The 72,089-nt window shown below is 39.2% G+C and overlaps 2 protein-coding genes and 1 long non-coding RNA gene across 3 annotated transcripts; all 3 read left to right on the top strand.

Annotated features, from left to right (window-relative positions):
* The first annotated feature begins 13,738 nt into the window (after positions 1-13,738).
* LOC107787427 (putative mitochondrial protein AtMg00860) lies at positions 13,739-14,170 on the top strand. Its single transcript, XM_016608995.2, has one exon. The coding sequence runs from the start codon at positions 13,739-13,741 to the stop codon at positions 14,168-14,170; it is 432 nt and encodes a 143-aa protein (XP_016464481.2).
* A 5,486-nt stretch (positions 14,171-19,656) lies between these two features.
* LOC142176476 (uncharacterized) lies at positions 19,657-21,576 on the top strand. The gene is made up of 2 exons (XR_012705109.1): positions 19,657-20,104; positions 20,979-21,576. It is a non-coding gene; the product is annotated as an uncharacterized LOC142176476 (long non-coding RNA).
* Positions 21,577-25,972: 4,396 nt separating this feature from the next.
* Positions 25,973-29,804, top strand: LOC107773853 (protein indeterminate-domain 7). Its single transcript, XM_075243925.1, has 4 exons — positions 25,973-26,650; positions 26,886-27,285; positions 27,839-28,278; positions 29,098-29,804. The coding sequence occupies exons 1-4, from the start codon at positions 26,446-26,448 to the stop codon at positions 29,703-29,705; spliced, it is 1,653 nt and encodes a 550-aa protein (XP_075100026.1). The 5' UTR covers positions 25,973-26,445; the 3' UTR covers positions 29,706-29,804.
* Positions 29,805-72,089: the final 42,285 nt, after the last annotated feature.

Genomic DNA, 72,089 nt, shown 5'->3' with positions numbered 1-72,089 from the left:
GCATCAAAAATGAGTTTCAGGATCATTTGGCACAAGAAACGAGGTAGAACAGCTGGGCAGAAACATATAATATCGAGAGTTTGTTCATTTGGTCATATTTTGAGTTGGGGAGCTCGGATTTGGGCGATTTTGGAGGCAATTTTTACCACATGGATTGGGGTAAATATTCTATACTCGGTTTTGGTTATATTTCATGAATCTATCTTCATTTTTGGTAATTGGATTATGAATTTAAAGAAAAAATTGGGGGGTTTTGTCTAAAGTTTCATAGAGTGAAATTTTAAGTTTTGAACGTCGATTTGGAGTTGGATTTGAGTGAAACTTGTATGGTTGGACTCGTAATTAAATGGGTTGTCGGATTTTGTGAGTTTTATCGGGTTCCAAGGCGCGAGCCCGAGTTTGATGTTTTGGTTGACTTTGGGCTTTTGATCAAAGATTCGACCTTTATCATTTGGAATTATTTCCTTAGGCATTCTTTGATATATTTGAGTTAATTTTGGCTAGTTTCGAGCCGTTCAGAGGTCGGTACGCACGGGATGGCATTATTGGATTATCGTTTGGCTTGCTCGGTATTGGATTTGGCTTGTTCGAGATAAGTAACACTTCGAAACTTGGTGTTGAGGGTATGAACTCATGAATATACGTGATATGTATTTAGTGATTAGATGACGCACATGCTAAGTGATGGGCGTGGGGCTTGCACCGTGTGAATTATGACTCGGTTATTTCTGTGGTACTGTGTAGTTACCTAATCTTGTTTGATCCATGAGATTTTTACTATTTAGAGTAATTGAATTATGATCAATGTTAGAAACCATGTTTAGGCTATATGCTTATTCTGTTGGGACCCACTGAGGTCATATCTGTTGTGGAGTTATTTACTTAAATTGCAGTTACATACTGAGTCATACTCATTCATTTGCATATCATATCTCAGTCATTGTTGCTATTTATTAATACATCATATCATCATTTTTGGGATGATTTTCATGACATTGTGAGCCCGAGAGACTGGAGAGATTGATGACTGAGTGAGGTCGAGGGCATGTTTGTGAATGATATTTATGGGAACGGGTTGCACACCATAATAGACTTTATTGATTCATGCCATTATTAGCTTATTATAGCGCTTAGTCTGGATCTGCCCCTCTGGAGTCTGCACACCCACAGTGAGCGCAGGTACCTTCTGAGTGCGAGTGCCGAGAGCCAGTGCTGAGTGATTGGGAGGACTGAGTGACTGTGAGGACTTAGTGAATTGATACTCTGAGAGTATGCATATGGTTTTATCGCTGTGTTACATTGCATTTGACATGCACACCTGACATGCAGGCATAGAGATGTATTTTCCTCATGTTGTACGGTATTATGTCATTAGTGACTTCTCATACACATTGACATGTAGGCATAGAGATGTACTTTACTCATGCCATCTGATAATGAAATTTTACCTGTTGAAAGTTTTGGGGAAAATCACAGTTTTACAAACTTACTCATATTTTGGTGATTTCGGTGAAAGATTTGGGTTTTACTGTTATACTTGAAAAGCATGCTTATTTTCCAGAATAGTGAATGAGATGAGCATTATATCTTTGAGTTATTACTTGTACCGCTTTAGTTATATTGTTATGAGTTGTTCCTGGCTGTTGGTGTTGGACTCTGATCCTTGTCCAAGCTCGTCACTATTTTCAACCTAAGGTTAGGTTTGTTACTTATTGAGTATATGGGGTCGGTTGTACTCATACTACACTTCTGCATCTTGCATGCAGATGTTGGATGCTAATGTTGTTGTGTATGGCGGGAGCTGGATTTGAAGATGTACCTGTGTTCTGGTCATAGTTGCCTCTTGATCTTGGCAGGGGTGCCCGCAGGTGCGAAGAAGCCTGAGCAGAATATATGTTGCTCAATCAGGATTTTTGCTCATTTCACTCATTCCTCTCTTGCTTGGGCCATTTTTTGGACGATTTGGAGGAGCCATCTTCATCATCTACCTTGAGGAAAGGAACTTCTACACATTGTGAGGTAAGTACACTGGTTATATATGGATTTAGACATAGATATGGGTAGAAATTGTGGGATTTTTGGTAGAAAACCTAGAATTTGGTATTTTGGATTTTGACCACGAAATTTGACATGGAATTAGAAATAAATTATATATTTGGATTTGTGGCGTTATGGGTAATGATTATCTTCAAGAATTTTCAAAATCCGGGCATGTGAGCCCGATGGTTGACCTTGTTGACTTTTCGAGAGGAGTTGAGAATTATTATAAATTATTAAATTATACTCATTGGAGTATATTTTGATTTATTTACACATTGTTTGACTAGTTTCAGATCGTTTGGCTTTGAATTGAATAGTTGGAGAGGCAGTGGAGCCGGTTATGGAACTTCAGAGTGAGATAAGTATCTTGTCTAACCTTGTGAGGGGAAACTACCCCCTAGGTGATGTAATTGTTATGTGCTACTAGTTGTGGGAGCTACTATCACGACCCAAGATCCAACTAGTCGTTATGACACCTAATCCAAAATTTAATGAGATTTATTGAGACAAATGAATGATAAAATAACTGAACCTTTATACATTTCCCAAGGACTGGTAGCCGCACCTGCGTCTCCGCTTATGCGGAAAAATGTTCGCTCCTGCGTAAGTCACTTATGTCTCGACCAGCCGCACCTGTGGCCCAAGGCTCGCACTTGCGAGGGCGCTTATGCGGCCCTCCCCTAGCTTCTGCGCTTCCGGGCCTACGTGATCCCATCCACTTCTGCGAAGCCAGCCACGCCTCTCCAACTCTGCATCTGCGGAGCCTCGTTGCATTTGCGAGATCGCAGGTGCGGAAATCTTCCTCCACCTGTGACAACTGCCCAGCTCACCCATAACCGCTTTTGCGACCCCTTGGCCGCTTTTGCAGTCTCGTACCTACGGCCATAAATCTCGCAGGTGCGATCACACCAGAAGCCTTAAGCCTTAAATCTCGAGGGTTGACTTTGTTGACTTTTCAAGCGAAGTTGGAAATTGTTATAAATTGATTAATTATGAGTGTTGGAGTATATTTTTATTGGTTTTCATGATTGTTTAACTAGTTTCGGATCGATGGGCATTAGTTTGAGGTGCTAGTGAGGCGATAGAGTTGGCTATGGAACTTCAGAGCGAAGTAAGTCTCCTGTCTAACCTTGTGAGGGGAAAATTACCCCATAGGTGTTATATTGGTTGTGTGCTACATGTTGTGGGAGCTACGCACGTATGAGGTGACGAGTATCCGTGCGTATGCTAGAATTCATGATTATGTCCGGGTAGACTTAGACTCACGTCATGCTTTAATTGTACTATTTGAGTTTTCTTTTTGCTTGTTTAATTGTTTTAATTCGCATTATGACTTAAGACTAGACTCGCGTAGAGTAATGGACTCGCTATTTTAGATATTTGACGAACTACTTGATTAGCCATAGAAATTGTACATCCCTTACGGATTTCTCCCGTTGTACGTATTCATCGGAAAGTTTTATTGAATTTCATAACTTATATGTATATTCGTGAGTGGGGTCAAAGACCCGTAAACGCTTCATATTCTTATGGGATTGGGTCATTCGCCTCGGCAGGATATTGTAACACACTCTTATAGGATCGGGTTGTTCGTCTCGGTAGGATATTGTAACACACTCTTATGGAATCGGGTCGTTCGCCTCGACAGTTCTATGAAATTCTCTTATGGGATTGGGTTGGTCGCCTTGGCAGTTCTATGAAACACTCTTATGGGATCGAGCCGTTCACCTCGGTAGTTTTATGAAACACTCATATATGATCGGGTCGCTCGCCTCGGCAGAATCGAGCGAAATACTTGATAAGGAGTCTGCATACTTATGAGTTTTCCTAACTTGAGATACCGTTGATTTGGTATTGACCATTACATATTTCATTTGAGAGGTATCCGGTATTTGAGGACTTTGTGTTCACTGTTCAGCTATAGGCTGTATTATTTGCTTATATATGTACTCATTGATTACTTACCATCTTTCACATTTGTCTACTTATTTATATTTGATTTACTGGTCCACTAGTAAGTGTCAATATCGACCCCTTGTCACTACCTCTTCGGGGTTAGGCTAGATACTTACTAGGTACACGTTGATTTACGTAATCATGCTGCACTTATGCACTAAATGTATAGGATCTGACAGGTTTATTAGGTGGTCATTTGGGCGCGTAGGCGCAGTTGCTGAGTGGACTTTATGATGAGCTGCATTCCATGCTACGATTCGCAGCACATAGAGTTTTCATCATAATTATTTACTTTATGTTGTCTATCTTGTATTCCAGACAGATGTTGTATTGTTATTGTACTTCCTAGTAGATGCTCATGCACTTGTGACACCGGGATTTAGGATGTTCTAAAATTTATTTGTGGTTTTGCTTAGCATTGAAACACTTTTATTATATTATTTCTACTTAAATTGTAAGTTTCCATGATTTCAATGCGCTAAATTCTCTATCTGATAAAATTCACGATTTTAAAAATGATAAAAGGAATAATTAAGTTGGTAGTTCACTGGTGGCTTGACTAACAGCGACGTTGGGCGTCATCATGACCTATATTGAGATTTGGATCGTGACACATTCAGTACCGGACTGGTACCGGTACTGGTTCGGTACCTTAAAAGTACCAGCATGGAAGGTTCTAACAGTACTTTGACCGGTCCCCTCCCAATCCTTTCCCCTTAATCCCAATCCCTTACCTCAACCGGACTGACACGGAACGATAACGGTATCAGTATAGAACAGACCGGTTAAACCCCCCCTTAAGCCCTAGGTAAGACTTGAGACAAGTTTTGCTTCATCATAACTTGTGACGACTCAAGACTTTGTGACCCAGTTCTGACTCCCAAATTATTTGAATGGGGTTAAAACTTAAATATTGGCATTAATATCCTATTTGTGCAAGTCACCCAGAGAATTTTGAATGAAATTGGCTTCCTTCAGTTTCACTCTTCATCTGCCATAAAAAATTTTGAATTCACACTTTCAATTACTCAATCGGAAAAATTGTTTTGAGTAACGAAGGGACTGCTATCGCGCCAAATTAACACATATAATAGATTTTGAACCAAGTAAATCAATGAGCATTGCAAGAATTTTAAACTCAAACTCATAAGTTCAAATCGTGGATCCCTCTGCTAAGCATTTCAAAGTTTCAATTTATTGAAGCTAGGTGAATGGGAGAATTAGTAGAAGGCATAATCAAAGAATAACATTTATAAATTGTTGCTTAATATTGTCTCAATTATAATTTGCTGGGATATTTGGGGAGGCTGGAGCTCAGTCAAGTTTTGGGGATAAGAAGAAATTTCATTGCATTAAGATGGAACAACAAATAAATTGGTGCAACTTTGTGTGCTCAACTAGACTTTACCAAACTCTGGCTTGAACTTAACTTTCTAGTTGTGGTTAATATGTTGTGAAAAGGAGATGTGATTAATCTCAAACTGAAGTAGATTAGTGACACAATTCAGATTCTTGATCAAGAAGATACTCACATCACTCAATGCTTTAGGGAGGCCAATCAGGTTGTAGAGTCACTTGCAAAAATCTCCATCTGCTCTAATTTGTGCTTGGTTTAGAATCCTTATGTTAGTTTTGTTGTTCACAAGACATTCTTTTTGCTCTTTGCATAGGTAACTAGTAAAAAAAATTAGATTAATCCTGCAGCAGCTTTGTAAAAAACCACATATATCACTGTAGACCAATGTATCAACGTGAGTATTATATATAATTCACACAAGAAATAGGACCATAATCTTTAATTAATTACCATGATTCATTAGAATCATGGCAATTGACTTCTCACGTTCAATTTATATCTGTTTATTGTTATACATTTTAGAAGCCAACTGCATGGTGTCACTTATCCGGTAAGCTTGAGTTGTGATTTGGAAAAGTAGTAGTACTACTTTTGTTTCATAATATATGAAGAGATTGTTCAGATTAGACAAGGCGCGAGAAAGGAAGGCGCGTGACTTGGACCAAGTGAAGTGCATCAAGGACGAAGAAGGTAGAGTTTTGTTTGATGAGGGGCTTATCCATCGGAGATGGCAAACCTACTTCCATAGTCTCTTGAACAAGGAGGGGGACAAGAACATTGTACTAGGTGATTTGGAACTCTCCGAGAGTCGTTGTGACTTTGGGTATTGTAGGCAGATTAGAGTTGATGAAGTTGAGGGGGCTATGCGCAAGATGAGTAGGGGCAAAGCGACTGGGCCGGATAAAATTCCGGTGGAGCTTTGGAAGTGCACGGACAACGCAGGCTTGGAGTGGCTCACTAGGTTAATTTTTAGAATAAAGAAGATGCCCGAAGAGTGGAGGTGGAGCACGATGGTTCCTGCATACAAGAACAAGGGTGATATCCAAAATTGCAATAACTATCGGGGTATCAAGCTACTTAGCCATACTATGAAAGTATGGGAGAGAGTGGTATAGCTAAGGGTGAGGAGGAGTGTGTCTATTTCCGAAAATCAATTCGGGTTTATGCCGGGTCATTCAACTACAGAAGCCATCCACCTTGTTAGGAGATTGATGGAGCAGTATAGGGAGAGAAAGAAGGACTTGCATATGGTGTTCATCGACTTAGAAAAGGCATACGATAAAGTTTCGAGGGAGGTTTTGGGAGATGTTTGGAGGCTAGAGGTGTACCGGTTGCCTACGTTAGGTTGATTAAGGACATGTATGATGGATTAAAGACCCGAGTAAGGACGGTGAGTGGGGACTCAGACCATTTTCTGGTTATGATGGGGTTGCATCAGGGGTCGACACCTAGCCTTTTTTTGTTTGCTCTAGTGATGGATGTACTGACGCGCCATATCCAAGGGGAAGTGTCGTGATGCATGCTATTTGCAGATGATATTGTATTGATTGACGAGATGCGAGACGGTGTGAACGCGCAATTAGAGGTATGGAGACAGACCCTGGAATCTAAAGGTTTCAAGTTGAGCAGGACCAAGACAGAATACTTGGAGTGTAAGTTCAATGGCGAGACTCAAGGAGGGGAAGGGGAGGTGAGGCTGAACTCGCAGATCATCCTTAGGAGAGGGAGTTTTAAGTACATTTGCTCTATCATTCAGGGAGATGGGGAGATTGATGAAGATGTCACCCATCGTATTGGGGAGGGATTGGTGAAATGGAGACTCACTTCCGGTGTTTTGTGTGACAAGAATGTGCCACTGAAACTTAAGGGTAAGGTCTACAGAGTGGTGGTCAGACCAATGATGTTGTATGGGGTTGAGTGTTGGCCAGTCAAGATTGCTCATGTCCAGAAGATAAAGGTAGCAGAGATGAGGATGTTGAGATGGATGTGCAGGCACACCAGGTTAGATAGGATCAGAAATGAGGTTATTCGCGACAAGGTAGGTGTGGCCCCTATTGGGGACAAGATGCGGGAAGCGCGGCTTAGGTGGTTTGGTCATGTGAGGAGGAGGAGCACAGACCCCCCCCCCCCCAGTGAGGAGGTGTAAGAGGTTGACATTGGAAGGCCTACGGAGAGGTAGAGGTAGACCAAAGAAGAGGTGAGGATAGGTGATTAGGCAAGACATAGCGCAACTTCAGCTGACCGAGGACATGACCCTTGATAGGAAGGTATGGAGGTCGAGGATTAGGGTAGTAGAGTAGGTAGTCTAGAGTGTTCATAACAGTAGTATTGTTATGCAGTTTCGCTTTCTGTTGGTAGTAGGTTTTTATGACTAACCATTATTTTTTTTCATTGTTGATCACCTTACTGTCTCGTTGTTTTTATTCTACCTTTATATGATTTTTGGGTACTGTCCCTTCTTGTCTTTATTTTCATTAATATGGTGCTTATGCTTTTCTGAGCCGAAGGTCTATTGGAAACAACCTCTCTATTCTCACAAGGTAGAGGTAAGATCTGCGTACATACTACCCTCCCCAAACCCCCACGGTGTGGGATAATACTGGGTATGTTGTTATTGTTGTTGTTTTGATTGGTAGTAGAATTTACGGGGAAAAAGAAAAGTAAAACTTTTGAAACCTATTTTCTAAGCATGTCATTGATATTTATGTGGTTGAAAATTTTTGTTATTATGGAAAAAGATTATAGTTAGACTGTTTTTAAATCTATTTATATAGCATAGGAGAAGCAAAAAGAATATAATGATGCCAATTGGCTTAATCACAATTCATAATTAGCTCCCATGAGTGAACTGTAAGTCTCAACCTCACCAAAGTCTTGAATTGAGGATAAGAAGAAAGTTGAGTTGATTATTTTATTTTCTTTTTTGTGTACCATGTGTTGAAGATCTAATGTAAATAAATAAAAATATCTTCTCTTAAACAGTTTATATGTTTTTTGCACGAGTCTCTTGATTTATGTGTTGAAGTTCATATGTGACATACTTAGTAAAGCTGTAATATATAAATAAGTAAAATATTGTAGACATATAAAATTTATTGGGCCTAATCCATACAGAATTTGGATTAAATTCAATTGGGTTAAATAATTAATTTGGACTTTACAGGTTAAATTAATCCATTTTATTATTTTCGAGCCCAAGGGTCATTTCATCTTAAAGCCCAGATTCATGCCATGTGTCAAGTGACATGGCATATCTAGCCAAACTGCAAGCCAAAAAAAATGATGCCACGTGTTAAATGATGTGGCAATCCAAGTCAAAAAGCAAGAACCAACCACAAGTCGCCAAGTGGCTAAAATGACATGGGCCAATCAGAATCAAGCAAGAGAGTTCAAATGTAGCTAGACTGTCCATCCTCTACAACTATAAATAGAGAGGTTACATAACATTCAAGATATCCAGAGTTGGAGAAGAATATTCCGCAATTGTTGAAGGCATCCACAAATAGAGAGATCAATCATCAAGTGCGTAGTTTTTCAACAAAGGAGTGATCAACGGAGTTCTTCCTGAAGATCAACCCGTAACAACAAAGTATATCTCGATATTCTTGGTGATTAAATACATCACAAGGAAGTCTGCATCGTCCTACATTCGAGAAAGATGCTTCTCAAGCCCTCGAATCACGAAAATTTTAGATAGGAGAATCAAGGGATACATAGAATTATACTCACAAATATTTATCAATAAAATATATTTTTTTTCATATTATTTTTGTTGCAGTTTATTTTCCGGACTACGAAAATTTGTTGCGAACAAATTTTTGCACGCCTAGTGGGACCCATTCTACCCTTCATCTCTCTTTCTTGCAAGTTAAAAACTACGAACTTCAGATCTACTGCTACAATGGCCTTCCGTAAGTGTGATGTTTCATGCAAAGATACTATTGTTGCCGCATCCACTGAGCTCAGTCATGTTGGCCCAATCACTCGAAGCAAGTTCAAAGCTAGTGGCTTGGATGGATCTGAATACTTCGCCTCCTTGGAGATGGCAAAGAAGAGCAGATCTCATATGACGTCTGCAACCACAATCTTTGGGAGCAACACCCCATTCTCGCTATTTGACAAACTTTCTCAAACAGCCTCCAATCTTGATGAACTTGAGGATCTGGTGGATTCTCCGGTTTCAACGAAAGTCAATGCCTTAATGACCTGTGCAACTAACGTGGACGAAAAGTTTTCCATGATGGAACAAACTATAGAAGTTTTGAAGAAATTTGTTGAAAACAAAGACCTTCAAATTGCTCAACTCATGAACAAATTGGAGGCCTATGTACCTGGAGAGTCAAGCCACGTCCTCCTCGTTCATCTATCTTCACCTCGCAAAAAACAACTATTGAGGAATCGCTTGCCAAGTTCAGCATTCATAGGGAACATCAATTCACTTTGGTTGCGGCGTTATTTGTCCAACAATTGCAAGACATGATAACAAACACCATCAGAGCTCAATACGGCGAACCATCACAAATTTCATTGTACTACTCTAAGACTTATACTAAGAGGATTTATTATCTAACTATGCCAACCAATTATTAACCACTAAAGTTGCATCAATTTGATGGCAAAAGAAACCCAAGGCAACATATTTCCCACTTTGTCGAGACTTGTAGCAATGCTGGAACGCATGGTGACCTTTTGGTAAAGTAGTTTGTTCATTCGCTGAAAGGGAACGCATTTGACTGGTATATTGGCTTGGAGCCCGAGTCCATTGATAGTTGGGAGAAACTTGAGAAGGAATTCCTCAATCATTTTTACAATACCCGAAGAACTGTAAGCATGATAGAGTTGACAGGCACCAAGCAAAGGAAGGACGAGCCCGTGGTGGATTACATCAATCTTTGGAGGGCATTAAGTTTGGACTGGAAGGATCGCCTTTCATAAATATCTTATATGGAGAGGTGCATTCAGGGAATGCACTGGGGCCTTTTGTACATCCTACTAGGGATCAAACCGTGAACTTTTGAAGAACTTGAAATGCGAGCTCACGACATGGATTTAATCATTGCAAGCCATGGAAAGGCATCTCTATTCGCTGATCAGAAGGAGTTTAAGAAAAATGTTGCATCAAAGAACCAAACCAACGAATCTATGGCGGTGAAAGCAACTTCTGTGAAAGTTATGACTAAGCAAAAGGTCAAGGAGGATAAGACCCCGAGTTAATATCCCAAAGAAGAGAAATGTCGTCCAACCTTGAAGGAATTGGAGGCAAAGGTTTATCCATTTCCAGATTCAGTTGTACCCACTATCCTCGATGAATTGCTGGCCAAGAAAGTCATCGATCTCCCTGAATCAAAAAGGCCTGAAGAAATTGGTAAAGTTGGCGATCCAAAATACTATAAGTTTCATCGCGTCATTAGCCGCCCTACAGAGAAATGCTTCATCATAAAGGAGAAAATCATGGCTCGTGTAAGTGAAGGAAAAATCATCATAGACATGGATGAAACAACAGAAACAAATCATGCAAGTATCGCGCTCAAGGAAAAGAAGGGTTCAAGGTTGCATAACGTGTCAAGCACTGCCTTCTTACAATTTGGAAGTTTTGAGCCCGTTGAAGTTGATCTTCCAAGGGAAACTATTGAAGGTTCACTATACCTAGACAATCACTCCAAAGACAAAGACGATAAGGGTTGGATTCTAGTCACTCACAAGAAGCGGAAACATCAGGCAGTTTTGAGGCTACGAATTCCTAAGCCAAGAGCGATGATGAGCAATGCGGATAGGCTACAACCACTGAGAAATATCAAATCTTCTACTAGCAAGAAGATTAACAGTGCCTTATCACCAATGTTCTGAAAGCCCATCACATTGCATGAATTCTTTCTTGGAAAAATCCTTCATGGATGTCATGTTGGTGCAACTCATGTAGTTTCTAGTACTGATGAAACAAAGGAAAGAAACGATGAGCTTGCTCCAATGAAAATATAAGAACATCATGATAACAGAAAAATTGTCCCATGTTGTGCAACAATTTCCTTCACAGATGATGACTTGCTACTAGGGTCTAAGCCATATAACATACCTTTGTTTGTTGTAGGGTCCATTAGGGAATAATATCTCAATCGCATACTTGTTGATGATGGTTCGGCTATCAACATCATGTCAAGGATGGTGCCAAAAAAGCTTGGGATCTCTATCGATGAGCTATCCAAAAGTAACCTAACAATCCAAGATTTCAACCAAGGAGTACAACGAGCCATAGGTATGATCCGCGTGGGATTATCCATTGGTGAGAAGAAGTCAAACAACCTGATTCACGTCATAGATGCTAAAACATCATACAACCTACTGCTCGGACGTCCTTGGATTTATGAGAATGAAGTGGTATCGTCTACTTTGCATCAATGTCTGAAGTATATAAGGGATGGAGAGATAGTCAAAATTGACGCAGACATCAATCCTTTCACTAAGATGGATTCATGCTTTGCATATGCAAAATTCTACCTAGATTCTTGTGAACCTAGTGTGGAGAAACCATCATCAGTCGACGAAGCTGATGTCAAGTCAGAAGAAAGAAATGAGGCTCAATATACTACCACCAAACTGCCTAAGAAGAGAACTAAATAAATCTCCATTAAGCTGTCATCATCTGTAAGGTGACATACAGATAAAGACTGATAAGGAGCATCTAGTTTTTCGCTATGTTCCACATGAGCGTCGAAAGAAAGGGCAACCTTTGCTATAGGAATGTACTCTAAAGAATCAAATGAGTCACAAAGATATCCAACATTTGAAGGAGCATATGACTGTCCTAGTTGCACAAATCCAATACATGACTTATGAGTCTACTGAAGGCAATCTCCAGACTGATAAAATAAAAGAGCACTATGATCCTAAGGCCTTCATACTTCTTGAAAAGTCTAGTTATGACTTCTCCAATCCATCAAGACTAGGAGAACTCAAAGACGAATTCACTGGTGAAAAGATACATGGGCTCAATGAGTCCCAAATGAAGTTGAAAAAGCAAGGGCACTACGTCGCCACTCCAAAGTTTGGGTTGGGATGCAGTTTGGCATAGCCTCTTCGAATTTCATCTAAGAGAAGAAAAGAGATAGCTTCATCACAACATACCTTGGTAGAGGAGATGAAGGAAGATAAGGGTAAGAAAATAAAACAATGGGCTTCAGTGTTTGATCGCATTGGAGGCTCAACCCCTCCGGTATCGGTGTTTGAAAGGCTGAGTCATAAAGGTGAATGTGTATCTTCCAAACATCTAAAAGAAGTTTCCACTACCTAAATACCTCTGTCTTTTGTCACATGGGAACCACAAGGAAGTCACCATCTAGAAAGATACTGTCAAAACATAAGGAGCAAGTCCACGAGGAGCGAGATCATTTTGAAGTTGTTGCTGACAAAGACATTTGTAGTGCTTTCCCATCACATATGAAGAAGAAGTCTATTTTGTCAATATCCACAGATGGTCCACTGAAGGAGCAAAGGAGAACCATTGTTTACACTTGCCAGCCTAGTAAAGAAGCAGAGAAAGAGAAAGAAGCCAGGTCGACCATCCAAGGAAGTCGAAGAGAAAAGTCATACTTTGTGGAAACATCTTATCACATAACTGTGGAAGATAGCCCATGCCTTGACGTTGATGATGAAGTCCACGAGGCTCCCCCTCAACTAGAAGATGGCGGTCAATCAACTATGGATGAGCTTAAGGAACTCAATTTAGGCAATCCGAAAGATCCGCACCCCATCTTCATTAGTGCGCTTCTTACGCCTCAGGGGGAGGAGGAATACTCCAAGTTATTGACCGAGTACAAAGATGTCTTCGCTTGGTTGTATAAAGAAATACCTGGTCTTATTCCTAAGGTAGTCGTTCATCATTTAGGGATCAAAAGTGGAGCACACCCTGTGAAGCAGTCACAACGCATATTTCGACCCGAGCTAGTACCACAAATTGAAGTCGGAGTCAACAAGCTCATTGAGGCGGGATTTATTCGAGAGGTGAAGTACCCATCATGGATATCGAATATTGTACCTGTCAAGAAGAAGAATGGCCAAATACGTGTTTCTATTGACTTTCGAGACCTAAACAAGGCATGTCCGAAAGATGACTTTCCGCTAAAAAAATTATTGAACTCATGGTTGATGCTAAAACAGGGCATGAAGCTATTTCATTCATGGATGGGTCCTACGGATACAATCAAATCAGAATGTCTCCAAAAGATGAAGAGTACTGCTTTCCGAACTCCAAAAGGTATATACTGCTACAAAGTGATGCCCTTCAGTCTGAAGGATGCTGGTGCCACCTACCAACGCGTGATGCAAAACATATTTCATGACATGCTGCATCAGAGGGTTGAATGCTAAGTTTATGACTTAGTGGTGAAGATGAAGAGTAGGCGTTACCACCTTGACGACCGTCGAATTATTTTTGAAAGGTTAAGAAAATTCGACCTAAATATGAATCCACTCAAGTGTGCATTTGGAGTTACCTCAGGAAAGTTTCTTGGCTTCATTGTGCGTCATAGTGGAATTGAAGTTGATCCCGCAAAGATTGACGCCATTCAAAAAATGCCCGAGCCAAAGAACTTGAGGGAGCTTCGAAGTCTACAGGGAAACTTAGCATTCATATGGAGGTTCATCTCTAATCTGGCTGGACGATGTCAACCTTTCAATCATCTATTGAGGAAGGATATCCCTTTTCATTGGGATCAGTCATGTCAAAATGCTTTCGAAAGCATCAAAAGATACTTGTTGAATCCACCTGTGTTAGGGGCACTAATGCTTGGGAAGCTATTGATACTCTACATTGCAGCATAAGGACGCTCACTTGGGGCACTACTTTCTCAAGAGAATGATGAAGGAAAGGAACAAGCCTTGTACTACCTCAGTCGAACTCTGATAGAGTTGAGTTGAACTACACGCTTGTTGAGGAAATATGCTTAGCGTTACTTTATGCAATAAAGAAACTAAGGCATTATTTTGAAGCATACACCATCAAACTCATCTCTCGAGCAGATCCTGCGAAGTTCGTGATGACTCGACCTATTCTTTCTGGATGCCTAGCAAGATGGTCCATATTGTTTAACCAATATGAGATCATATACACACCTCAAAAGACTGTGAAAGGACAAGCACTAGCCAATTTTCTAGCTGATCACCCTCTTCCGGTGGAATGGGAGCTTTCTGATGAGTTTCCAGATGAAGACGTTTTGTTCATTGAAGAATTGCCACCAGGGACAATGTTCTTTGATGGATCTTCATGTCGTAATGGTGCGGGGGCAAATCTTTCCATTATCCATTGTTTTAGGTGAAACATGCTCCAACAATGCTGCAGAGTACCAAGCTTTGATCATCGGTCTTGAAATGGAATTAGACATGAAGATTCTACAGTTAGAGATATACGACGACTCTAAGTTGATCATCTACCAACTTTGGGGATTTACGATGTAAAGAAGGAAGATCTTTTGCCATACCACCAATATGCTTCTTGTTTACTCGAAAGATTCGACTAAGTATTCTTAAACCACGTCCCAAGATAAGAAAATCGCATGGCTGATGCTTTGGCTAACTTGGCCACGACGATGGCACTTGGACAGAATGAGTCAACAAAGGTACATGTGTGTCATCGATGGGTCATTCCTAGACTTCATGATCTTCAAATCAACGAAAGTCATCATACGTCCATTGGGGTGATTGAAGAAGAGGATTGGAGGCAACCATTGATAAAGTACCTTGAACATGGAAAGCTACCCTAGGATCCACGACAAAGAACAGACATCAAGCGAAGGGCACCACGATTCATCTTCTACAAGGGGACATTATTTTGCCGCTCTTTTGAAGGACTATTCTTGCGATGTATTGACAAAGAAGAAGCCCACCAAGCGATGGAGGAAGCACATTCTAGCTCATGTGGAGCACACCAATCTGGTCCTAAGCTCCATTTTCGCATCAAAAGGATGGGCTACTACTGGCCGACAATGGTGAAGGATTGCATGGAACATGCCAAAAGATGTCAAGTGTGTCAATTCCATGCCAACTATATCTACCAACCTCCAGAGCCTCTTCATCCAACTGTAGCTTCATGGCCTTTTGATGCATGGGTACTTGACGTTGTTGGACCGCTTCCAAAGTCATCAAAAGGATAGATGTACATATTGGTTGCCACAGACTATTTCTCTAGATGGGTTGAAGCTGTTCCACTCAAGGAAGTAAAAAAGGAAATTGTTGCTGATTTTATCAAGTCGAACATAATTTTTAGGTACGGCATACCAAGATACATAATCATGGATAATAGAATGCCATTTGATAACAAGCTCGTGAGGAGTCTATGCGAGAAATTTGGTTTCGAGCAACGTAAGTCTTCAATGTATAATGCACCTGCCAATGGCCTTGCTGAAGCTTTTAACAAGACGCTTGGTAACCTTTTGAAGAAAGTTGTTGCAAAAAACAAGAGAGACTGGAATGAGAAAATTGGTGAAGCTTTGTGGGTATACCGGACAACCTTCAGAGCTGCTACACAAGCAACTCCTTACTCTTTGGTGTATGGCGTAGAAGCAGTCCTTCTGTTGGAGCAACAAATTCCATCATTGCGGATCGCAATCTAAGAAGGACTCACGTCTGAAGAGGATTCTTAGCTTTGCCTAGCATAGTTAGAGGCATTGGATGAGAAAAGATTTGGAGCGCAACAAAAATTGGAGTGCTATCAAGCTCGACTAGCTAGAGCCTTCAACAAGAAAGTGCGGCCACGATCATTCCAAGTGGGAGACTTAGTCCTAGCTGTCCGACGACCCATAATCCTCAACAAACGCATAGGCGATAAGTTTACCTCAAAATGGGATGGGCCATATGTTGTGAAGTAAGCCTATTCAAGTGGCGTATACAAAATTGTTGATAATCAAAGATGGTCTAATTAATGGAATTTTTTTGAAGCAGTAGTTCCCATGAAAGTTAGATACACTCCTCGACGTACGAGCCTAAGCTGCAAGTCATGACGCTCCTCGACGTACGAGCCTAAACTGCAAGTCATGACGTTCCTTGATGCATGAGCCTAAATTTCACATTGCTACACTCTTGGCCCGCATGAGTCTAAACTGTGTACGGCCAAAAAAACAATGCATCCCTCTGAACTACGTTATGACTTGATCCTCTTCATTGAGGTACGTAGGCAGCTTAGACTTTCATTCTATGTTCAGTCGCATGAGTTTAAAAAAGAAAAGGTTTGGCTTATGGGATCATCACATTAACTCTTTCAAGTATGGAGACATATATAAATATGCAGAAGAAGACAATTTGCTTTGAAGTGTAAAAGATATTTTATTGCTTCAATCTTACAAAAGTTGATACATCCAAAAATGTAGAGACGAAAGGAATTAGACATCATCCTATGCAAAAGCCTAAGTAATTAAAATGATCGTAAACTAGGCTTTGTTGATGGCGTCTTGAATGCTTTTCCGAGTTTGTATGACGTCTCCACATTTAATATACCATTCCTGATGTACGTCTTTCACGTTCAATAGTTGTGACGATCTCTTGACCATTGATCCTGTTGTTAGGCCTCGAGTAGGATGTTGCTTCTCTTGGTCAAATGTTGGTTGGAGGTCCTATATGTGAGAAGTTGTCGCTCTTTTAAAAACAACCTTCATCATCGTGGGAGCCGCCATTTATGAACTTCAAGACTATTAACAATTCAAGTACAACAGTTGATGAAGGGGTGGCTTCGCATGACGATCTACTATAATAATTCTTTCTTTATCATAGAGATTTTGCGTGCTCAAAACTTCAACATATCCGCATCCTGTATGACATCTCAGTCTGATATCCAGACCCTTTGAGCTCCTTTGCAAGTCTGCAAAAGAAAACAAAGAAATAATATTTGTGAAGCATGATAGTCAAAGTTACTACATGCAAGATTGTAAAGTCAATTTCAAGAAGAAAAAAAACATTCGCACAATAACTCAGAGAGCATAGAGATGGAAAGCGAGTCCAACCAACAACGGGACCTACTTTGAAAAAACTATTGCGGTCCATCTAGAAGATGTTATGCCCCTAACATTTTGTATGTTGTATATTTAGATGTCTATTTTCCAACAAAACAAACCGTTTGCAATTTGGAGGTCCCTAGCTCAAGATACTATGTCTTTCGCCGGAACTACACGAATCTAAAAGTTACTGCAGCTAGGTGGATTTCGAGAATTTTCTATTTCCAGATCTAAAGGAGTTCTACTATGAAATTAATATGTGTTGCAACTGCAACTCTATCAGTTTACTTTCTAACAGCGCAAACGGATCGCAATTTGGAGTCTCCTAACTTGAGATATGAATTTTTCGACAGGAGTGCGCAAAGCTGGATGGCAAGTGCGGCAGACATCAAGAGCAACTTCAGAATATTATTGCAGCCATTCTGAGGGGAATCCTGCTATGAAATTTTCAGGTATGATAGGTGTCAGAGCTTTATTTCCAATTGCGTAAACGGATAGCGGCTCGAACACTCCTAGCTCGAGATATCAATATTTTGGCGAGACTATACAATGCTGTAAAGTTAAAATGCTGGACACATTTATCAGCTTCAAAAAACTATTGCGGCTAATCCTCAAGGAATGCTGAATTTCCGATATGGTCTAGCCCCTCGAGTTATGATTATTTAGGAAGAAGCGACTTGTGATTTCATCGCTCCTGCTGCGAGAAATAAATAATTTTGCAAAGACGCGCTAAGTGTTTGCTCGCCGAAGTTGGAAAGGCCTACTCCAGTTGTCTTCTTTGTCAACCTGCAATGATGTGATGTGGTTCATGTTGGCTCACCAATGATTAAATATTGTCTCTCCAAGCCTTCAAGAGTAGGGATTTTGTTGCCAAGGTTGAAAGGACACTTCATATGTCTCTCTCTCCAAGCCACAACAAAGAGACGAGAGGTTCGCTAACAATGCCTCTTCTTACGGATATCAAGATCGCTGGAATTCTCGTATAATCCAGCAAAAGAAAATATCTTGAAAGTCCTCGGTAGTAATAGCACGACGTTTCAGCAACACGATACTTCAATTTAACAATATCGATGCAGACGACATGAAGCTTTTGATTTCACATGATTGATTGGTGTCGACGATGCAAAGCTCAGTTCAGAAACCAATGCTTCATGGGCTATAGCTGATTTTGTTTAGTGGTTATGATGCTTTACGACAAGAGTTCCAACCAAGAGGTTGTGAGTTCGAGTCACCCCAAGAGCAAGGTGGGGAGTTCTTGGAGGGAGGGAGCTGAGGGTCTATCGGAAACAGCCTCTCTACCCCAGGGTAGGGGTAAGGTCTGCGTACACACTACCCTCCCCAGACTCCACTAGTGAGATTATACTGGGTTGTTGTTATTGTTGTTGTTGTTATTCTACTGCTTCATGAATACTTCTCCACAGCCCCACGCTCTAAGAAAAGAAAAGAAGAAAAAGGTTAGCATGAGTAACAAAAAGTTTGATTAAAACTAATCAGCATGGAAAGGGAAGTTAAAATTTGGAAGCCTCATTAATCTCTAGCCTCGACCAAGAGTTAGGTCGTTGAGTATCCGAAACTAGAAGTTCCACTAGCCATGTGCAACCAATAAAGACAACGGCACAGAGCTTTCACTCAGCAATAAGTACCGGTGTCAATGACATGACGCTTCAATGCGGATGGTGAGCATTGTAACGTGCACTTCTCCGTCAAATCTCATTGGATCGTACACTTCATGAACCTCTTCCCTACAAAAAAGGAGTGGTGATCATCCACTTCTTCTCATAATGCGTGTTGGAGAACTCGCCATCTATATCTTCTCCAAGCCTGCAACAACAAAAAAAAGGGGGAAAAAAGAAGTATGCTGCTCGAACAATCCTCTCGATTTCGGCGCTTGATTGATCAAAGATTTGCTACGTCTGGATCAAAAGGGCTTGGAGCTTTGACTTTTATAGATGTTGTATCTCACCGAGTCTTCTTACCAACGGTGTAAACAGCTCGTAGTTCGGATGCTCCTATCTTGAGATATGCATTTGTTTTAGCAAGAGCTTGTAAAGTTGAAAAATGGAGCCAGCATGTCGGAACTCATGTTCCACATTTAGAAAATTATCTGGGAAAACCTAGGTATATCCTGACTGTGATTTCTACATATTTTATATCTCCAGGAGTCTACTTTTCAGCGCCACAAACGGCTTGTGAGTTGAACGCCCCTATCTCGAGATACGACTTTTTCGCCGAGAGTGCGCAGAGCTGTGAGATCAACGGGCCAGACGCGTATGCCAACTTCAAAATTTAATTTCAGACAATACAGATGGAATTTGGCTCTTAAATTTTGATATGTTAGATTTCTTTGAATCTAGAATCGGTAGAATCAAGCGGCTCACAATTTGGACTCTCCGATCTCAAGATATGAATCTTTTGTCGAGAGTTCGCAAAGCTATGAGATCAACACGGACTATACGTGTAGATCAATTTCGAAAATTAATTTCAGCTAATACAAAAGGAGATTCGTGCTGATTTTTTTTATATGTTTCAGTCCTATGAGTCTACTTTCGGTAGAAATAAGCAGCTCATGATTTGAAGTTTCCTACAATAAAATATAAATTCTTTTTCTCAAGGGTACAAAGTTGGTTGACTGGTACTGCAATTAAAAAAAGGCATGACTGATATTCTTTCTGTTTTAGAGGGAGAAATAAACGAAGAAAGAAGTGAAAGCAGACTACGAGCAACCGTGTTTAGCGTGAAAGAAACCCTATGTTCACGACTCTCATATGTCAAGGTAAAAGAAAAAAAGATCCCTTATATAGATTGTTTAAGGTGGTGAAACTTTCCTTATGGAAAAAGAATTCTTCTTAAAATAAAATAGAAAATTCTTTTTTAACTTGAAAGTTTTAAATGGCAAATATTCATTTGAATGTAACTTTTGAGAAGTATTTGAATAAGCCAAAGAAAACGAAAAATTTGCCGCTGTAAAGTCGGGGAATAAGAAGTTGATCGAGATTGAAAATTTCAAAGGAATCCTTTCTCACAAGAAAAGGATCAGGCCAAGTAGTTAAGTAATACAAGGAAGGAGTCCAACAATTTAGTATTTTAAAAAAATACTCGAATAGTTATTTCCAGCTTAGGTTGGCCAAATACACGGGAGAAGTCAAGTTCTTTACCTTCTCACATCAATCCAAGAGAGGTGATCAAGTTCCTTACAAAGACTCCAATGTGGCATTTGAATCTTTAGCTAAGTGAATGTACTTGGATTGATCATACAAATTAATTTGTTGCACACATGGAATGTAATTGGATTCATCCGTGCTTACTCATTGTTTGAACATACTAATCATCTCCCAATGGGTACATTATTTAATTAAGGATTATTTAATTAAATTAAGTACTTATTCTGCCAAAGATGGGAGTAGTTGGACGTGAGTACAAATTCATCAATTTGTTTTAGGTGAGAATGGTATCAAACAAATTGTCTGCACTTAAAACGATGACATGCACATGTACTTCAAATCTCGTCTCTATGGTTCGTCAATTCTACACCTCGACAAATCTTGAAGTAGGGGATATCTGTAGACATATAAAATTTATTGGGTCTAATCCATACAAAGTTTTTGGATTAAATTTAATTGGGTTAAATAATTAATTTGGCTTTACAGGTTAAATTAGTCAATTTTATTATTTTCGAGTCCAAAGTTCATTTCATCTTAAAACCCAGACTCATGCCATGTGTCAAGTGACATGACATATCTAGTCAAACTGCAAGCCAAATAGATGATGCCGCGTGTTAAATGATGTGGCAATTCAAGTCAAAAAGTAAGAACCAATCACAGGTTCCCAAGTAGCTAAAATAACATGGGCCAATCAGAATCAAGCAAGAGAGTTCATATGTAGCTGGACTGTCCATCCTCTACAACTACAAATAGAGGGGTTACATAACTCTCAAGACATCCAGAATTGGAGAAGAACATTCCGCAATTGGTGAAGGCATCCACAAACAGAGAGATCAATCATCAAGTGCATAGTTCTTCAACAAAGGAGTGATCAACAAAGTTCTTCCCGGAGATCAACCTGTAACAACAAAGTGATGCTCGACGTTCTTGGCGATTAAATACATTACAAGGAGGTATGCATCGTCCTACATTCGAGAAAGACGCTTCTCAAGCCCTCGAATCACGAAGAGTTTTAGAGAGGAGAATCCAGGGATACATAGAATTGTACTCACAAATATTTATCAATAAAATCTCTTTTTCTTCATATTATTTTTGTTGCAGTTTATTTTTCGGACTACAAAAATTTGTTGCGAACAAATACAAAGTTTATTCCCTCTAGCTAATTCCCTCAATTTAACACACCATCTAGCACTTGATAAGCCTTCTGGATTTCTTCTGATCTCTTTGCTGTCATGCATACATATATTATATATACATATATTTGATATTTTGATTTGGTAGGTCCGATCCTGAATCATTCAGCATTTGGACCCACTGCTATTTTCTTTGCCTCCTCGTGAACTTGCTACAGATTTATCCTACACTGCATTTGGAACCATACACATGTGTATATTGTCTATCAATTAAAAATATGTATATTGATATTAAAATAAAATGTAATATTTGTTGAAAAAATAAAAATTATTTTCTCATAGTAATTGTATTAAATATCTTCTGAATATACATTGATGATGAATTTAGTTAAATTTTAGCTGTGTATTATTTTATAATTATACATATATTATAATATAATTTACAAATATGTTAAATTGTATCTCACCTTAAATCTCTTTATGAATATATTTTGACTTCTACTAATTTCATCCTTATTTCTTTACGTTTGCATTTAATAATTTAATTCTTAATACTATAATTAAATTTTATTTTATATTCTGATTTCTTTTATCACTGATGGTCTTTTTCTGAAAAATAATTTATGTACTCTAAGATTTGTGTACTTGAAAAATAATTTTATCTATGTGATGAATTTGGAAAGGAATAAAACTGGATTATTTTTCTAGTTAGTTAATTCAAATCCGGGGAAAAAAGGTCAATTCAAATACTTGATTATATTTTTTATCACTAACGGAAATAATTTATTGTTTGAGGACTTAAATTATTAATATTAGCACAATGACAAAATAAATGTTTAATTATAACTATAATTTTATCCACAAAATTATTGTGTCATATGATTAAAATTAAAATCGAACTTTTGCACTTTACATTTGTCGTAGCGTTAGTAAATGACTTTTGTCAATCACTTTTCTCTCTCTTTCTCTTGCTATTATAAAATATTTTCGTAATTATTTTTTCTAATAATATTTTAAAATCTATATTAATATTCATATCTAAGTAAATTATTGATCGAGGAATAAAATTAATAGCGAATGGATCAATCTCGCATAGAATATAACATTTATAGGTTAAATACTGTTTGAACAAAGAACAAAGTAAACTACTTTCTCTTTCTTTATTTTATTGTTTTTATATCATAATTGTTCACCTAAAATTTAGCATGATTGTACAATTTTTTTTAGATAAAAAACGTATTATATAAAATTCATATATAAGGAAAAATGAATAAATATTTGGTATTATTTAATTATACTTTAATTTAAATTCATATAAGATAAAACTTTAATAATTTTAAAGTCCTAAATATAAGGACCTCTTACTTAATTCAAATAAGGAAACTTATTTAATTTCAAACTCCTAAATATTAGCTAGAAGAATAATCAAATGACTATTTCCTCTAGTGTGAACTCTAATTTAAAAGTGTAAAAAGGTGAACGATATTTCGCTATTAGCCTTCGTGCTTTTAATATAGTCAAGTGAGAAAAAATCTAATAAGTAAATTTTTATTAATTTAAAATTTCTTAATATTAAGAAAATAAGTAATGACCCCAATTATTCTATATTTTAATTAGGAAAATAAGTAATGACACCAGTTATTCCTTATAAATTACAACAACAACAACAACAACAACAACATACCAAGTATAATCCCACAAGTGATGTCTAGGGAGGGTAGTGTGCACGCAGACCTTACCTCTACCTGGCGAGGTAGAGAGATTGTTTCCGATAGACCCTAGGTTTATTCCTCATAAATTGTATTTCTTAATTTTAATTTAATATGAAAGTAAGGAAGTAATTGAAAATATATTATTATTCACTGCTTTTCAACTATGATAATATCTTGGTTTAACTTTGCATAATCATTAAAAAATTAAGAATAATATATTCAGTTTGCATTAAATAAGATATTATATTACTTAATTTAATCAAAATATAATAGAAAAATATTATGTTAAGAAAAATCGTTCCTTTACATTCTAAAGTATTGTCCACCCTTCGTTTACTTGTTATTAAAATAAATTTCTTAAATTGAATTTATTTTTAATTTATTTTCATTCTTAGATTTTAAATTGATACGACATCTAGGGTCAAACTTCCTAATATTTGGTAATCATTTTTAATATTTAGCTTAGAGTTATTGCTTAAATCTTTGATGTTATAAGTATGAATTTTAAAAGGAAAGCATTTATATAGCTAAAATCTTTCTTTATTTTAAATTCTTCGATATAGAAGTTTCTATATAGTTCGAATAAGGAGTGATTTAATATTTAAAATTTTAATTAATTTCGAAGCTCTAAATATTAAAAAATAATTAAATGATTATTTCTAAATATAAGAAAAACAATGAAATGACTATTCCTAAATATTAAGGAGATAATTAAATAAATATTCCTAAATATTAGGATAATAATTAAAAGTTTATTTTGTTTAGTCTGAACTCTAGTTTTAAAGGGTAAAAAAAACGAACAATATTTCGCTAAGGACTTTTGTATTTTTAATATAGTATCAACAAATAGATATAGATAAATTAGTATTACTAGGAACTCTCAAAATCCAACGTGAATCTTATTTAAAAAAACACTAATAACATTCTCTAGCATACACATAGGAGTTTTTCCTCATTGTTCGTGTTTTTTTTAATCATATCGCGAAACGATTTCTTTTACCAGAAAGATTTCTAAATTACTTGGAGTGCATGTTAGAGAGTGTGTTGTCCCATTTCCCAAACTAAAATCATTGTCGAATAAAGACAAACCGAATAGTATCATTATGTTTTCCTACTTTTCTTTATCCTGTTTTTTTCCCCTCATAAAAACATATAATAATATTAACACCACATGATTAATTAGATAATCTGTCTCTCTCTCACAGTACACTCACTCAAATTGATCGTATGTACATATTTACCGTTTTACCTTGTGCATTTGTATAATATATGTTGCCCATACACATTTGCCACTGCTTTTACATTTTGTAGTATGATGGATTTATTGCTCATGACTTGGTCAATGCAGATACTGTTTTTCCATATTTAGCCGCCACATCTTTTTTTCTTTTGTTGGCTCTTGAAAAGATAATCATGAAAAACTCAAAAAGTGCTATTGCAGTTAATTATCTATTGTATGAAAATGATATTCCATATAAAAAATGGGGTTTCTAATGCAATTAGAGAAGTCAATAAAAGACAATAGTTTGATCAAATTGTTTGTCAACAACACTTTTTATTGCAGGGTTGAAGCGAAAATACAGCAAGAGGTTTAAAGTGACAATTTGTGACATATTATATCAAGTTTAATAACAGGGAATGTAGTTGCAAAATTTAATCTTGTCCTTTTTTCATTGAAAGTCATGTAAAGTCAATTTTGTCATCAAAGTTCTTACAGTGAATAACTATGTATCGCGGTATTGATTTGAATTCTAGAAGAAGACATGCACGGTATTATTATATAAGCTGGTAATTTTACGTCTCTATTCACTTAGTTACCTGGCCTTTCTCCCTTTCTAACCCAACTAGGGAAATTATACCCATATCTGAATTAATTAATTTATAAAAAGAAAAACCCAGCTGGGGAAAGTTTTGTAAGAATCGTCTCTCTCTCACACCATTAAATATAGCTTGAGTACACAAATGTCAGAAATTTCTGCACGGGTTTTTGTTTTTAAAAAAGTTATAAGGTTGAATCTTGAATGATAACGAAATGAAATGAAATGAAAGGGAAGGAAATTATATTGTTGAATACTTGAATGATAAAAGAAGGAAATTCAACTCTAAATTTCTCATCTAGCCACACAAATTTTTGTGATTTGTTTTAAATCAAAAATTTTAAAAATATTTATTTATTTCTTAAACTACGTGTTCAAGTCAAATACTTCCCATATAAGCCGTACTAAGTAACTTTGAGGGGACCATGCATGTCTGTTAGGGAATTAATCAATGACTCAATCATGTCATGGTAAATAGATAAAGTTGCATTTAATTAGTAGAAGAAAGGGGTCTACTCGTACCAATGAATGATAATATTATACTATATATGCAATTCAACGTCTCCATCTCTCCTTCTTTTTCTTTCTATTTCTCTTTCTCTCTCTCTCAGTCTCTTTCAATACTCTTCAAATACAAATCAAACTCTCTTTTTAGATCTATAATAAAATGTTGATTTTTTGAGCTACTTTATGAGTGAATGCAAAAAGTTGGTACAATTAGGCAAAAGTTTAAAAAAATAAAAATAAAAGTTTGAATATTGTTGAAAGGCAAAACAGTACTACTATAGGATAAAGAAAGATGAGATATTTGTGGGTAGGGCAGAAAACAAAAGAAAAGACAGAAATTGCACGTCAGACTTAGCAGTAGCTCGCTGGAGTGGTCTAATTCCATCGTATAGAGAGAGAGAGGATTACAGAGTTGATATCCTCTTCTCATCCACACCTCTCTCTCTCTCTCTTAAATCTTTTCTCCTTATCTTGTTTTGATTCATATGGTTCTTTTTAGTTGCAAAGAAACTAAACCTTGTTTGTTGGGGGTGATGCCAAACTAAAGGAAGAAGAAATCAGCAAGAGTATAGGGAATAGAAGTTTTTGAGGTTCAAACAACTACAAAAAGAAACTAGATTTTTGCCTCTATTCATGTCTATTTTCTTCACCTAGCTAGCTACTTTAGCCTTTTCTAGTTACGTTTGGTTTTGTCTTTAGATCTAGCATACACATCCACTCAATCTCTCCTTCTTTGTTCTAGTCTTAAGCAAAAAAGCCTTTGCTTCTGTAGCTAGCTAGCTAGATGATGAATATTCATCAAAAGCAACAACATGTTCATATAGTAGAGGAAAACATGTCCAATTTAACTTCTGCATCTGGTGAAGCAAGTATATCAGCTTCTTCCAACATGAATGATACTACTACTGGAGGCATTTTCATTCCCCAGAATCAAAATCCACACCACCAACAACAAATCAAGAAAAAGAGAAACCAAGCAGGCAATCCAGGTCTTGATCACTCTTTATATATATATCCAAATTAAAACTTAATTTCTTTTGGTTTTCAAACTGTACGTTGAATTAATTGTATAAATTATCTTACTTAAAAGCTTAAACCGTTTGTAGAGGGTAAATTTGAACTCAAGATCTCTTGTATGCTCATTTTTAAGCTGTTAGAGAAAGATACTTTTATTAGTTATGTTCCCCGACACAAAGTCATCAGCTCAATATTTTCTTGAAACAGATCCTGAAGCAGAAGTGATAGCTTTGTCACCCAAGACACTACTGGCAACCAATAGATTCTTTTGTGAAATCTGCAACAAAGGTTTTAAAAGAGATCAGAATCTGCAACTCCATAGAAGAGGGCACAATTTGCCGTGGAAGCTAAAGCAAAGAACAAATAAGGAAGTGATTAGAAAGAAGGTTTATGTTTGTCCAGAGCGCAGCTGTGTGCACCATGACGCATCTAGGGCATTAGGTGACTTAACTGGAATCAAGAAACACTTTAGCAGAAAGCATGGTGAGAAGAAGTGGAAATGTGAGAAATGTTCAAAGCGTTATGCAGTTCAATCTGACTGCAAAGCTCTCTCCAAAACCTGTGGCACTAGAGAATACAGATGTGAATGTGGTACCCTTTTTTCAAGGTAATTAACCAATAAAAATAAACATAATTTTTTGGGAACACGAACATATAAGAGTCCATCTTCTCTTTTTTCTTTTTTTATTTGGTGTTTGCTATTGGACAATTAAATTCAGATTTGCACCGAAAAATTATATATTTGGAGTAAATTAAGTGTTACCTACTAAAGACAATTTCATATTCGGGGTTCACGACATAGTATTACCACTCAACTATAGTCCTAATTAGTCTCTTTTCTTTGTACTTTTTATGATTTTGAATTCTCATTTTTTGTTTATTTGGGTTCTAAGTGCCTAGTCTAGTCGTCTAAAGTGATAATGGGATTATTGTAGTGGTGTGGATTCTGTGGAATGATTGAATAATATAACATATCAGTATCATATTTCCACTCATTCCCATAAGGGGACAAAACTAATAACACCAACTATTGGTCATTAATCTTTTTAGCCATGTTTTTGGGTATGTAAGTTTGTGTATTTTTCTGACGATATGATAGTGTTTTATTTCTATTATAGCACTTAAATTTTATCATCCTTTTTTCTTGTTTATTATTGCAGACGGGATAGTTTCATCACACACAGAGCTTTCTGCGATACTTTAGCAGTGGAGAGTGCAAGATCAGCAATAACTGGAGGAAATCCAATAATTAGTTTCCCATCCCAAGCAGCTGGTAGTAGTTCAACATCTCATATGAATCAGCTCCAGTTTCAAACACCTCAGTATTTTAACAGCCATGAATTCCCAGCTTCTGCGGCATTTTCCATGAAAAAGGAGCAGCCAAGTCATGATTTCAATGTTCTAAGACATTATACTGAGATTCCTCAATGGCTAATGACATGCCAACCATTTGTTGGAGCTGGTCCTGGCCCACCCTCATCACCTGCTGGCTTTAGCTCATCAGTATTCCAAGCCACTAGGTTAGATCAAGAATACACGCAGAGCCACCAAGATTTAACGTCAACTGATTTCCATGACAACCCAAACCCTAATTTTGGAGGTAATCAACTTTTTGATCAACTAAATGCTTATACTCATAGGAGTACTATTTAATCAACAATATCTCATCTAAATGCTTATATTGTTCGAGAGATCACATTTTTTTAATTGATTAATTATATTGTGTCAACACAAATAATAGCATAATAAAATAAATAATTTACTTCAGACATTCCTTATAGAATCGCTTATTAGTTTTGAATTTACATAATAGATAAAAATATCAGGGAATTTTTTGTGATTTATTGTATTTAGATCTTAGTTGGTATTTAAAATATCCCATTCAAGTAGACAACGAAATGGATGAATAAAACAAAATTGTTTAAAGTTTAATTATTTTGGCAATATGAATGTTCTCACGTGTGTGTTTGGTTTTTATGAACCAAACGCATGAAATATTTTTTAGGTGGTGTTGACTTTTTCTCATAGTACAGGGGTATATTTGGCCTTTTTCCGTATTAAGAATAGTAATATTAATTCACTTATACAACAACAACATACCCAGTATAATCCCACATAGTGGGGTCTGAGGATAGTGTGTACGCAGACCTTACCCCTGCCTTATGAAGATAGAGAGGCCGAATCGGAGCTAATAAGTAATTTTAATTCACTTATCAAAAGGTAATTTTAATTCCTATTTGATGTTATAACTTAAAGGGTGCTCACGACTATAGCAACTCAATCTTTGTCTTCATCTAAATTTATAAGATAAAGTGCACTTTTATTCAGTATCCGATTCATAATTTATTTATTAGACAAAATAGACACTTTAATTTATTTAATTATGTATTCAACGGGGCACCACCTTACCATTCAACAGGAGAAGCAGCGGTCTCCCCACACATTTCTGCGACTGCATTGCTGCAGAAAGCAGCTGAGTTGGGTGCTACAATGAGTAACAAAGCAAGTGCATCTGTCTCTGCATCATCTCCTGCACACAGTACAGGCCCAGCTGCCATTCTGATGAGACAATCACCCCACCAAACTCACGTGTCTGTTACTACTGATTCTGCAGCAGCTGCAGGTAGCAAACAAATTGATCAGTTTGGACTCAATTTGTCCGCACGTGAATTTGAGCTGACAAATAGTACTGGCCTTATCAATACCTTAGGCAATTCATACGGGAATAAAGTTGCTGCAGCTACAGTACCATCTTTTTCTTTTGCTAATGCTGCTGGTTTTGAAGGGTCAACGTTTGTAGATGCATTTGGTGGCTTTGGTACTTTGAATTCAAAGAAAGATAATGACTTCAACGGAACTACACTCTCAGAAACAACCAGTGGCATTAATGAGGATATTATGACCAAGGATTTCTTGGGTTTAAGACCTCTCTCTCACAACGATATTTTTAATATAGCTGGTCTAGTTAATACTACTTCTAGTAGTGAACATGATCAGTTTCAAAATCATAAAACATGGCAAAGTTAGCTTAGAATATTTTTATTTAGTTTGCACTAAATTGACTTCAATCTATTGCTTATGGTTACCATATAATGCAAGTGATATTTCACCCTTTCTCTTTCCGAATGTGATGTGTTTCTAATATCCGTATTTCTTTCTTTTTTTCGTATTTAATGAAATATATATATATATATATATATATATATATATATATATATATATATATATATATATATATAAACTGGAAACTGGAAATCCAGAACCCTAGCTAGTTAGTATATTTTTGTTGTTACGCCAGCTGGTCTGGACAGTAATATATTGTACACAAAAGAGCATGCACTTTGAAGCAACTTCGAGGAGAAAGATTAATTACTGTTGGTACGATTTTGATTTCTTTTTATAATTAATTAAGCTTTATTGTTGATGTGCGTAGGTTATTAAGCTAGGGATTTAAGTGTGTGGGTTCTAAATTTTAAAATAAAATACTGTTTTCAGCGGGAATCGAACCCCCATATTTCCTAACGAACCCACAGCCCTTACCATTGAACCAAGACCCCTTTTGTTACTCGGTTCGGCAGTATATATTTATATAGATTTAGTAAATATTTAAATACAAAAATATACTTAAAACACTCACAGTGTTATTTTTTTTATACGTCTCATGTCATTAACTATACACATACCTGCCCGTAATAATTGTGATTAGGCCGTTCAAAATCGAACCGAAATCGTTAATCGAACCGAATCTAAGCGATGGCTTATTGGTATCGGATTATCGGGGTAATGGATAGTGAACGGATTGAGATTTTATAATTAACGGCTTAACGGTTTGGGGGCGGATTACTTAATTTTCTTATCGGGTAAACCGTTAACCCGTTAAATTTTTTTATATTTATACTTTTACCCCTATGTATATAAAGTACTATTGAAACCCTAAATGGCTAAATCCCTAATATTTATTTTCTAATTCTCAATTGTATGCAGCCATCAGAGGCAGAGAAGTCGCCAGTCTCGTCTCTCTCTTGAACTGAAAAGTCGAAAACTCGAAATCTAAAAGATTAATACGTGTATGCCTGTATGAGTAGTGTCACGACCCAATTTCACCTATAGGCCGTGATGGCGCCCAACGTTGCCGCTAGGCAAGCCAACGGTGAAATAGCCATGTATTTATTCTCTTTAACAATTTTGAAATAGTTGATTGTTATTTATTAAGTAAGTAAGAGGTGAAAAATTTAATTAAAAAAAGTGTAAACAAGTATAAGCACAAGTGTGGTGAAGTAAATACTCAAAAGCCATCAAATGTCTACTAGCAAAATTCCAAGACCTGGTGTCACAAGTGTATGAGCTACTAGTAGAATATACAAAACACTAAACTACTGCCCGAAATAGAGTAGACAGAAAGTAAATGCAAAAGAGAGACTCCGGGTGCTGTAGAACGGGATCGGAAAGCATCTCACCACTAAGTCTCAGAGTATCAGGGGGTGCGCGCCGGGATGACTGCCAAATGCACCTGCCTAAGATCCTGCACAATTAGTGTAGAAGTGTAGCTTGAGTACATAAATAACATGCACCCAGTCTAACCTCGAATAAGTAGTGACGAGGAGTCGACATCGACAATTACTATGGGCCAATAATAAAATATAAAAATTCTAAATAGGTATGGAACATGAAAAAAATAAAATAATAATAATAATAATAATAATAATAATAATAATAATAATAACAAGCAGTGAATAAATGACTCCTCAACTGATAATAAATTTCAAAATCTCTAGCCAACACCTACTAACCCCAAATCAATTTCTGTTATTAAATAAATTATGACCTCGCAAGCCATAAAGTAATATCAAGTGTAATCAGGCTGCGAGTACTATCACGCACGATTTATGCCGAACCAAAAATATATTGTGTGCACTACCGAGGGTCAAACGACACGAACCATAGATGCATCTATTAACCTACCAAGGCGAACGACCCTTTCCCATGAGAATGGAGAAGTTTACATCGCTCGCGGAAGTACTTGTGACGCAAGAGCACAGGGATTTCGCAAAGTGATCAAGTATTCTTCAGTTCTTTCCCCAAAATAATAAATCTAACTTGGAAGTTTTCAACTAAAAATCTCTAGTCTCTACTCAATTTAAGATAATTAATGTGCATAACAAACACGACAGTACAATAAAGCATGATGTAAATCTAAGACTACCCGGACATCTCATGGAATATAGCTACATATGGACTCTCGTCACCTAGTGTGTACGCAGCTCCCCACACAAGTAACTCACAACAAAAATACACCTGAGGGGAATGAGTTCCCTTTTACAAGGTTAGGAAAGAGACTTACCTCGTTCTCAAGCTCACTTCCGGTCCATAAATCCGCTCAAAGTCCTCAACTTGGTGCCAAACAACCCGAAACTAGTCAAATATTATATATATATATATATATATATATATATATATATATATATATATATATATATATATATGTATATACTCAAAAGTTCATAATTTAACTATTGGAGTAATTACCTAACCCAATTTGAAAGATTTCTAAAATTCACTCTCTGGCCCACGTGCCCGGATTCTGGAAATTTTTGAAGATAATTGTTACCCATAACTTCACAACTCAAATATATCATTTTCACCCAATTCCATAACCATTTTCGTGATATAAATCTCATTTTTTATCAAAACTTAGGTTTTTATACTAAACCCATAATTTTCACAATTTTACATGCGTGCCCGGATTCTGAAAAGTTTTGAAGATAATTGTTACCCATAACTTCACAACTCAAATATATCATTTTCACCCAATTCCATAACCATTTTCGTGATTAAATCTCATTTTTTATCAAAACTTAGGTTTTTAAACTAAACCCATAATTTTCACAATTTTACATGTTAAAGTCTACCCATAATCTATGTATTTAACTTACATTGGGTAGGAATTACTTACCTTCAATAGCTAGGTAGAAATCCCTCTCTAAGAAGCTCCAAAAATCGCCCAACAAAGTGAAATAAGTGAACCAAAATGGCCTAAGTCCCGTATTAAATGGACCTCACTACCTCCTAGTGACTTCCGCTTCTGGGGAGAATTGGCCGCATCTGCGGCGCCGCACCTGCGAAAAATCCATCACAGGTGTGGTCCTAGCCCAGGCCGCCTGACTTCGCTTCTGCGGACGGGCTCCTATTTTTGCGGACCCGCTTCTGCAGAAAGCGGAGCACACCTATAGTCCAGGCCAGGCCGACCTCTCTCCGCATCCGCAGATTCCTTCATCGCAGAAGCGAGTTCGCTTCTGCGGAGCTCGCTGATCCCTCCTCTTTCCGCTTCAACGAGCGAGGCGACGCATCTGCGGTGCCTCTTCTGCGGCCATTCCACCACAGGTGCGAACACGCCAGATGACAGGCACCAACAGCTCTTCTCCAAAGAGAAAACAAGCTCCGTCGACCCTACGAATCTTATACGGGGGCCCCAAGGCCTCGACCAAACATACCAACAAGTTCGTAAATATAAAACGAACTCTCTCGCACCCTCAGAACTATGGAAAACAACATTAAAACTAAGAATCACACCAAAACCAAATAGAATCAACTTATGAACTCCAAGTTCTTCCAAGTTACTCCGAACACGCCGAATCATACCTAAACTATTCGGAATGACACCAAATTTTGCGTGCAAGTCTTAAATCACTATACAGAGCTATTTCTAGGCTCGAAATTCCGAACGAACCTCGATAACACCAAAACCTACTTCAAACCAAATTTGAAAGGACTTTAAATCCTTCAATGCGCCAACTTTCAACCTTAGGCGCTGAAACGCTCCCGGGTTATCCAAAATCCGATCCGAACACACGCCCAAGTCCAAAATTATTATACTAACCTATTGGGACCGTCAAATCCCGGTTCCGGGGTCGTTTACTATAAATGTTGACCCAAATCAAACTAAACCCCTTGAAGCCTATAACAAGGAACTAAGTGTTTCGATTTCAACTCGAATCCTTCCAAACCCGAACTAACCATTCCTGCAAGTCATGAAATAGTAAAATCACATACGATGGGTATTATTTAGGGGAACGGGGATCTTGAAAGCAAAATGACCGATTGGATCGTTATATTCTCCACCTCTTAAACATACAATCGTCCTTAAACGGGTCTAGAATCATACTTGGAGTGCCGAATAAGTGTGAATATCTACTCCACATGTCATCCTCGGTCTCCCAAGTCGCATCTTCGACTGGTTGACCCCTCAACTGAACTTTTACTGCAGAAATCTTTTTGGACCTCAACTGACGAACCTACCTATCAACAATGACAATTGGCTCCTCCTCATAACTCAGGCTCTCATCTAACAGAACCGTGATGTAGTCTAACACATACGACCTGTCGGCGTGATACTTCCGGAGCATAGACATGTGGAAGACTTGGATGAACTCCCGATAGACTGGGAGGCAAAGCAAGCTCATAAGCAACCTCCCCAACTTGTCTTAACACCTCTGTTAGGATCGGGAATCCGGGTAGTGAGGAATTTAGCCAAACAACGGTATAATGACAATAACAAAGACAATGAAAGTTGATAATAACGGCAATTAAAGAATATAAAGAAGACACAAGTTTAACATGATTCGGTCAAGGTGACCTACGTCCACAAGCGGAGATGAGCAATTTCACTATACCAACAAGAGTACAAAATTAGAGTAAATACTCTAATTAATCCCAAATACCCCAAGAGAATAACCTCACAAGATCATTTCAAAGAAAGGGTTCACACAAGTGTTTCCCAACACTCACTCTCTTACAAAATACTCTATAATGAAATAAAGGAGGAGAAAGAAAGACAAGAGTGAAAAGCTCTTGAATTGGTGTGTTTTCAAATGAGGAGAAACTCCTCTATTTATAGCAAGAAATCCTTGGCCTAATAATGGATATTATGTCATGGCAAATGTCATGATCCACAAATTTGTTATAATGGATATTATGTCATGGCAAATGTCATGAACCACAAATTTGTTATAATGGATATTATGTCATGGCAAATGTCATGAAAATTTGGCCATATTACAAATCTCCACCTTGGCCTAATTTTGGTTGATATAGTAAATTTGCTCCACCTTCTCCGCAAAAGCCCCAATGGGCATATGTCAAACTTCATAAATGCCAATCAAGTTCAGGAAAAGCTTGAACTTGGATACTGGAAGAGGTTTTGTGAACATGTCAGCAGGATTGTCTCTAGTGTTGATCTTCTGAACAGAGACTTTTCTTTCAGCAATGGTTTCTCGGATGAAATGATACTTTATATCAATATGCTTCGTCCTCTCATGATACATTTGATCTTTAGTCAAGTGAATGGCACTTTGACTATCACAGAAAATGGTAATACCACCTTGGTGTAAACTGAGTTCCGCAAATAGACCCTTCAACCATAAAGCTTCTTTGATCGCCTCGGTCACTGCCATATATTCTGCTTCGGTAGTAGATAAAGCTACTACATGTTGTAATGTAGCTTTCCAACTAATAGCGCAACCCCCGATGCAAAATACATAGCCTGTCAGTGATCTTCTTTTGTCAAGATCCCCTGCATAATCTGAGTCTACAAAACCAACCAAAGTGTTAGTATTTCTCCCAAACTCCAAACATATGTTTGAAGTACCTCGCAAGTATCTGAGAATCCATTTCACAGCATGCCAATGTGCTTTACCAGGGCCAGCCATATACCGGCTTACCATGCTCACTGCTTGTGAAATGTCTGGACGTGTACAAACCATTGCATACATAATACTGCCGACTGTACTGGAATAAGGAACCTGTGCCATGTACCTCTCTTCTTCCTCTGACTGCGGGAACTGGGCAGCTGATAACTTAAAATGAGCAGCAAGAGGTGTACTAACTGGTTTAGCATCTTTCATGCCAAACCTCTCCAAGACTTTCTCCAAGTACTTCTTCTGGGTCAGAAATAACATGTTGGCTTTTCGATCTCTTTTGATCTCCATGTCAAGGATTTTCTTAGTTGCTCCCAAATCTTTCATCTCAAATTCACTTTTCAGCTGACTTTTCAAATTGTGAATTTCTGTTAAATCCTTAGCAGCAATGAGCATGTCATCAACATATAATAATAGGTACACAAATGAACCATCATTTAACTTCCGGAAGTAAACACAACTATCATACATGCTCCTCGAATAACCATGACCCAACATAAAGGAATCAAACCTTTTATACCATTGCCTTGGAGACTGCTTTAATCCGTACAAGGATTTCTTCAACAAGCAAACATGATCTTCTTTTCCTTCAATTTCAAATCCTTCGGGTTGATGCATGTATATTTGTTCCTCAAGTTCGCCATGTAAGAAAGCTGTCTTAACATCAAGTTGTTCTAATTCCAAATCATACATGGCAACGAAGGCAAGCAAGACACGAATAGAGCTATGTTTAATAACATGTGAGAAAATATCATTAAAATCAACTCCTTGTACCTGACTATAGCCCTTTGCAACTAATCGTGCCTTATACCTCGCATCTTCAACCCCTGGAATGCCATCCTTTTTCTTGAAGACCCATTTGTAACCAACAATTCTTTTTCCTGATGGCAGCTTCACAAGAGACCAAGTACCATTCTTGTGGAGAGACTCAATTTCTTCATTCATTGCAATCAGCCACTTGGCTGAGTCAGCACCAGAAACTGCTTCTGAATATTTTGATGGTTCTCCAATTTCTTCAGTTTCCTGTGCAACTAAAAAAGAAAATGCAACATAATCTCCAAACCTTAATGGTTGTTTACCTTCTCTTCTTGGTCTATGTTTGGCTATAGAATACTTCTCTTCTTCTGGTTCAACTTCAGGAGTCCCAACTTCAGGAATTTCAGTTTCTGTCTCAACTTTAGGAGTTTCAACTATATTTTGCTCCAAAGTTTATGAGCTTGGCTCAGAAGGAATGCCAATCTCAATCTCCACCTGGTTCTGTGTACTCTTTCCTTTATCTGTATTACAAGAACTAGAAGACTCTTTTCTAGAATGTAACATAGAGGATTCATCAAAGGTTACATCTCTGCTAATTATAAATTTTGGTACCGTGGGATCAGGATACCATAGTCGGTATCCTTTCACCCCAGATGCATACCCAAGGAAAATGCACTTTTTAGCCATTGGCTCTAATTTTCCATCATTTACATGCATGTATGCAGGGAAACCAAATATCTTTAAATCAGAATAATTAGCAGGAGTACCTGACCACATTTCCTCTGGAGTCTTAAAGTTCAAAGGTGCAGAAGGAGCTCGGTTGACAATATAACAAGCTGTAGAGATAGCTTCTGCCCAAAAGGCGTTTGTCAACCCAGCATTTGAAATCATGCAACGAGCCCTTTCCAAAAGAGTTCTATTCTTCCTTTCTACCACACTATTTTTCTGAGGTGTCAATCTCACAGTACGATGTCGAGCAATTCCTTCATTCTTGCAAAATTCGTTGAATTCATCATTACAAAATTCCAAGCCATTATTTGTTCTAAGCCTCTTAACCTGTTTTCCTGTTTGCTTCTCAATCAAAACTTTTCATTGTTTGAAATTTAAGAAAACATCACTTTTATTTTTCAGGAAATAAACCCAAACTTTCCTTGAATAATCATCAATGAAAGTTAACATATACCTGGCACCACCTTTTGATGGGGTACGTGAAGGACCCCAAAGATCTGAATGAATGTAATCCAAAGTACCTTTTGTTCTATGAATCACTGGAGATTTGAAGCTGGCTCTTTTCTGCTTCCCGAACACACAATGTTCACAGAACTCCATATTTCCGGTACTTTGGTCACATAAGAGACCTCTTTTACTGAGGATGGAAAGACCTTTTTCACTCATATGCCCCAATCGCATATGCCACAATTTGGTGATGTCAGAATCTGATTTATCTGATATTGAAACAGCAGCAGCACCTGTAACAGTAGATCCCAAAAGAGTATACAACGTACCAGATCTGCGTGCTTTCATGATCACAAGAGCACCATGAGAAATTTTCAGAACTCCACCTTCACCTGTGTACTTGCACCCAAGAGATTCTAGAGTGCCCAAAGAGATGAGATTTTTCTTTAAGTAAGGAACATGTCTAACATCGGTGAGAGTTCTCACCACACCATCGTGCATTTTGATTCGGACTGTACCTTTTCCAAAAACTTTGCAGGCAGCATTGTTACCCATCAAGACAACTCCACCTTCAATAGATTCATTTAATTGCCACATTCCAAAGTTTGCACTTCGGTCAAATTTCTCAAAATAAAATTTTGTTAGAGTCATTTTGGCCGGTTAGATCTGGCTCTGATACCAATTTGTTAGGATCAGGAATCCGGGTAGTGCGGAATTTAGCCAAACAACGGTATAATGACAATAACAAAGACAATGGAAGTTGATAATAATGGCAATTAAAGAATATAAAGAAGACACAAATTTAATGTGGTTCGGTCAAGGTGACCTACGTCCACAAGCGGAGATGAGCAATTTCACTATACCAACAAGAGTACAAAAGAGAGTACAAAATTACAGTAAATACTCTAATTAATTCCAAATACCCCAAGAGAATAACCTCACAAGATCACTCCAAAGAAAGAGTTCACACAAGTGTTTTCCAACACTCACTCTCTTACAAAATACTCTATAATGAAATAAAGGAGGAGAAAGAAAGACAAGAGTGAAAAGCTCTTGAATTGGTGTGTTTTCAAATGAGGAGAAACTCCTCTATTTATAGCAAGAAATCCTTGGCCTAATAATGGATATTATGTCATGGCAAATGTCATGATCCACAAATTTGTTATAATGGATATTATGTCATGGCAAATGTCATGAACCACAAATTTGTTATAATGGATATTATGTCATGGCAAATGTCATGAAAATTTGGCCATATTACAACCTCAAATGGACCTATAAACCTTGGGCTAAACTTGCCCTTCTTACCGAACCTCATGATTCCTTTCATCGGCGAGACCTTCAAGAGAACCTTCTCGCCCACCATAAATGATAAGTCATGCGCCTTCTGATCCGCGTAACTCTTCTGTCTGGACTGTGCTGTGCGAAGTTGCTCCTCAATCAACTTTACTTTTTTCAAGGCATCCTTCACCAAATAAGTACCATATAACTTATCCTCGTCGGGCTCAAACCATCCGATGGGCGAACGACATCGCCGACCGTATAAAGCCTCAAATGGATCCATCTCGATGCACTGATAACTGTTGTTGTAAGGAAGCTCGGCCAAAGGCAAAAATTGATCCCACTGCCCTCCGAAATTAATCACACACGCTTTGAGCATATCCTCCAAGATCTAAACCGTCCGCTCCGACTGCCTCTCGGTCTGCGGATGAAAGGTTGTGCTGAGCTCTACTCAGGTCCCCAACTCACTCTGTACTGCCCTCCAGAAATACGAAGTAAATTGAGGGCCTCTATCTGATATAATGGAAACACACACACCATGCAACCGAACAATCTCCTGAATGTAAATCTGGGCTAATCTCTCTGAAGAGTATGTGGTCACGACCGGAATGAAGTGTGCTGACTTAGTCACTTGTCAACAATGACCCAAACTACATCAAACTTCCTCAGGGTTCACAGAAACCCAACTATAAAGTCCATAGTGATGCGCTCCCATTTCCACTCAGGTATAACCATCTGCTGGAGTAGGTCACCTGGCCTCTGATGCTCATACTTAACCTGCTGGCAATTTAGGCACCTCGCTACATACTCGACTATGTCCTTCTTTATTCGCTGCCACCAATAATGTTGCCTCAAGTCGCGGTACATCTTCTTAGCACCTGGATGAATAGAATACCGAGAACTGTGTGCCTCCTCTAGAATCTTTTCCCTCAATCCATCAACATTAGGGACACATAGACGACCCTGGAGTCGCAGAACACCATCCTCACCGATAGTAATCTCCTTAGCACCACCTTGTAGTACCGTTTTTATGAGAACCAATAAGTGTGGATCGTCATACCGGCGAGCCTTGATCTGCTCGAATAATGAAGACTGCGCGATGACGCATGCAAAAACTCCGCTGGGCTCTTAAATATCCAACCTCACAAGTCTGTTAGCCAAGGACTGAATGTCCAAATCTAATGGCCTCTTCTCTATTGAAATAAATGCCAAACTACCCATACTCTCCGCCTTTCTGCTCAAGGCATCCGCAACCACATTCGGTAATATCATATGATATTACCGTATGATAAATGATGGTAATATCATAATCTTTTAGTAACTCAAGCCACCTGCGCTGGCTCAAATTGAGATCCATCTGCTTAAACAAATGATGCAGGCTGCGATGATCGGTGTACACCTCACAAGACACCCCCTAAAGATAATTCCTCCAGATCTTATGAGCATGAACAATCGTAGCCAACTCCAAATCATGTACGGGGTAATTCTTCTAGTGGGGATTCAGCTGACGTGAAGCATATGAAATAACTCTTCCCTCTTGCATCAATACACAACCCAGGCTAACGCGTGAAGCGTTGCAATACACAGTATACATCCCTGAACCGAAAGGCAACACTAACACTGGTGCTGAAGTTAAGGCGGTCTTGAGCTTCTTAAAGCTCGCCTCGCATTCGTCGAACTATCGAAAAAGAGCACCCTTCTTGGTCAATCTAGTCAAAGGTGTTGCAATAGATGAGAAGCCCTCCACAAACCGACGATAATAACCTGCTAACCCCAAGAAGCTCCTGATCTCGGTCGCTGTGGTAGGACGAGGCCCACTCTGAACTGCCTCGATCTTCTTGGGATCTACTTTAATACCCTCGCCTGATACAACATGCCTCAAGAATGCCACAGAATCTAACCAATACTCACACTTAGAGAACTTAGCATATAGCTTCTGTTCAAGGTCTGAAGCACCACTCTCAAATATTGCTTGTTCTCCTCCATGATACGCGAGTAGATCAAAATATCATCAATGAAGACAATGACAAACAAATCAATATATGGCCTGAACACCCAGTTCATCAAATCCATAAAAATCGACGGGGCATTATTCAAACCGAAGGACATCACCAAAAACTCATAGTGGCCATATCTAATCCGGAAAGCCGTCTTCGGAACATTCGAATCACAAATCTTTAACCGATAGTACCCCGATCTCAAGTCAATCTTAGAGAACACTCTTGTACCCTGCAACTAGTCAAATAAATCATCAATACGCGGTAACGGGTACTTGTTCTTAATGGGAACTTTGTTCAACTAGCGGTAATCAATGCACATCCACATAATCCCATCTTTTTTCCTCACAAATAACACTGGTGCACCCCAAGGCGACACACTCGATATGACGAACCCTTTTGCTAGCAACTCCTCAAGCTATTCTTTCAGCTCCTTTAACTCCTTTGGAGCCATGCGGTACGGAGGAATAGATATATGCTAGGTACCTGGAGATAAATCAATGCAAAAATCAATATCACGATCCGGCAGCATGCCTGGAAGATCAGAAGAAAACACATCGGAGAACTCCCGAACTACGGGCACTGAATCAATCGCCGGAGTCTCTGCGGTAGGATCCCGAACATAAGCTAGATAAGCCAAACAACCTTTCTCGACCGTGTGTCGAGCCTTCAAAAAAGAGATAACCCGACTAGATGCACTGACAGACGAACCCTTCCACTCTAATCTAGGCAACTCTGGCATCACCAAGAAAATAGTCTTGGCATGGCAATCAAGGATGGCGTGATATAGAGACAACCAATCCATGCCTAGGATGACCTCAAAGTCGGTCATATCAAGCAACAGGAGATCCGCTCTGGTCTCATAACCACAGTAAGTAACAATGTAGGACCAGTAGATCCGATCTACAACAACAGAATCGCTCACTGGAGTGGACACATAAACAGGATCACCCAAGGGCTCACGAGGAACACCCATAAAATGAGAAAACAGAGATGAAACATATGAATATGTAGACCCTGGATCAAATAGTATCGAAGCATCCCTACCGCAGATAGAAATAATACCTGTGATCATGGCATCTGAGGCCACTACATCTGGTCTGGCCGGAAAATCATAGAACCTGGCTGGAGCATCACCTGACTGGCCTCCACCTGTCTGGCCTCCACCTCTAGGACGGCCCCTACCCACCTGCCCTCCGCCTCTGGGCGTCCAGACGGCTGGTGCGGCAGCTGGTGCTGTAATCATAGGCTGATGACTTTGGTGTACTGCCTTGACCCGAAGTTTGGGACAATACCTCTTTATGTAGCCAGGATCCCTGCAATCATAACAACCCCTCGGAACGGTAGACTGCTGACCTGAAGTCTGACCCTGATAGCTTGAATACCTACTGGAGGAACCCTGAATAGCTGGTGGGCGGTAGGAGCTCTCTAGCATGGCGCTGAAATAGGGCACACTGGAGCACCCCGAGAAGGTGGCGGTGCTGGATATGTGGGCTTGCTAGACTGGCCCCTCACAAACTTACCTTTGCCCCCAGTCGGGGCACCACTGAACTCTTCAGAATATCGAAACCGCTTCTCCCTCGTCGCATGCTCTCGGCTCTATTGACCAACACCCTCGATCCTCCGAGCTATCTCCATAACTAGCTCGTACGAAGTCCCCCATCTCAACTTCTCGGGCCATAGTGGCCTGGATACCAGAGTGCAAACCGGCAACAAACGTCCGCACTCTCTCTGCATTGGTAGGAAGTATCATAAGTGCATGGCGAGACAACTCAGATAATCTCGCCTCATAGTCAGTCACTGACATCTAACCCTGTTGGAGATGCTCGAACTGAAATCGCAACTCTTCCCTCTGAGAGGGTGGAATATATCTGTCTAGGAAGAGGCGTGTGAACTGGTCCCAAGTCATGGGAGGAGAACCTGCTGGTCTACCGAGAAGATAGGACTGCCACCATCTACGGGCCCTGCTCTCCAGCTGAAAGGTAGTAAAGTCCACTCAGTGGGACTTCAATATCCTCATGTTGTGCAGTCTATCCCTGCAATGATCAATAAAGTCCTGGGGGTCCTCATGTCGCTCACCTCCAAAGACAGGAAGATGTATCCTGGTCCATCTGTCCAATAGCTTCGGCGGCTTGCCGGACGCAGTTGGTCTGGGATCCGGTATAGCTGATGCAACTGGATGGGCTCCGCCCACGAGTAGTGCGCCCGGGGTCTGATATATGGCAGTTGCATGCCCTGGAGCCTGAGCGGTAGGGTCTGCGCTCCCCCTCCCGCTTGAGATGTGGTTGGGTCTACTGGAAATAAACCAGCCCGAGTCATAGAATCCATGCACCGCAGCATATGGTCCATGAGCTCCTGAAATCCTGGTGCGGACATGAAATCCGCTGGGGCTGGCTCTATTGCAGGCACCTCGCCCTGCTCTTCAATAGAAGGATCCTCCACAGAACACACTGGTGGCACAACTGGAGCAACTCTGGGATGTCATCATCCTCTACAACGAGCTGGAGCCCTCCCTCGGCCTCGGCCTCAGCCTCTAGCAACAGGGGGAGCAGCCCCTCCATGGTCGGGTACATCTGTCGCGTGCGTTCTCACCATCACTGAGAGAATAAGAGAAAGACACTTAGCACAACATCAACTGCACGATGAAGATGAAGAAAGAGTAGTTTCCTAATACCCTATAACCTCTCGAAGATAAGTATGGACGTCTCTACACCGATCCGCAAGACTCTATTAGGCCTGCTCGTAACTTGTGAGACCTACGTGAACCTAGTGCTATGATACCATGTTGTCACGACCTAATTTCACCTATAGGCCGTGATGGCGCCCAACGTCGCCGCTAGGCAAGCCAACAGTGAACTAGCCATGTATTTATTTTCTTTAATAATTTTGAAATATTTGATTGTTATTTATTAAGTAAGTGAGAGGTGAAGTAAATACTCAAAAGGCATCAAATGTCCACTAGTAAAATTCTAAGACCTAGTGTCACAAGTGTATGAGCTATTAGTAGATTATACAAAATACTAAACTACTGTCTGAAATAGAGTAGACAGAAAGTAAATGTAAAAGAGAGACTCCGGGTGCTGCAAAACGGGCTCGGAAAGTAGCTCACCACTAAGTCTCGGAGTATCAGGGGTGCGCGCAGGGATGACTGCCAAATGCACCTGCCCCAGATCGTGCACGATTAGTGTAGAAGTGTAGTGTCAGTACATAAATAACATGTACCCAGTCTAACCTCGAAGAAGTAGTGATGAGGGGTCGACATCGACAATTACTATGGTCCAATAATAAATTACATAAATTCTAAACAAGTATGGAACATGAAAATGATACTAATAACACAATAACAAGAGTGAATAAATGACTCTCAACTGATAATAAATTCCAAAATCTCTAGCCAACACCTACTAACCCCAAATCAATTTTTGTTATTAAATAAATTATGACCTCGCAAGACATAAAGTAATATCAAGTGTAATCAAGTTTCGAGTAGTATCACGCATGATTTATGCCAAGGTCGTACGGCCCGATCCAAAAATATACTGCATGCACTACCGAGGATCGAACGGTACGAACCATAGATGCATCTATTAACCTTCCGAGGAGAACGGCCCGATCCCATGAGAATAGAGAAGTTTACCTTGCTCACGGAAGTACTTGCGACGCTAGAGGACATGGATTTCGCAAAGTGATTAAGTGTTATTCAATTCTTTCCCCAAAATAATAAATCTAACTTGGAAGTTTTCAACTAAAAATCTCTAGTCTCTACTCTATTTAAGATAATTAATGTTCACAACAAAAACGACAATACAATTAAAGCATGATGTAAACCTAAGACTACCCGGATATCATATGGAATATAGCTACGCACAGACTCTCGTCACCTAGTGCGTACGCAGCACCCCACATAAGTAACTCACAACAACAATACACCTAAGGGGAATGAGTTCCCTGTTACAAGGTTAGACAAGAGACTTACCTCGTCCTCAAGCTCATTTTCGGTCCACAAATACGCTCAAAGTCCTCAACTTGGTGTCAAACAACTCGAAACTAGCCAGATATTATATAAATAAATCAATATATACACACACACACACACACACACACAAAAGTTCATAATTTAATTATTAGAGTAATTACCCAACCCAATTTGGAAGATTCCTAAAATTCACCCTCGGGCCCACGTACCCGGATTCCGAAAATGTTCGAAGATAATTGTTACCCATAACCTCACAACTGAAATATATCATTTTCACCCAATTCCATAACCATTATCGTGGTTAAATCTCATTTTTATCAAAACCTAGGTTTTTCAACTAAACCCATAATTTTCATAATTTTACATGTTAAAATTTACCCATAATCTATATATTTAACTTACATTTGGTAGGAATTACTTACCTTCAATAGCTAGGTGGAAATCCCTCTCTAAGAAGCTCTAAAAATCGCCCAAGAAGTGAAATAAATGAACCAAAATGGTCTAAGTCCCGTATTAAATGGGCCTCACTGCCTCCCAGCGACTTCTGCTTCTGCGAAGAATTGGCCGTATCTGCAGCACCGTACCTGCGGAAAATCCATCGCAGGTGCAGTCCTAGCCCAGGCCACCTGACTTCGCTTCTATAGACGGGCTCCCGCTTCTGCGGAAAGCAGAGTGCACCTACGGTCCAGACCAGGCCGGCCTCTCTCTGCATCTGCAGGCTCCTTCATCGCAGAAGCGAGTTCGCTTCTACGGAAATGCTTCTCTTCTGCGCAGCTTGCTGTCCCCTCATCTTTCCGCTTCTGCGAGCGAGGCGACACATCTGCGGTGCCGCTTCTGCGGCCATTCCACCGCAGGTGCGAATGCACTAAATGACATGCACCAACAACTCTTCTCCAAAGAGCAAACAAGCTCTGTCGACCCTCCGAATCTTATACGGGGCTCCTTAGGCCTCGACCAAATATACCAACAAGTTCGTAAAAATAAAACGGACTCGCTCGCATCCTCTGAACGTGAAAAACAACATTAAAACTAAAAATCACAATCCAAAACCAAATAGAATCAACTTATGAACTCCAAGTTCTTCCAACTTACTCCGAACGCGCCAAATTATACTTAAACTACTCGGAATGACACCAAATTTTACGTGCAGGTCTTAAATTACCATACGGATCTATTCCTAGGCTCGGAATTTCAAACGGATCTCGATAATATTAAAATCTACTTCAAACCAAATTTAAAAGGACTTTAAAACCTTCAATGCGCCAACTTTCAACATTAGGCGCTGAAACGCTCCTGGGTCACCCAAAACCCGATACGAACACACGCCCAAGTCAAAAATCATCATACGAACCTATTGGGACCGTCAAATCCTGGTTCCGGGGTCGTTTATGACAAATATTGACCCAAGTCAAACTTAACCCTTTTAAGCCAATAACAAGGAACTAAGTGTTCCGTTTTCAACCCGAACTCTTCCAAACCCGAACTAACCATTCACGCAAGTTATAAAACAGTAAAAGCATATACGGGGGTCTTATTTAGGGGAACGGGGATCTAGAAAGTAAAATAATCGGTCGGATCATTACAAGTAGTCTTGATGGTATTAAAAATTTGGTTAATATGTGTATGAGAGTATGAGTAGTCGTGAAGACTCTTCAATTAAAAAATACCGTTTGGTTAGATCTTAGATGGTATTAAAATATTGGTATTGATTTGAAACTGTTTGGTATTGATTGAATGATTGTTCAAAAAATTTCTATTTGGTTTAGCCGATAAGCTGCCCGATAATTATTAATCCGATACAAATCCGCATGTTGTCTTATTGGATGGCTAGCAGATTACTACATTTATAATTCGATAACCGTTAAGCATAACCCTTAAGCGTAATTATCCTTCTGATAAGCACCCTTAACCTAGTACTCGGCCAACTTTTCATTTCACTCTCTCCTATATATATTGAATTACATTTATGTTCATGATATCTTACGTGGTACATTTCGAAAGAGCCTTTATTACTACTTCATTAATTCTGTTGGATAGTGACGAGCAAGTTAATGCCCAGTTCAGGATTTTATAAGTAGTAGTACTACTAATAGCTAGCTTCAACATTTAATGCATTTTAGTCAAAATAATAGTCAAAAAAATATATTTTTTGTTTAAATATAAATATTTTTATATGTTATATACAAAAAATAAATAAATTTTATACAGTTTTGTTGCTACCGAATATAAAATATTTCAGTGATTTTTGCCCAAAAGATTTCTATATGATTAGTGAAGATATATGTATAAATATGTGAATATATTTTATGTATGTTATTAGGATGGTGGACGTGTGTTTTGTATAAGCATGTATACATACAACAAAATTTTCAATTACTTATATATATACTGTTTGTTATTTGTTATTGGAGAGGCACATCGCACATGTAAACTGTTCTCAGAGACAAAGATACATGCAAGCCTGTTCTCATTACTTAAATATAGGACTAAACCTCCGAATGCATGTAAAATGTTAAGACTAGGTAACATGTATGAACATTTACTATTTTGTGCGTCGAATCAAAGCTCGACTGAAGGTGACTTCGCTGAGGGCCACCAGTACTATACCAAAATTATGTATCAGCCAGTCAATTGGATGGTACGTATTCTTATTCAAAAATGAAGAGTATTTAATTTGCTATTTAGGAACTTTCTTTTTTAATTTTTATACATAATGAAAAGGAATTACACAGTGAAAAATCGAATCCTCATAAGTAAAGTGAAAGTTCAGATAGCAATCAAACTAGACTATTAAGATTCCCCTGTTTAGGAACATTCACCTAAGGACGTGACATCAATATATTCATGTAGCAGAACAATATTGAAATCGGCTGGAACAGCAATTATATACGTATATGATTATATACCATTATATTTTGGACTTAGACCATAAATAATTAATTTGTGGAAAATTAAAAAGAATAAGAATGCTTTACCTACTCCGATTATACTTTATCTAAAGTCGGGATCCAACAATGAATATTTAAATCATGAAATAATAATTCCACTTGAAGCTAGGCTTCCATCAGATCATCAACTTCCACTCCCACTCGCATCTTTCTAGCTATGTTTTTCACTTTCTTTTGTTATACTTCGCGTATCATTACCCAGAAAAAAGAAGCTAACTGCTGTTGAGTTGTATGTGTAAATTTCCAGAAAAGAAATACTACAAGAAATAGCTAATAGAAAATATAAAAACGTAAGAGAAAGAAATTACAAGCTAGCTTGAAAAAAAACAAAGATGCACGCCGATGCTTGTCTGATGTATGGGAATTTTCAGCTTGAAAGTGGTGTTATTTGCAGTTTGCCAGTTAGGCATCTGTACTTAATATTGTTCTTTGAGGAAGATGGAAAGATAAATAAGTAGTCTAACAAAGCAACGCCCGGGAGATTCCTAATTTGTACTCCTTTCCTCTCTTCATCTTGTTTCACTATATCTATTAGGCATGCATGCCTATGTTTCTTCACTGTACAAAGTTGCGAATTACTTACTCCTGTAAACATGGAGAAGTGAGGAATGAGCAGAGTTCGTGCTTGAGCTCCAATGGTGGAACCCGAGAAGGTTCTCGAAAAGAGAGAAGGGCGAGAGAATCTGTTATGTGAGAAATTAACTAATTAAACTGTATTAATTGACAAATGAATACATATATACAACACACGTGTGAGTTCCACTATATCTAATACTAACTCAACTAATGTAACTAATACTAACTCAGCTAACTGACTATTTGTTGGCCCAAGTAAAGGATAGTTTTGAAGATTGACAAAGGAACTCAGGGATGAACCAGGTCCATCACTGGTAGGCATAGATACGGGCAGATTCAAAGCACGTGAGATGCACATGTAGAAAAATTATACCAGAAATGTTGGTATTTGGCAAACATGTTTTTTTCATTATATCTATAAACTTGTAATATTTTGAAAATTATGAATGAAGCTACTAATGGAAATGAAATGGGAGTTGTTAATGAAATCCTTTCAGTGTTGTAGGAGATACACGAAATCTGGCATAATAATAGATATCTCCTGATCGAAAAGATTGCATAATTAATAAGGAGAAGGACTCCTTACTCAACAAGAACATTATCCAAGATAAAGAAGGAGTTAGGAGTTGAGATTAACTAGAACTCTTCCACCAAGGAAGAGTAGCAATAGAACTCTAGTTATTTTCTACTCTACTAACTCTATAAATCGCAGGATGTTCTCATTCGACATGTGACGCACAAAAGCAGAAGTTAAACTTGAATTGCGAGCAAAATAGCAAGGCATTTTGCAAGCAGTTCGTGTGTGATTCAAGTGTGCGAACCTGAAGCTACATGAACCAGATAGAAGAACCAGCTCCAAGTGTCTGTCTTTTATTCTAGTTCAATTGTAGTAGGTGTTTTCATATTGTACTTTTCAGCTTTATCTAGAGGCAATTGTAATAGGTACTCAGAGTATTCAAGTTAGAGTTAACTTGAAGTTGTCGCGGCAGTTAGAGACTGGTTGCCCTAACGGGATTAGAGTTAATCCTAGGTTTACAAAAGTGTTTTATAACTGTAGTTTTTGGCTCAGTGATTTAGTGAAGAGTTTTGGAAAAATCCTACTAGGAAGTAGGTCGTGGTTTTTTCACCTTTTGAGCCAGGTATTTTCTACGTAAAATACTCGTGTTCTATAATTTTTGCATTTATTATTCCGCAACAGTAGTATAAGGAACACATAGAAGAACCATGTCCTTCTATAATCTGTGCACGCGAAAAATTGGACACCACACAAATCACCCCTCTCTTGTGTGGTATTGAAGTTAAAACATCAATTGGTATCAGAGCAGGTTATCCTTGAAGAGGCTAACACCTTAGGAGAAGATCAAGATGAGTGCTCCACCTGGAAACTGGGAAGGGCAATCCACTGCTAGGCCACCACTCTTCAATGGCCAGTACTACTCCTGGTGGAAAAACAGAATTAGAGACCACATCATAGGAGAAGACTATGAGCTATGGGACATTGTCACAGATGGTCCATTGGCTACCATGAAGATAAATGCCGAAGGAGAAGAGGTGCCAAAAACAAGAGCTGACTGCACTACTGACGACTTGAAGAAATGGGAGAAGAATGCTAAAGCCAAGAAATGGCTTATTTGTGGACTCGGTCCAAACGAGTATAACAGAATTCAAAGTTGTACTACTGCTAAGGAAATCTGGGACACTTTGCAAGTGGCTTATGAAGGAACACCTTAGGTGAAGAGGTCCAGAGGAACGTTACTATATTCTCAATATGAGAATTTTACTATGAAGGAAGGAGAAACCATCCAAGAGATGTATGCAAGGTTCACCACACTAACAAATGAACTTAAGTCTCTTGGAAGGGTTATTCTTGAAGAAGACAAAGTTGAGAAGATTTTGACAAGGGTTCTGCCAGTCTTATGGGAGAGCAAAATCACTGCTATTTAGGAATCAAAAAACATTGCCACTCTTAGGTTGGATGAGCTAATTGGAAATCTCACTGCTTATGAACTTAGAAGGCAAACCATGAAGATGGATGTACCCAAGAAGAAAAGGAGCCTGGCACTCAGAATCACTGAAGGTTCTGATCTAGAAGATGATGAAATGGCTATGATCACAAAGGATTTCAAGAAGTACCTAATGAGAGGAAAAGGTTCTTCAAGAAGTGGAGGCTACAACAAACCAAGGGTTCCTAAAAAACAGACCAATGAGGGCTGCTACAAGTGTGGGAAGACTGATCACCACATAAAAAACTGCCCTCAATGGGAAATTGAATGGAAGAAGGAAAGAACGAAGAAACAGAAAGAAGGAACTGGCTCATCTCAAGAAGAATAAAGGATCAACAAAGGCTATGGTTGCTGCTTGGGGAGAAAGCTCAGATGAGGACTCAGATGATGAAGATGAAGATGAACAAGCACTTATGGCAATTGGATAATCCGATGAGGAATCTGAAGTAAGTATAATCCATCTAAAAGACAAGATTAAGTTTTTGTCTAAAGAAAGGCTATCTGAGCTACTTCTAGATTTCATTGATTAATCTGAGGATATAAACAATGAAAAGAAACAGATGTCTAAGGAATGTGTGATTTTAAAAGTAAAGTGTAAGAACTTGGAACTTAGAGTTAGTGAGACTATAAGTGAAAATACTGCACTAAAGAACCAGGTTCATGCATTTGAATCAAATGTCCTAGAACTTAGATCTAAAAACCTAAAACTGAAATTAGGAACAAGTAAGAAGACAACTGATTGCACACAACTCACTCTAGAAGAAAATGTAGGTAAACTAAAAGATGAGTTGTATAAGAAGGATGAGTAGGTAAGAATTTTGACAAAGGATCTAGGCAAGGTCAAGCATGAACTAGACAGAACTTGTAAATGGAACAGGTCCTCTGATGCACTGTCATGGCTACATGAAAATCACAGTAGCATTAGAAGAGGAATTGACTTTGGGAATCTGCCACCTAAATGGGATCCCAAAAGCAAGTATCTCACACTTCCTGAGAACAAAATTTGCACACACTGTGGTAAGACTGGTCACTATAAAAGTGAATGCCATGCAAAAGAAAAGGCTAGTCAAAAGAATAAAAAGTTTGTTCAAGGGAAAAATAGGCTGCCAAGTTGGGCTAAAAAGAATTTGATTCATCCTTTTGCCTATAGAAAGGGACCCAAACTAGTTTGGGTTCCTAAGACTAATCCCTGATTTCCTTTTGCAGGTCCAAGAAAAGGGGAGCAGCCAAATATGGTACATGGATAGTGGCTGCTCAAAGCACATGAAAGGAAACAAGAACCAATTCCTTTCACTTGAGGACCTCAAAGGAGGTAATGTCTCCTTTAGAAATGGGAAGAAAAGTGAAATCATTGGGGTTGGTAAGATAGGTAAGACTGACTCTCACTCGATTGAGAATTTCTATTTGTAGACGGCCTAAAATACAGTCTAATTAGTGTATCACAACTGTGTAATAAAGGTAACTTGGTAGCATTCACGTCTACAAAATGCTTTGTGATTAGTCTTACCACTGACAAGATTGTTTTGCAGAGAAAAAAAAGAGTGAACAATATATATATATATATATATATATATATATATATATATATATATATATATATATATATATATATATATATATTGTAGATATGTCCACACTGTCAGAAAATGAACTCACTTGCTTAAGTGTGTTGGACAATGATCCCCTCCTTTGGCATAAGAGACTTGGACATGCAGGTCTGAGTCAACTCAACAAATTAGTCTCCAAGGATCTGGTGATAAGGCTGCCTAACATCAAGTTCAAGGAAGACAAAGTTTGTGAGGCTTGTGCAAGGGGAAAGCAGGTAAGATCCTCTTTTAAATGCAAGAAAATGGTAAGCACCACCAGGACGATGGAACTGGTCCATATGGATATTTGTGTTCCAATGAAGACATTAAGCAGAGGTGGTAAAAGATATGTGATGGTGATTGTTGATGATTACTCTAGATTTACTTGGACAGTGTTTTTAACATCTAAAGATGAAGCATGTGACATGTTCACTTCTTTTGTTAGAAAAACTCAGAAACAACTAGGTAATCAACTTGCATCAATTAGGTCTGATCATGGCACTGAATTTGAAAATGCTACATTTGCTAAATTTTGTGATGAGCATGGCATAGATCATAATGTTTCTGCTCCTAGGACTCCACAAAAAAATAGAGTAGTTAAAAGAAAGAATAGGACACTCGAAGATATGGCTAGGACTATGCTTCTTTCTAGTAAACTGCCCCATAGCTTCTAGGCAGAAGCTGTAAATACTGCATGCTAAATCATAAATAGGTGCATGACTAGACCTCTTGTAGAGAAGACTCCCTATGAGTTACTTAAAGGGAGAAACCCAAATATATCCCATCTTAGGGCATTTGGATGCAAGTGCTTTGTGCACAACAATGGTAAAGACTCCTTAGGCAAGTTTGATCCCAGAAATGATGATGGAGTATTCTTGGGATATTCTTCACATAGCAAAGCCTATAAAGTATATAACAAAAGAACTATCTGTGTTGAAGAAAGTATTCATGTAATTTTTTATGAAACTAACATTCTTTCTGAGAGACAGGAACATGATGATGAAGCAATTGGGCTGATAAGAAACTTAAATGAAACCACAGCCCAGACTCAAGCTGCACTGGAATAAGGAACAGGTGATGGAACATATTCTTCCACCCAGAGCAACATGACAGGGGGAACAGAACAAAGAGGAAATGACCCCCAAACCTCAATGGAACCTGTCCATAAACTTGTTCCACAACAGCAAAACACTGAAGGAACATCAAAGGGAAACCAGTTGGTTGTGAAACCTTACAAGTATCAAAGTTCTCATCCCATTGAAAACATAATTACTGATCCAACCTCTGGAATCAAAACCAGATCTTCATTAAAGAATCTTTGTGCTTTTGATGCTTTCTTATCTCTTATTGAACCTAAAAATATTGTTGAGGCTTTGCAGGATGCAGACTATGTAAATGGAATGCAGGATGAACTTAACCAATTTGAAAGGAGTCAAGTTTGGCATCTGGTACCAAGACCCTTGGACAGATCAGTAATTGGCACAAAATGGGTCTTCAGAAATAAACTTGATGAAGATGGAACTGTTACAAGGAACAAGGCAAGATTGGATGTTCAAGGATATAGCTAGGAGGAGGGCATAGACTATGATGAAACCTTTGCTCTAGTTGCAAGGTTGGAAGCAATAAGACTCCTTATAGCCTTTGCTGCTTACATGGAATTCACCATCCACCAGATGGATGTCAAGAGTGCCTTCCTCAATGGCTATCTAAAGGAAAAAGTGTTTGTCAAGCAACCTCCGGGGTTTGAAAGCAAGGAGAGTCCTGATCATGTGTACAAACTTGACAAAGCACTTTATGGGCTTAAGCAGGCGCCAAGAGCATGGTATGAAAGATTATCAAAATTTTTGCTTGAGCATGACTACAAGAGAGGTAAAATTGACAATACTTTATTCTTGAAAGAAAAAGGTAAAGATCTCTTGGTAGTTCAGATATATGTTCATGATATAATCTTTGGAGCAACTATTGATAAGCTAAGTAAAGAATTTGCTAAACTAATGGGGAGTGAATTTGAAAAGAGCATGATGGGTGAGCTTAATTTCTTTTTAGGCTTACAAATTAAACAAAATCCAAATGGAACTATGATCCATCAGCAGAAGTATGTAAAAGAGTTTCTTAAAAGGTTTAAAATGGAAGATTCCAAAGAAATTGACACTCCTATTGCAACAACTACAAAGTTGGATATAGATGAACCTGGTTCATCTGTTGATCAAAAGTTGTATAGGGGAATGATTGGCTCATTGTTGTATCTCACTACTAGTAGACCTGACATTGTCTTCAGTGAAGGCCTTTGTGCAAGATTTTAGGCAAATCCAAAGGAGTCTCACTTGACTGCTGTCAAGAGAATTTTGAGATATCTAAAAGGCACCACTGATCTTTGTCTTTGGTATCCAAAAGGTAGTAATTTCAATCTTGTGGGATATGTTGATGCTGATTATGCAGGTTTTCTTGTGGATTAAAAGAGCACCTCAGGTATGGCACACTTTCTTGGCTCATGTCTTATGTCTTGGGCCACCAAAAAGCAAAATTCAGTGGCCTTATCTACTGCTGAAGCTGAGTATGTTGTTGCTGCTTCATGTTGTGCTCAATTGTTGTGGATCAAACAACAATTAAAAGACTTTGGAATTGTTGTTGGTTGTATTCCCATTTTTTGTGATAACACTAGTGCTATTAGTATGACCAAGAATCCGGTTCACCACAAGAGAACTAAGCACATTGATGTTAGGCATCACTTTTTTAGGGATAACTATGAAAAATGGTTGATCACTGTGAAATTTTGTGCTACTGACAAGCAAATAGCTGACATCTTCACAAAAGCCCTAAGTAGAGATCACTTTGAAAGGAACATGTTAGAATTAAGGATGATTAAGATCACCTAAAAGGACCAGTTCAGAATTCACAACGAAATTCTTTTAAAAAAAAATGAAAAAAAATCGTAAAAAACAATTTGAAAAAAGAATTGTTGGTTTTGGTTAGAATATCTGAAAATGTGTATATAATTACATTAATTTTTGCTTAGACTTATACTATCAATAGTATACTCTTGAACCATGTGTTAAAATGGCTCATTAATCTCTAATGATATTTTCTCTATTTTGACAAATTTAGACTTACACAAGAGAATTATCAGTGAAGAACCTGGTTCATCAAGATAACATGGTATGAAATAATAATATTTGGATCATGAGTAGAGTCCTACTTAATTCCAAACTCCTTTTAGACTTATCCGTTATAAGTGAACCAGTTCTGTTCAAAAGAGTCTCAACTGAATTGAAGTACCTAGATTCTAGGGATACACTGCAAAGTCTTTTCAAAACTGAAATTCAGTTTGATTAGACTTCCACACCCACTATAATCCCTTCCACCAACCCAACCTCTAAGAAAAGAGTAAAGATGCTTGCTCGTAAGGTTGTTGTGGGGAGAGAACAAATTTGGAGAATAAGTTTGTACTAGTAGGGTCTAAAGCAGGTGTTGAAACTACAGAGTCTGGAGAAATTGGTGGTAAAAATGAAAAAGAAAAAGAGAGCAAGGGTGTTCGAAGTGTTGTGAGGGGAAAGGGTAAAAGAGTGGTTGATTCTTCACCCACTCTTGTGACTTTAACCAAAGACACATGTGCAATGGTTGTTTGGGGAGAAAAATCTGCTAAAGTAGAGGAGAGTGTAAAGAAAATAAGAGGAAATGGGTCTGGTGAAGCCGCTGAAGGGCTGGTTCAACTTGGAAAAAAATATAGATGAACCTATTTCATTTGAATAGGAAACCCTCGCAGACCTACTAAAGAGAGTGACTGAAAGTTATAATCCAAAGAAGAAAGGGAGGTTGGTACAAGCAAAGATCATTTTGGGGCAAATACTCTACCTGCTTATGACTATGAAGTCCATGTCACTCCTAAAGAACCTGGTTCATCTAAGAAGGTACCAGTGAATAGCAAGGTGCGAGCCTTGGTGCAAGAAAGTGGGGCTAAGGATGCTGAGATTGAGAGGCTGAAGAAAAGGTTGGCTGAGGTAGAGTCTGAGAGAGATGCTCTCAGAACTGAACTAGCAAGGGAAAAGGAGAAGAATGATGGAATTCTTCAAGATATGCTGAAACTTCTCCAAGCCAAAAACCAAGCCCCAGTTCTTCCAAGCCTTAAACTTCTAGCCCATTGTAGACCTTTCAGTGACCCAATTTGTGATGTTTTTTGTTTGCTCATGTTTTCAGTATTTTTATTTCTTTTTATGCTTTGTGGAAGAATCGTATCAATCATCAATGAAATTCACCATTTTTGCTGTAACTGTTTGTTTATATTTCTTTGATGGTTAAAATTCTTAGATTGATCTATGATGATTAATCCATGATTGCATTTGAAGTAGCCTAGTGGCCATGAGTAAGTTTTAAAATCTGGTTATCTCATATTTTTTATGCAACTTTTTGATGATGCCAAAAGGGGGAAAAAGGTTGTGCTTTACACTTTGAACAGTGATGTTTATAACCTAATGAACCTGGTCCTTGATGATAAGTGATAAAAAGGAAAAATATTTATAAAATTGTATTGATGTTGAGCTAAGTTGAAACAGGGCCTAAGCTTATGGAAACACAAAGTTTGTCATCATCAAAAATGGGAAATTTGTTAGTCCAAGTAAAGGATTGTTTTGAAGATTGACAAAGGAACTCATGGATGAACCATGTCCATCACTGGTAGGCATAGATACGGGCAGATTCAAAGCATGTGAGATGCACATGCAAGAGATAAACGAAATCTGGCATAATAATAGATATCTCCTGATCGAAAAGATTGCATAATTAATAAGGAGAAGGACTCTTTACTCAACGAGAACATTATCTAAGATAAGGAAGGAGTTAGGAGTTGAGATTAACTAGAAATCTTCCACCAAGGAAGAGTAGCATTAGAACTCTAATTATTTTCTACTCTACTAACTCTATAAATCGCAGGATGTTCTCATTCGACATGTGACGCACAAAAGCAGAAGTTAAACGTGAATTGAGAGCAAAATAGTAAGGCATTTTGCAAGCAGTTTGTGTGTGATTCAAGTGTGGGAACCTGAAGCTACATAAACCAGATAGAAGAACCAGCTCCAAGTGTCTGTCTTTTATTCTAATTCAAATGTAGTAGGTATTTTCATATTGTACCTTTCAGCTTTATCTAGAGGCAATTGTAATAGGTACTCAGAGTATTCAAGTTAGAGTTAACTTGAAGTTGTCGCAGCAGTTAGAGGCTAGTTGCCACAACGGGATTAGAGTTAATCCTAGGTTTACAAAAGTGTTTTGTAAATGCAGTTTTTGGCTCAGTGATTTAGTGAAGAGTTTTGGGAAAATCCTACTGGGAAGTAGGTCATGATTTTTTCATCTTTTGAGCCAGGTGTTTTCCAGGTAAAATACTTATGTTCTTTAATTTTTGCATTTATCAACAGTAGTATAAAGAACACATAGAAGAATCAGGTTCTTCTATAATCTGTGCACGTGAAAAATTAGACACCACAGAAATCACCCCCCCTCTTGTGTGGTATTGAAGTTAAAACATCACTACTCAAACTAACAGCTAAGCCAAGTTTACAGATAATTAATACAAAATTAACAATATCTCAATACTCCCCTCAAGTTGGAAGTGAGGTTGTCACTACCAACTTGCTCATAACTGCTGCATGCTTGACTCTAGTAAGGGCCTTGGTTAAGAAATCAGCTAATTGGCAATCAGTCCCAACACGATGAAGAGACACCAGGCCTTCCTGCAGTTTGTCTCTTACAAAGTGGTGGCAATCGACTTCAATGTGTTTGGTTCGTTCGTGGAAGACAGAATTTCTAGCTATGTGCAGGGCAGACTGGCTGTCACAAAACACTGTGATAGGCTTAGGAAATAGAATTGTCAGTTCATCAAACAGTCTGCACAACCAAGCAACTTCACCAACTACATTTCTCAGGGCTCTATACTCTACTTCAGCAGAGGATAGGGATATAGTGGCTTGTTTATTGGACTTCCAGCTGATTGAACTATCACCAAGAAGTACCAAATATCTATTAACAGACTTCCTAGAGTCTGGACGAGCTGCCCAGTCAGAGTCACAATACCCTCTAATAGTACAATAAAAATTGGCAGACATGAAGATCCCAAGGGTAGGATCGGTCTTCAAATATCTAAGCAAATGATAAGCAGCCTTCAAGTGAGGTTCCCTAGGATCTTGCATAAATTGACTAAGGTGTTGCACATTGTATGCAATGTCCAGTCTTGTATTTGTGAGGAAGTTCAATTTGCCTATCAGGGTCCTGTAGAGAAAGGGATCTGTTAAGGGCACACCTTCATTGGCTTTGAGTTTGACATTAGGATCCAATGGTGAACTGAAAGCATTACAATAGAGGCACTCATACTCCTTTAGTAGATCAAGTGCAAACTTCCTTTGGGAGATTATGGCACCATCCTCCCTGTAGAGAACTTCTAAACCTAGGAAATAATGCAGTCTTCCCAAGTTCTTGATTCAAAATTGATTATGCAAAAAGTTTTTCAACAATGTGATATCCTTTGAATTGTTCCCAGTAATGATTACATCATCTACATAAACAGCAACATAGATGATGGAAGAGTCAGTCTTCTTATAAAACAGAGAACAATCATTAAGGGAGTGAACATATCATTTGGAGCACAGAGCCTCAGCTAGTTTAGCATACCATTGTCGAGTGGCCTACTTTAAGCCATATAGTGATTTATTCAACTTGCACACTAGTTCAGGTGCATCAACCAATAGGCCAGGAGGCAAATCCATGTACACTTCCTCATGTATATCCCCATGAAGGAAGGCATTATTTACATCAAGTTGAAAGATCCCCCAATGTTTCTTTACTACAGTTGCTATGAGTGCCCTGATAGTGGTCATTTTTACAACTGGTAAAAAAGTCTCAGAATAAATAACACCAGCCTGCTGAGTATACCCTTTTACCACCAACCTGGCCTTGAATCTCTCAATGTTACCATCATCTTTGTATTTGATTTTATACACCCATCCACAACCTATTGGCTTCTTTCCTATAGGCAAAGGAACTAAGTCCCAAGTGTGATTGGCATGGAGTGTTTCAAACTCTAGTGTCATGGCTGCTTGCCAAGTCCTCATAAGAGTTTTGGATCACTATCATGATAAATACTTTGCACAAGTTCTTTACTATCAGGAACTACGAAGTTGGAGGAAATATGATGATGTTTAGAGAAAAGAGCATTAATAGAGAAAGAGGAATTTGAAGTGAATGTAGTGGCAGGAGAGGATGGAACATATGTAGAGTGTGTATCAGGATCTAAGTTAGGCATGGAACAGATATAATCTTTTAAATGCACAGGTAAGTGATGCTCTCTAGTGGACCTTCTAGGTACCTGATTGGTCTGAGTTAGAAGTGGTGAAGGAGTAACATGAGACTACAATTATGAAGAGTGACTGGGAGAGTGCACAACTGAACTGTCTGTAGGTGAGACTATAGTAGAGATATCATTAGTACTTGTTGATGGTTCAGGTGCATGATCATTAGAATGTGCCTCATTAAGTGGCACATCCACTGTAGGAGGAACAAACTCAAGCACCGAGGGAAAATGAGAGGAGGAATCAGGTAAGATAGCAAAGGGGAAGATGTGCTCATGAAAGGTTACATCCCTAGAGATATGAATCTTCTTAGTGGCCAAATTGATAAATTTGTATCCTTTAGTCTCATATGGATATCCCACAAAGACATGAGGAGTGGTCCTAGGTTCAAATTTAGTCTCTATGAATCTTGGGTGTTGTGGGAAAACATAGGCATCCAAAGCTTCTTAAATGAGAATAGGTTGGTTTTTTATTATAGAGGACTTCAATTAGACAATCATTCTTTAGGTAAGTAGTGGGGAGTCTGTTTATAATATGAGTTGTAGCCAATACACATTCACCCCAATATTGCAAAGGTAACTTGGACTGAAAAAGGAGTGCCCTAGTAGTTTCCAAAAGGTACTTATATTTTCTTTCTACTACCCTATTTTGTTGAGGGGTGTACTGTAGGGAGATATTCTTTGATGAATAATCCCCTTTGACTGAAAAAATGATGAGGCTTCTATATTGACAAATGAGGAACCATTGTCTGATCTGAGGTACTGTACATTTTTTTTAAATGAGTTTCAACCAAGGATATGCACCTTTTGATGACTTGCAATGTATTACTTTTATTGCTTAAGAGGTGGGTCCAGGTGGCCCTACTATGATCGTCCAATAAGGTGAGGATATATTTATTGTTGTCATGGGTGGCAACATGGTAAGGTCCCTAGAGATCTACATAAAAATGTTCAAAGGCAGAGGTGGTGGTGCTGGTTCTGTGGGGGAATGCAAATGGAGTAGAGGAAAGGTTGTTTGGTTGAGAACTGGACAGGATTAGAGGATATTCCCCTCATCTTGACAAAGGGCACATGTCCCAATCTGTAATGCCACAATAAGACAACTTGATTCATGTCAGATAAGAAAGAATGTGATGAAAAACACTGAGTTTTATTACCAATGGATTTATTTACAAGTGATTATGAATTGCAAGTGGAAACATTTACAAGTGAATCAGAATGTTGACAGTGCAAGCTATCATCAGAGTTTTTAGACAAAATAAAATGTGAAAAAGATAAGAAGGCAGGTGAAGTGGAGCAGGAATTCTTCAAACAGCTTGAACATAGGAGGTATAAGCCATTCTTGACCTTACCAATCTCCAGAGGCCTCTTAATTGAAGGGCCCTGCAGTAGACATAAGAAGTTAGAAAAGGCAACCAAACCTTTAAGTTGAGAAGCTAAATAATGTATTGAAATAAGATTGTATTTGAAGGATGGAACACAAAGGACTATGCAGAGTAATGTTTGGTGCAAGAGTAACTGTTCCAATTTCTGTGACTTTGACTCTATAGCCATTTGGTAAAGTAATTAACATAGGATACACTAAGGTTTTAATGTGAGTGAGCAAGGATTTGTTGAAAGTCATATGATTAGAAGCCCTGAAATTCAGAATCCAAATGTTAGCCCTTGATTTAAAGCATTTACATGACAATAGTCCAAAATCAACAGAGACAACAGATACAGAGCAAGCAAGAAGACCTACAAATTTTACAGCTCCACCAGAGATGTTGCTATCTGAGTTATCTCCAGCAAAGCCAGCCTGAAAGTGCTGGAGTAAAGTCACCAATTACTCATATTGCTCTCTAGTGAGACTCACATTGGAGCTGCTTGTAATGACCCGATCGGTTATTTTATTTTCTAAATCCCCGTTCCCTTAAATAAGACTCTCTACATGTTTTTTTACTATTTTATGACTTACGGGGATGGTTAGTTTGGGTATGGAAGAGTTTGGGTTAAAATCGGAACACTCAGTTCCGTAATATTGGCTTTAAAGGGCTAAGTTTAACTTGAGTCAACATTTCTAGTAGACGACCTCAGAATCAAGATTTGATGGTCCCAATAGGTTTGTATGATTATTTTGGACTTGGGCGTATGTTCGTATCGGGTTTTGGATGACCCTGGAGTGTTTCGGCACCTAGAGTTGAAAGTTGCTTTATTGAAGGTTTTAAAGTTCTTTAAATTTATTTTGGAGTAGGTTTTAGTATTATCAAGGTTCGTTTAGGATTTCGAGCCTAGGAATAGCTCCATAAGGTAATTTAAGACTTACACGCAAATTTTGGTCTCATTCCGAGTAGTTTAAGTATGATTCGGCGCGTTCAAAGCAAATTGGAAGAACTTGAAGTTCATGAGTTGATTCGATTTGGTTTGGGGTACGATTCTTAGTTTTGATGTTGTTTTCCACATTCCAAAGGCTCGATCGAGTTCGTCTCATGTTTACAAACTTGTTGGTATGTTTGGACGAGGCCCCGAGGGCCTCGGGTGCTACTCGGACGTTGCACGGATCGAGTAAGAGCTCAAAAGGGGCTGCTGGTGCACCAGTCCTGGTGTGCCCGCACCTACAAGCTTTTGGCCGCAGGTGCGAGTTCTTGGCCGTAGAAGCAGCTTTGGCTATGTGTCCAGTGGTCCGCAGAAGCGGAGGAGCATGTGCTGAAGTAGCCTCACTTCTGCGATGAGAAGTCCGCAGGTGCGAGAAGGCTGCAGATGCGCTCCACCCTCCGCATAAGCGTGACTGCAGAAGCGGGAGCCCGTCCATAGAAGCGGAGTCAGCCAGCTTGGGCTAGGACCACACCTACGATGACTTTTCTACATGTGCGGCGCCGCAGATGCGACTCCAGGTCTGCAAAAGCGGAAATTGCTGGAGGCAGTGAGGTCCATTTAATACGAGACTCAGGCCATTTTGGGTTCATTTATTGCATTCCTTGGGCGATTTTGGAGCTCTTAGAGAGAGGGTTTTCACCTAGCTATTGGAGGTAAGTAATTTCTAACCCATGTAAGTTAAATACATAGATTATCGGTAGATTTTAACATGTAAAATTGTGAAAATTTTGGGTTTAGATGAAAAATCTAGGTTTTGATAAAAATAGAATTTAACTACAAAAATGATTATGGAATGGGATAAAAATTATATATATGAGTTCGTAAGGTTATGGGTAACAATTATCTTCAAAAATTTTCGAAATTCGAGCATATGGGCCCGTGGATAAATTTTAGGAATCTTCCAATTGGGGTTGGGGAATCACTCTAACAGTTAGATTATGAACTTTTGAACATGTATTGATTAATTTATACAACATTTGACTAGTTTCGGGTTGTTTGGCACCGAGTTTAGGATTTAAAGCATATTTGTGGATCGAAAGCTAGCTTTGAGACAAGGTCAGTCTCTTGCCTAACCTTGTAAGAGGGAATTTACCCCATATGTGATTTAAATTACTATTTGATTCTAATTGTGGGGGCTATGTATGCACGAGGTGATGAGAGTCCGTGCGTAGCTACTAATTATGCTTATGTCCGGGTAGTTTAGGACCTAAATCATGAAATACTTGTAATGTTTCCACCCTATTTGTTAATTAAAAGTACCTAAATTATATTGGAACTTGATAAAGGAATCGTAAAAGACCGACTTCCACTTACTTAAGTTTTGGCGAGATGCTTGACCGATAATCGAAATTGTGCTTCTTTATGTATTAGCCTCGTAATAGCTTTTAAACCGGATATTTATAAAGTATCCTCTCTTCTTGTGGAGCGGGCCGAATGCCTCGGTAGTAGAATAGATGCATCTATGATTCGTGCCGCTCGACCCTCGGCAGTGTATACATTATTCTGGATCGGGTCATACGACCTCGGTATAATCATGCGTGATAATACTCGCAGCTTAATTATATTTGATATTATTTTATGGCTTGAGAGGTTAGAACTATATATGACAGAAACTGACTTGGGATTTACCATTAGTAAAAGAATTATTTATTTTCTGCTTGTTATTGAGATATTATTATTATTTACACAAACCATGCTTATTTAGAATTTCTGTATTTTGTTTATTGTTAGCCTATAGTAAGTGTCGATGCCGACCCCTCGTCACTTCTTCTTCGAGGTTAGACTAGATACTTACTGGGTACATATTGTTTATGTACTCATGCTACATTTCTGCACTAACCGTGCAGGATATGAGGCAGGTGTATCTGGCGGTCATACTGGCACGCACCCCCGTTACCCTGAGGCCTAGTGGTGAGCTACTTCCTGAGACGTTCTGTAGCACTTAGAGTCTCTCTTTTGTATCTATTTTTTTGTCTACTTTATTTCAGACAATAGTTAGAGTTTTGTATATTCTACTAGTTGCTCATACGCTTGTGATACCAGGTCTTGGCACACATACTAGTAAACTTTATGGTTTTGGAGTATTCATGTCACTATATTTGCCACTCAGTTGCCTTCGTTCTATTTTATTAATTTTTCACTCCTTAATCTCTTAATAAATGGAATGTAATTATTTGGAAACTTATTAAAAGAGTAACTGTATGGTTAGTTCACCATTGGCTTGCCTAGTGACGACGTTGCACTCCATCACGGCGTAATAGAGAACTTGGGTAGTGACACTGCTGCCTTGGGACTGTGTTTCCTCACCTTTCATAGGAAATGCATCAATTTGAGTACCGTGTACATTAGCCGCATTTGTCTTTGGTATGACCAGCACGCTTGTAGTGATCACAAAAAGGACGAGGTTTGTTAGTGGAGGAATAGCTATTTGAAGAGTAATTGGTTCTGAAGTTGTTGTGCATAGGTGCCCTCTTAAAACTATTTTGTTCAGGGACATTAGCATTCAAAGAAATAGATTCCATCACGAGCTGATTGTGTGGCTTCACTTCTCTTTGCTTTTTCTCCTGAATGAGCAAAGAAAAGGCATGTGCCATAAAGGGTAAGGGATTCATCATGAGTATACTGCCGCGTACTGTGGTGTATACCTCGTTCAATCCCATGAGAAATTGGATAAGCCTTTTGTCTTGCTCAGTTTTGTGTACATTCTCTTTAGCCCCACAGGTGCATGAAACCTGCACTGCGACTTAGCATTTATCATATTCAATTCATCCCAAAGTTTCTTCATTTTTGAGTAGTATCCGGTAATATCAAGGACTCCTTGAGTTAAATCGGTGATCTCCTTTTGGATTTGATAAAGTTTGGTGTCGTTGGTCTGGTCGTACATATCCTCTAACTCTCTCCACAACTCAAAATCATTACTATCATACTCGGCACTATCAAAAATGTCTTTGTACAGAGAATTATGAGGTTACCATATCATCACACCTCTCCTACTAACGGAATTGTGGAGAATCTAAGTCTGGGCGTTTGTACTCCCCAGTGATAAAACCTAATTTATTTTTGACTGAAAGAGCTCTAAGAATACTTCTCCTCCAGGATCTATATCTGATGTCATTGAAAGGAGTTGTCACTAGTATCGCACCAGGATTATCCGACGGGTGCATGTAGAAAGGGTAGCTCAAATTAATTCCAGAGTCGACGCCCGAGACGGGAGTTAAGTTGCTCGGTTCAACTCCAGAATCATTATTTGGATCAAGGATAGCCATGACAAATAGTGTCAATTCGTTAAAAATGAAACAAAAAAGAGAAGAGAATGATAGATCGAGAGAATTGGGGCAAAAACTTGAGACCGTGATTTCGACTTTAGAACTCAATTGAGAAAGAAATCGAGGACAATAGTGAGATGATTATTGTGCTTTGATACCATGTAAAGATGGAGAAGTAAGGGATGAGCAGAGGTCGAGCTTGAGCTCCAATAGTGGAACCGTAGAAGGTTCTCGAAGAGAGAGAAGGGTGAGAGAATATGTTATGTGAGAAATGAAATGAATAAACTGTAGTAACTAGCAAATAAATATATATATACAACACACGTGTGAGTTTCACTATGTGTAATACTAACTAAACTAATGTAACTAATACCAACTCAATTAACTGACTTCTCAAACTAACAGCTAAGCCAAGCTTACATATAATTAATACAAAATTAACAATATCTCAATAACTCTGTTACTCATTATTGTACTTTTTCAACTCAAACCAAAGTGTATACACTGTTTTATTTTCTGGCACGTCATTTCCTTCTTTCTGATCAGTACAAGTGGCAAACAGATGGTCGGGTCGGATATGGGCTGTCAAGACCCAATTTCCCCTCCGTGTGATGTCGTGACGGCACCTAGTCTCTATAACTAGGTAAGCCTAATATTTTGCGGAATAATAAAATAAAAATATAAATTTAACCAACTATTCAAAAATACACAACAATCCCAAAACTCGGAACATAGTGAATCACAAACTACAAGAGAAAAATCTAGTGTCTTTATACATCAGAGTCTATCAAAAGAAAATACAGAAGATAATGGTCATGGGGAAGAGTAGAAGGGGACTCCGAGGTCTGCGGACGTGGCAGATATACCTTGAAGTCTCCAAAACTATCCCGGCTCACTGATAGTGCGGTTGATAAGGAGAACCTGGATCTGCACACAAAAAATATGTGCAGAGAGTAGCATGAGTACACCACAATCGGTGCCCAGTAAGTGCCAAGCCTAACCTCGGTCGAGTAGTGACGAGGTCAGGTCAGGACCCTACTGGTAAATATATAATAAAACAAGATAGAGTGTAATACCGCAATAAAATAAAGGTTGAAATCTAACAACAATGAAATCATAAAAGGTAACAGATCAGTACACAGAAACACAACATGGGACCTCCCGAGATACCGTCTCGTAGTCCCAAACGTAAATGTGCAGTAGAGGGGGATCTCCCGAAATACCGTTCCGTAGTCCCAAAGTAAATATATGCAGTGCAGGGGGATCTCCTGGAATACCGTTCCATAGTCACAAAGTAAATATGCAGTATATGGGGATCTCCTAGAATACCGTTCCGTAGTCCCAAAGTAAATATGCAGTAGATGGGGATCTCTCGGAATACCGTTCCATAGTCCCAAAGTAAATATGTAGTGCAGGGGGATCTCCCGGAATACCGTTTTGTAGTCCCAAAGTAAATATGCAGCGAAAATAATAGAATTCAATAGTTACGGCACAAATTCTACAGTTCAACTTAAGTACCAGTTAAGGAAAGACAGATAAATTCACAAAATATGCTGCACGTAGTTCAAGTAAACGGTTAAGGCAAGTAGGCATGCTATTCTAATCTAGCAGGATACTACATATGCTGATGAAATGCAAATAATAAAGAAATCAGGTTATTACTTAGTAGAAAATCGGGTTTTTACACAATTAGCCTGTGTACGTACTCGTTACCTCACGTACACGGCGCTCATATATCAAAAACAATACAAATTCTTACGGGGAGTTCCCCCACACAAGGTTAGGCAATCCTCTTACCTCGAACCAAGCTAAATCAATCCGTAAAAATACTTTTTCCACGAATATCTGGCTCTGAATGGCCCAAATCTAGCCAAAAGCAATTATATATCATAAATAAACCATAATAGACTCATCTAATTAATGAAATCAATACTTTAACGAAAATTTAGAAATTAACTCAAAAATCGCCCATGGGGCCCGCGTATCGAAATCTGGTAAAAGTTATAAAATACGAAAGCCTGTTCACTCACGAGTCTAACCATATCAAATTTACTTAAATCCGACACTAAATGGTCCTCCAAATCCCTAGCCTCCAATTCCCAATTTCCACCTTAAATACACACTAACTAGGTGGAAAAATACATGGGGAAGCAAGATTATTGATCAAAATAAGCACAAGGGACTTACCTCAAGGAAATCTCTCGAAAATGCTCTCAAAGATCGCCCTAAATCGAGTTTGCAAAGTCCAAAATGACAAAAATCGCGAAGCCCTTCAGTTTTAACCACTGCCCAGGTATTTCCGCACCTGTGGAGCCTGGGCTCGCACCTGCGGGTGCGCTTGTGCGGAAAAATGTGCGCATCTGCACAAATCACTTACCCCCCCTCTTCCTTCGCACATGCGATGAAAGGGTCGCACCTGCGCGTGTGCCCCTACAGAAATCCTTTTCGCTTATGCGGACCTTGGGCACTTGCGATGACCCTAACGCATCTGCGGGGATCGCAGATGCGGAATTGACCTCACACCTGCGACCCTTGGCACTCCTCCACTTTTCTGCTTCTGCGCTTGCCTCTCCACACGTGCGATCCCGCACCTGCGGTCTCTCCACCGCAGGTGCGAAAATACCAGATGCTTGAAGACTTCAGCAGCAATACAAATCCAACATTTTGATCTGTTAAGCACTCGAAACTCACCCAAGGCCCACGGGACCTCAACCAAACATACCAACAAATCCTAAAACACCATACTAACTTAGTCGAGCCCTCAAATCACATAAACTAATGCTAAAATCCCGAATCACCCTCCAATTCAAACTTAAAGAACTTGAAACTTCAAATTTCTACAACCGATGCCGAAACCTGTCCGAATGACCTCAAATTTTGCACACAAGTCATATTCAATATTACGGACCTACTCCAACTTTCGGAATCAGAATCCGACCCTGATATCAAAATTTTCACTTTCGGTCCAAATCTCCAAAAATTTGACTTTTGCCATTTCAAGCCTAAATAAGTTACGGACCTCCAAAACACAATCCGGACACGCTCCTAAGTCCAAAATCACCCAACAGAGCTAACGGAACCGACGAAACTCCATTCTGGAGTCGTCTTCACATAGTTCCGACTACGGTCAAAATCCTAAGACTTAAGCTCCCGTTTTAGGGACTAAGTGTTCCAAAATACTCCAAACACCAAAATGAAACCTCCCGGCAAGTCACAATAGCAAAAATAATTATGGAAGAAGCAGTTAAATAGGGGATCGGGGCTATAACTCTCAAAACAATCGGCCGGGTCGTTACATTCTTCCCCTCTAAAAATAATCGTTTGTCCTCGAACGAGCATAAAGACATACCTGAAGTCGCCTCCTCGACCGGTTGTCCCCTCCATTGAACCTTCACAGAAGCAATGTTCTTTGACCTTAGATTTCTGACCTGCCTGCCTAAAATAGCCACTGGCTCCTCAACATAATATATATCTTTGTCCAATTGGACTGAGCTGAAATCCAACACATGGGACGGATCGCCGTGATACTTCCGGAGCTTAGAAACATGGAATACCGGATGAACTCCTGCTAGATTGGGAGGCAATGCAAGCTCATAAGCAACCTCCCCAACTCGCCGCAACACCTCAAATGGACCAATAAACCTTGGGCTCAGCTTGCCTTCTTTCCAAACCTCATAACGCCCCTCATAGGCGAAACCCGGAGCAAGACTCGCTCTCCAACCATGAATGCCACATCGCGAACCTTCCGGTCCGTATAACTCTTCTGTCTGGACTGGGCTGTGCGAAGTCTATCCTGAATCACCTTCACCTTTTCCAAGGCATCCTGAACCAAGTCTGTACCCAATAATATGGCCTCGCCGGGCTCGAACCAACCCACTGGGGACCGACACCGCCTACCATACAGAGCGTCATACAGTTCCATCTGAATGCTGGACTGATAACTGTTGTTGTAAGAAAACTCCGCAAGTGGCAAGAACTAGTCCCAAGCACCCCTAAAATCTATCACACACGCACAAAGCATATCCTCTAATATCTGAATAGTGTGCTCGGACTGCCCGTCCGTCTGAGGGTGAAATATTGTGCTCAACTCAACCCGAGTACCCAACTCATGCTATACAGCTCTCCAGAACTGTGATGTAAACTGCGTACCCCGGTCAGAGATAATAGATATCGGTACGTCATGAAGCCTGATGATCTTACGGATGTAGATTCGAGCTAGGTGCTCGAAAGAATAGGTAGTCATCCCAGGAATGAAATGAGCCGACTTGGTCAGCCTATCCACAGTCACCCAAACTGAATCAAACCTCCGCTGAGCCCGTGGGAGTCCAACAACGAAATCCATAGTGATCCGCTCCCATTTCCACTCCGGAATCTCTAACGTCTAAAGCAATCCACCTGGTTGTTGATGCTCATATTTTACCTGCTGGCAATTCAGACATCGAGCCACATACTCTACTATGTTCTTTTTCATTCTCCTCCACCAGTAATGCTATTTCAAGTCCTGATAGATCTTTGCGGCACCCAGATGAATAGAGTACTGCGAACAGTGAGCCTCCTGAAGAATCAACTCACGCAAACCATCTACATCGGGCACACATAGCCTTCCCTGCATCCTCACCACCATTCTAACAGTGACCTCCTTAGCATCATCATGCTAGACCGTGTCCTTAAGGACAAGCAGATGGGGGTCATCATACTGACGCTCCCTGATACGATCATAAAGAGAAGACCGAGAGATCACATAAGCCAATACTCGACTCGGCTCAGAAATATCTATTCTCACAAACGGGTTGGCTAAGGCCTGAACATCCAACGCCATGGGCCTCTCTGCTGGTGGTAGATATGCTAAGCTCCCCAAACTCTCTGCATGGCGAATCAAAGTATCGGCCACCACATTGGCCTTCCCAGGGTAGTACAAAATAGTAATATCATAATCCTTAAGTAGCTCCAACCACCTCCTTTGACTTAGATTAAGATCCTTCTGCTTGAACAGATGCTGCAAACTCCGGTGATTGGTGTAAATCTCACAAGGAACACCGTATAAATAATGTCGCCAAATCTTCAAGGCATGAACAATAGATGCTAACTCAAAGTCGGGACATGATAGTTCCTTTCATGTACCTTCAACTGTCTAGACGCATAGGAAATCACCCTACTGCCCTGCATCAACACCACGTCGAGACCAATCCGCGATGCATCACAATATACAGTATAAGACCCCGAACCTGTAGGCAATACCAATACTGGGGCTGTAGTCAAAGCTGTCTTGAGCTTCTGAAAGCTCTCCTCACATTCCTCTATCTACCTGAACGGAGCACCCTTCTGGGTCAGCCTGGTTATAGGTGCTGCAATAGATGAGAAACCCTCTACAAATCGACGGTAATACCCCGCCAAACCAAGAAAACTATGGATCTCTGTAGCTGAGGATGGTCTGGGCCAACTTTGCACTGCTTTAATCTTCTTCGGATCCACATGGATCCCCTCACTCGATACTATATAACCCAAGAATGCCACTGAGTCTAGCCAGAACTCACACTTTGAAAATTTTGCATATAACTTCTTTTCTCTTAAGGTCTGAAGCGCAGTCCTCAGGCGCTGCTTATGATCCTCTCAACTTCGGGAGTATACCAGAATGTCGTTAATAAATATAATGATGAATGAGTCAAGATAAGACTGGAACACACTGTGCATCAAGTGCATAAAAGCTGCTGGGACATTGGTCAGACCAAAAGACATAACAAGAAACTCATAGTGACCATATCTGGTCCTGAAAGCAGTCTTCGGGATATCTGGCTCCCGAATCTTCAACTGATGATAACCTGAACGTAAGTCAATCTTGGAAAACACTCTAGCACCCTGTAATTGATCAAATAAGTCATCAATACGAGGCAATGGAAACCTGTTCTTCACTGTGACTTTGTTCAATTCGTGGTAATCAATACGCAGCCGCATAGAACCATTCTTCTTCTTCACAAATAAGACAAGAGCACCCTAAGGTGACACACTGGGCCTAACGAAGCCCTTATCAAGAAATTCCTGTAACTGCTCCTTTAACTCAGGAGGAGCCATACGATATGGAGGAATAGAGATGGGCTGAGTGCCCGGCAACTAATCAATGCCAAAATCAATATCTTTGTCGGCCGGCATGCAAGGAAGATCAACTAGAAACACATTCGGAAAGTCCCTCACTACTGGAACTGACTCAACTGTAGGGGTATCAATACTGGCATCTCTCACATAAGCTAGATACGTGTCACACCCCTTCTCAACCATTCGTTGAGCTTTAAGAAATGAAATAACTCTGCTGGGAGTATACTCTAAGGTACCTCTCCACTCAAATCGCAGAAATCCTGCCAAAACCAGTGTCACGGTCTTAGCGTGACAATCAAGAATAGCATAATGGGGCGACAACCAGTCCATGCCCAAAATAATATCAAAGTCCACCATGCTGAGCAATAATAAATCGGCTCTGGTCTTAAAACCACTAAGAGCAATCAAACGTGACTGATATACGCAGTTCACAACAAGAGAATTTCCCACAGGAGTAGACACATAAATAGGGGAACTCAAAGAATCCCGAGATACACCCAAATACGGGGCAAAATAAGAGGACACATAAGAATATGTAGAGCCTGGGTCAAATAATACTGACGCATCTCTATGACAGACCGGAACAATACCTGTAATGACAGAATTAGAAGTAATTGCCTCTGTACGAGCAGGAAGTGCATAATATTAGGTCTGGTCTCCCCCTTTAGGGCGACCTCTACCTCCCCGACCTCCACCTCGGGCTGGCTGAGCAGGTGGGGTGGCAGCTGGTGTTGTAATCATAGCCTGAGGACCCGGTGGAGTACGTTGTGGCTAAGAAATCTGTGGAGGTGCACCCATCCTAATCCTGGGGCAATCCCTCACCACATGGCGAGTGTCTCCAGACTTAAAACAAGCTCTGGGAGGGTGTGACTGTTGTGACTGGCTCGGACCAGGTCTGCTGGACTGGCCACTAGGAACACCTTGTGCATGAGGTACACTAGATACTGGCGGTGCATAATAAGGCTCCTAGGGCCTAGAAGGAGTTGGAACACCACTGGCGGCTGGAAGAGCTGAATGAACGGGGCGGCTCACATAACCCCTACCATGGCGAGCTGCTGGGGCACGAGCTCCAGAATAATAACCAGCCTCTCAAGACCTTTTGGCCTCCCTTTCCTCTCTATCCTAGGAAAACATGCCCTCAAATCTCCTGGCAATACTCACAACATACGGATAAGAAATATCCATCTCCAACTCCCTGGCAATACTAAACCGGATGTTGGGATGGAGTCCCTCAATAAACCGTCGAACCCTCTCTCGAACTGTGGCAACTAAGGCCGCTGCATGTCGGTCCAAATCATTGAAACAGACTGCATACTCTGACACAGTCTTAGCACCCTGGTGCAACTGCTCAAACTCCGCGCTCCATGAGTCCCTGAGG

This window comes from Nicotiana tabacum, chromosome 22 (genome assembly GCF_000715075.1).
Source record: "Nicotiana tabacum cultivar K326 chromosome 22, ASM71507v2, whole genome shotgun sequence".
NCBI classification, from domain to species: domain Eukaryota; kingdom Viridiplantae; phylum Streptophyta; class Magnoliopsida; order Solanales; family Solanaceae; genus Nicotiana; species Nicotiana tabacum.
Note: the sequence above shows the minus strand (reverse complement) of the source record. Positions and strands in the feature narration are given on the sequence as shown.

What these genes read in the sequence shown, in the direction of transcription:
- LOC107787427 (XM_016608995.2), top strand. Translation starts at nt 13,739, where the DNA reads ATGAAGAGTAGGCGTTACCACCTTGACGACCGTCGAATTATTTTTGAA.
- LOC107773853 (XM_075243925.1), top strand. Translation starts at nt 26,446, where the DNA reads ATGATGAATATTCATCAAAAGCAACAACATGTTCATATAGTAGAGGAA. An exon ending in AAACCAAGCAGGCAATCCAG is followed by an intron (nt 26,651 to 26,885) that starts GTCTTGATCACT and finishes TTCTTGAAACAG; the next exon opens with ATCCTGAAGCAGAAGTGATA. An exon ending in CCCAAACCCTAATTTTGGAG is followed by an intron (nt 28,279 to 29,097) that starts GTAATCAACTTT and finishes ACCATTCAACAG; the next exon opens with GAGAAGCAGCGGTCTCCCCA.